This window comes from Sus scrofa, chromosome 2 (assembly GCF_054392235.1).
Source record: "Sus scrofa isolate SSC_HxYL_T2T_F1_AM1 chromosome 2, Sscrofa_HxYL_maternal_Yorkshire_Landrace_v2.0, whole genome shotgun sequence".
Lineage (NCBI taxonomy): Eukaryota > Metazoa > Chordata > Mammalia > Artiodactyla > Suidae > Sus > Sus scrofa.
The window spans coordinates 1,190,117-1,258,665 of NC_139384.1; the positions used below are offsets into that span (position 1 = coordinate 1,190,117).

The window sequence follows — 68,549 nt, forward strand, 5'->3', positions numbered from 1 at the left end:
GGTAAAGGTGAGAGCAGCTTCCAAGGCACATAATAGATGCAAGGTGCACGGCCGGGGACTGGCCGGGTGTGCAAAACCGCCCAGGACCCTGCAGGACGGGGTGTCTCTGACCTTGGGTGCGAGAGGAGAGACCACGGCGACAAAACACCCCTTCTTGAATGTATCTGTGTAGCATCTCTGGGGGAGAGGACACTGCTGAGTGAAAAGAGAGGTCATTCTAAGAGCCCTAAACATTCTCAAGAGCTTTTGCCACGAAGACTCATAACTCGAACAGTACCATGTCCGCGTTTGAAAAAGAAAAGAGATAAAAACGGACTTAACGCAGACACAGAAAAACAAACACATGGTCACCGAAGGGGGGCAGGGGATGCCTGAGGGGTTTGGGATGAGCAGATGCGTACGGCTGCAGAGAAAGCAGATAGACAACGAGCCCCTGCTGTGCAGCACGGGGAGCTCTCGTCAGTATTTCCATCGTTAACCTATGATGGAAAAGAACCTGAAAAAGAGGGCGTGTGACAGGGAATCCCTTTGCCGAAACGAACACAGCGTGGTGAATCAACAAAACGTCAGGAGAATTTCTTAAAATAATAAAAATGAACCAGTTAAGTATTTAGGGGGAGACATTGGAGGTAAGCACAGATAAGACAAGTGAAATAAACACTATTCAAGGAATTGAAGCTAAAACGGACAGCTTCCTTCTTAAAAGACTCCAGGGCCGCACGGCTTCACCAGCCACGGCACCGAAAAGAAACCAAGAATAAAAAACCCTCCACGTAACTCAAAAGGAGCTTGGCCCCCGAGACCTGACAGCGGTGGGAGGAGGGGTGCCTGCACGTCCGTCGCTCTCTTGGACTCGAGGCAAAGACGAGAGTCACGAGCAGAGCTGTTCTTCCAAATAATAGGGCCAAAGAGCCGTGTGAGATGTAGTCCAGGCGTGCAAGGTTGCTGGAATGTTGGGGGGACCAAATGATCTGCCACATCGACTCTTACCAAAGGAGGAAGACCCACACTCGCATCCAGAGAGACATACGCCCGGCGACCCTCTGGACGGGGGTGTGAGGAGGGGGAGCTGTTTCAGGCCAGGCGGGCTCACCAAACGCAAAGGAGCTCAAACGCCCTTGGCAAATGGAGAACCGTCAGCACGATGCAAGCCGGGCGCTTACTGAGACCCGTTTCGTCCAGCAGAGTGAGGCCCGAGTGTGATGGAGGCTTAACCCCACACTGCGAATCAATCAAAGCTCGGAACAGTGAAAGAAACGTGTAAATAAAGCTAGAGGCCCTGAGGTGGGCCTTCGCAAGGGCATCTTAGAAAGTCTGGGGAGGGAAGAAGGTCAGAGGTCGGGCAGACGGCCCGGACGGGGTTCCAGGTTTGGGAGCGGGTTGCGATCCGGTGCCGGGACGCACCACGGGGCGTTGGGCCGTCCAGAGAAGCCCAAAGCACAGAGACGCTTTGCCTTGTTTTGAAGGCTGAGGACGTCTGCGCTCTGGGCCGGAGGCGAGGCTTTGGTCTGGGGTCCGCCCTGACCTTCTGTGAGGACCCGCTTGTTGACGTCAGAATTCCGGGTCCAGGCTGCAGGCTGCGAGGGGACGGCCGGCTGGGGTGCTGCGTGGCGGAGCCGGCGGGGCCTGGGCTTTGCCGTTGTTGCCTATCGGCTGGGGTCCCAAAGCCCCACGGTGGCGGCAAGGGAGGGGTGGACCAGGGGGGTGTGGGTGGAGATGGCCTAAAATCAGCCTGTGATGACGGTTGCACAACTGTAAATACAGTGAAACTCACTGATTTGCTAAAAAAATAAAAAAGGAAAATCCCAAATAAATAAAAAAAAATGTGAAAAACAAAGCCCCCCAGTGCTGCGTCATCTGCCCCAGAATCTCCTTTGCTGCTGGCTCTGGCAGTTTCCGTCTGTGCTTTGCGGAGGGCAGAGCTGTTCATATTTATGGCATTATGGCAAAAATGTCCATGTTAGCACATTCTGCATCACAGGGACATTCCTTACGCTAACAAAAGATTACAAAGACCGAGAGCAAATATCGCCCCCAATCACCCAGCTGGACGGATGCGCCTTTGATTAGAAAAGGCAACCCCACCCGGAACCTCTGTTCCGCGTCGTAACTGGGGTCCCAGAAAGCCAGTGTAGACCGTGTGTGGATCAGAAAGGACTGCAAAACCTGCGATGTGTGAAGGACCACGTGCTGTGACCGCGCATGGAAAAAACCCAGGACGTACCGAAAATTCCGTGAAAACAAATGAAAACGCTCTTAGCAAGGAGGCTGCAAACATGACCGCGCTTTAAAGAGTGAACTGCAAAAGAAAAAAAAAACCCTCGCATTTCTTGACATCAGCAACCCACACTTAGGAAAGACTTCCAGCTGTGATAGACCATAAAAATCAATTATCCAGAAAGAAATCTAACACGTTTTGTGTAAGACTTTTACCCAGAAAACGATAGAGCATTTGGGGGAGAACTTAAAGAAAAAAGCTTCAAAGAAGTGGAAGAATGCGGCCCACTTGCAGATTTGGGAAACTCAATATTGTAAAAATGTGAATACGTCCAAAGGTGTCTGTAGCTTTAATCAAAACCCCGATAGGTCTTTTTTTTTTTTCTCCTTGCCAAGTCGGTTCTAAAAGTAAATGACTACCCAGAAACGGATTCAGGATGGATCACAGACCCAACAGGCAAGAGAAGTTAACCAGGAGCTGTTGCGGCGAAACCAGGAGAAAAACTTCAGGACCCTGGGGTGAGGGAAAAATAAAAATCAGCAGGGCCTGAATCACAGTGACGAAAACGTTCATTCGACAAGAAAAAAGGTATAAAGGAGACGTGAAAGGAGCCACTCGTGTTTATCATAGGATCGTGTTCAGAGGGTGACCAGCAAGCCGCCAAGGGGGGAGACTTGTGTTTGCTCCTTAGTTATGGTGGCTTTTGAGTCTGGAACTGTTCCTGGCTTCCTTGACTCTCATGCCCTTGATGTGGCTGAAGGTCACAGGACAGCTACGTTTTTATTGTCCCGCCGCTTGGGTCTGTGTGGCGCGTGGTCGTGGGTTTCAGACGGTGTCTCGTCTCTGCTGGCCCGGAGCTCCCAAAACCCTTGTGAGGCCCTAAGAGACACAAGCCCAGGAGCCTCTGCTGTTCTGATACTTCTTTTTGACCCCATCACCGGGCGCCTAAATCCCTTGGGATTTCCTGGGTGCTAGGAGTGCCTCTTGTTGTATCGGGTGGTCCCCGGATGGGGGCCGGGGGCCGGTCAGCCAAAGGCCAAGCCAAGATTAGCAGCTTTGCAGTTTTCAACCCTGGCCTCCATCCACCCGAGATGAGACGGGTTAATGATTGCTGGGGCCCTGGGTCCCACAGGATCCCCAAAGTATGGGCCTGGGAGGGCCGGGAGCAGGTGCTGGGGCTGGGAGCGGGGCGCCCGGTCTGTGCTCGCCGCCCCCTCTCCATCAGGATGTTGGCCTGTACCCTTTAATGGTACACTGGCTGGCAATACCTAAACTGTTTACCCGAGTCCCGTGAGCCGATTCAGTAGATTAACCAAGTCAAGGAGGGGTCATGGGAACCTCTGATTTACAGCCAGGTGGCCTCCGGGGTCAGCAGTGGGCGTCAGAAGCGGGCAGTCGTGTGGGACCGAGGCTGTCTCTGCACGGGTGGGGTCGGGGTTGAGCGAAAGGGCAGGAGCCCGGCTGGTGCCGCATAACTGCTCCCTGTGGGAAGCGCGGTCCCCTGAGCGTGGGAGTCATGGGACCGCACGGGGGACGCACGGGACAGGGGCCGCTTCCTCGCAGGTGGCTCTAACCGGACACCACAGACCGGGTGGCTCCAACAACAGACAGACAGCGTCACGGTTCCGGGGGCTGGGGGTCTGGGGTCAAGGTGCCGCCCGCTCGGTTCCGGGTGAGACCCCTCCCTGGTTCGGCCTGGCCGCCTCCCTGCCGACCCCTCACAGGCGGGAGGAGGGCTCTGCTGGCCCCCTTCTCTCCGAAGGGCCCGCTTCCACTTCGGGGCCCCTGCTTGACCCCCATCCCCAAAGGCCCTCATGCAGCCGCATCTGAGTTTGGGGGGCAGCTCAGACACACACAGTGAACACACACTGTGCGCCTGTTCTCAGGGCCCCATATGGGGAGGTAGATGATGCCGACTGGGCCGCTTCCTGTGCTGTCCCCGGTCATGGGTCATCAGATCCCGGGGCGGGGGAGCCTGCTGGCTGCTGCACTGCTCGGTTTTCCTTTTAACGATAATTTTTCTTAGAGACGCGTCTTTGAAACGAGAGCTCCCCGTGTGCACTAACCTCCAGGAGATTTATCTCCCTAGCCGGGTGAGGACCCGCGGTTCCCATCTTACCCAAAGCATCCGGGTTCTTACTGACACGATTCACTTTGATGCCCAGATGGTCCTGGACTGGGGACGGGAGGGGCCCTGCACAGTTTGGACGTGTCCTTCTGCCTTGGGCCGCTCCCGCTTCCTGACCAGAGGCCCCAGGTCAGCCTGAACGCCACGCTCCCTGGGATCAGCCTCTCCCCAGGAGCCCGCTGCCCGGAGGTGGCCAAGGGTCGCTTTTGCTGGTGGGACCTGCAGCCCCTCTCAGGGGACACGTGTCCCCCTCCGAGTCCACCCAGAGCCGCGGCTGCTCCCTTTAAGTCCTTCCCCGGCTCCCTCCTCCCCGCCAGCAGCTGGCCCCATCCAGCTGGGGGTCCCGAGAGCAGTGGCCGGCCAACCGGGCAGCGCGACGGGGAAGGGCGGGAGGGCGGGAGAGTCGCCTGACCCCCAGAAGCTGCAGAAAACTCGGAGGCACAGCCAGAGGACGGGGGAGAGGGAGCGAGGGCGGCAGCATCGCCCTGCAGCCAGCAAAGACACCCCGGCTGAGGATTGACTGAACTCGAATGCAAGCCAGGTGCTGAGAAATGCCAATAAAAGTGGGGGGGGGGGGAGGCGGGGCAGGGGGACTGGAAGGGCGGGACGGCCGGGAGAGGAGGGAAGCCAGACACGGAGGCCGAGCCCGGGGTCCCCCTGTCACACTGAGGTCACCAAGCTGAGGGGCCGGCCCCTCTCCAAGCCTCTGGGGTGGCCGCGTACCCCACGCTGCCCGGGAATGGACTCGAGCGTCAGTGAGCCAGGGCGCCTTTGCTGGCTGCAGGGCGATGCTACCATTTCTCCCCTGGATAGGCAGGGCCCAGGGAGGGGCTGGCAAGGCTGCCCTTTCCCCTGGTACCTGTCCCGGGCACAGCTGTGGGCATCAAAGGCTTAAGGACAGTGACCAAAGACAGCTTCCACCTCCCCCACGCCCACCAGGCATAATACAGCTCTGTGACCCCTGCTGGCCTCATGATCCAGCACTCTGTGGCCCCAGGTGCCCGGGGGTCTGGGGGCAGGGCCTCTCCCCTGGCAGCACTTCCAGTCCTCCCCCCGACTCCTCCAGGGAGCCCCGGGCCATGCTGGGCATCCACGCTGGCCTGACCCAGGAGGTGTCAGCATCTGGGACTGAGCTGCCCACGGGCCCTCAGGGCGTCCCGGTGCTTCCTGCCTGCCAGCCCCTTCGCCAACCCCTCTTCCCCGCTCCAGCCCTCCGTGGAGGCCGCCTGGCTGCCCTCTGCCAAGGGGTGTCCATGACCTCACTTCTTGCGACCCTTGCAGGGTCCCCAGCTGCTACGGCCTGGGGTCAGGGGTCAGCACCAACCTGCCCCCAGTCCTTCCCCCTCCCTGGCCCCCAGGGCGGCTGTCTTTCCTTTGGAGGTTTCCCGGTCAGGTCCGAGCTGGAACCCACTCACGCTCTGCCTCCGTCCCCCCAAGCGTGGCCGCTGGTCTGCTGGAAGCTTCCAGACCTGGATCCTGGGCAGCAGGCAGCCAACACAGGGCCCTGATGGTCTTACCTGGGAAGCCCTTCTCCAGACCCCGGGGTGCAACACCCAGCACTGCTGCTCTGGTGGCCCCTGCCTTGACCCCCTCCTCCCCCAGCTCGGCCCAGGCGCTCAGCACGCAGCGCCCCGTGGACCCTGGGTTCTGTCCCTAAGCCCCTCGGCTCCACCGTCCTCGCCAACAAAACATCAGCCTGTGTCCTGTTGCAACACTGCCTGCCGGACCCCCTCCCCAGCCCCCTGCGTGGGGCTCCCTCTGCTTCGCCTGTGTAGCTGGGCACAGGGTGAGCCAGCCCTGTGCCCGCGACTGGTACCCTGACAGTCAAACGCCTGGCCCAGTAGGGCCTGCGCCTCTCCAGAGCCCAGCGGCCCGACTGTTCACTGCCCCCAGCAGAGCCCACCAGGAGTGACCCTCTCTGCCCGGGAGCCGGAGGGGAACCCGTAGCTCCCGGCCCCGAAGCCACACGCCTGCCAGCATCGCCGGTGGTAGAAGAGGTCTTTCTCTGGACGCTGCCCCGTGGTCCCGCCCTCGCCTCCCCCTCTGCCACCACGGACACGGCCCAAAGTGGGACCAGCCTTCCCGTCCCCTCCTCTGCCTCTACAACCTGCCTCTGGAGAGAGCTGACCACCCACCGATGCGCCCCAGCCCTCCGTTCCCGCCTCCCCCCCTCCCAAGCTCTCCGCACATGCCCGCCCCTTCCTTCTTGGTGGCCCTAAATCCCAGGGGTGCTTTTGGCCACGCCCCTCAGGCTGGGTCCCTGTCCTGCATGGCCTGGTCCCCATCGGCCTTCTGCTTCGGCTGCCTGGACAGTTCTCTGCTGGGCACCGCAGGGTCACGTGGCCTCCTCTCCCAGCCTCCCCAGTCTCAGTCCTCCTCCCACCTGCTGACCCCGCCGTCCACCTCAGGGACTAAGGACCCTTCCCGGGTCCCCCGAGCCTGCCTCCAGTCTGTCACCAAATTCTCTTTTTTTGCGTTTTAGGGCTGCACCCACGGCAAATGGAGGTTCCCAGGCCAGGGGTTGAATTGGAGCTACAGCTGCCGGCCACAGCCAGAGCCACAGCAACGCGGTATCCAAGTTGCATCTACAACCTACACCACAGCTCACGGCAACACCGGATCCCTAACCCACGGAGCGAGGCCAGGGATCGAACCCGTGTCCTCATGGATCCTCGTTGGGTTCATTGCCGTTGAGCCATGACGGGAAGTCCTGTCACCAAATTCTATCAGCCTCACCCCAAGAATCTGCCCAACCGCCTCCTCTCCGCCCCCACCCACCCCGCCCACCTTTAGTTCCTACTTGGACCACAGCCTCTGTCCAGTCTTGTCCCTGCCAAGTGGGTCCTGACTCGGCACCATCTCAGAATTTGCAAAGCACAGCAGATCCTGATGCCAAAGCTGCCTCGAGGCCTCGGTGCAGGACACAAAGGGCTTCCTGCTCTGCATCTGAGCTGCACGCCGCCTCCTCTGCTCCCCCCGTCCCGTCTTTCCCACGATGGTGAGGGCTCGGCTCGGGTCTGCCTGCCACCCTCTCTGTGGCTCCCCCCACCAGCCCCCCATCCCGAGGGGCAGGCGCCCTCCCTAAGGCTCCTCAGGCTTGTTCTCAGAGGGCGGGCGTGAGCAGAGGCCATCTCTGCTGGAGCGTCGCTGCCCCAGTTCCTGGCATATGCAGGCCACCTGGCTCTTGGTGCTGGAACAGCAGCCTCCAGCCGATACCCTGTTCTCCCCCCGGTGATGCGCACAGCACCTGGGAGAAACGGGAAAGCCGTGTCCCCTCATGGGGGAGGAAAAGCAGGTAGGAGTGAAGTGGAGGAAGTGGCCCAGGTCCCAGGACCCACGATGAGCAAGGACTGGCCAGGGTGCTGCCCCCTGGTGAAAGCAGTGCTTTCTTTGCTCTAATGCTGGGGGTGGGTGTGCAGCGATGCCCACCCCTCCTCCCACATCAGGGAGCCTTCCTGACCCCCATGGGGTCTTGGGTTGGGGGCACCCTCCACCAAAAGCCCCCCCACTCCATTCTGTCTTGCACATCTGCCAGAAGGTCACATTGGTAATGGAAAGTCAGCTGCATGCAGTGCTGGGCACCCTGGACCACCAGGAAGTGCCCACCGGGGGTTCTCAAAGCCCCCAAATCCACCCCCTGCCCCACTGCCCAGGGAGGGATAGGAGCTGGGCCAGAGCTGGGCAGGTGTTTTATTGGAAGTTCACAGATACAAGAGCTCTGAGCAGGGTCACAGCTTGGAGGGGGGGGGGTCAGGGAGGGTGGGGTACGTCCCCAGGTGCTGGCAGCACCCCCAGAGCTTCTCTGGGAAGCTCCTACAGAAGCCCTTCTTGCTGGGGGTCAGATCTGAGGGGCCCCAGGAGCCTGGGGGGCACAGGCAGGCAGGGAGGGCAGCCACTGGAAGCCAGGGTGCAGCAGCACAGGGAGAGTCCCCCGGGCCCCCCAGACACAGGCGAGGACCAGGAGGCCAGAGGGTGGGCTGGCAGGAGGCTCGCCGCCTGATAATTACTGTACGAAGCTTCTGATGGCCTCGGTGCTGGGCTCACGGCTCGGGGGTCCCCGGCGGGCGCCCTGCTCTGCCCTGGCCTCCCGGCAGCCGGCAGCGCATCAGACACAAAAATGAACCTCGGCTCTTGGTCTCCAGGCTGCGGTGCCGTCGGGGCCTAGTAGTCGGTGAGCGGGTACCGCAGGAAGATGAAGACAAGAATGATGCAGGAGGCCGCCAGGGCAGAGCTGGTGATGTTGAACAGCCGGGCTGTCTTGGCGTCCTCCACGGCTCCGTTCAGGTCGTTGAGGAGCTTCTTGTCCCGAACCTGAAGCCAGAGGCACGAGATGAGTCCAGCAGCCGGGAGGGCAGACACGGGCCAGGCCTGGGGGCAGGAGGGCAGATGGCCCCAGCGGGTATAGCCCCAAGCCCGGGTCAATCTCCCGTCCCCTGTCCCCGACAGCCGTGGGGAGCTGCTGCATGAGGTCGCCCTTGCTGCGTGGAAAAGTGCGTGGGAGGGGGCAGGGGGTGCCAGCCTCAGGTCGGAAACTTACCCTCAAAGAGTTTACAAAACAAAGAACCCAGGAGTTCCCGTCATGGCGCAGCGGTTAACGAATCCAACTAGGAACCATGAGGTTGCGGGTTCGATCCCTGCCCCTGCTCAGTGGGTTAAGGATCTGGTGTTGCCGTGAGCTGTGGTGTAGGTTGCAGACGCGGCTTGGATCCTGCGTTGCTGTGGTTCTGGCGTAGGCCGGTGGCTACAGCTCCGATTAGACCCCTAGACTGGGAATCTCCATATGCCACGGGAGTGGCCCAAAGAAATAGCAAAAAGACAAAAAAAAAAAAACAAAAAAAACAAAAAACAAAAAAAACAAAGAACCCAGGTTTATGGAGGGAGAGTAAAAAAGGCCAATTAGTAACCCGTCAGCACTGGGACGTGGGCTGAAGGGGAGCCAGGAATTCTTTCTGGGGTTTGTTTTTTTTTGAAACTTTTTTTTTGAAACTTGAAAAAAAAAAACTTTTTTTTGAAACTAAATATAAAATCATTTAAAGTGAAATGGATTGTTATGAATATTGTATTACATAGTTGATGGTTGCTAAGAGAGTAGGTCTTTGACGTTCTTACCACCAAAAAAAAAAGAGCAGCTAATTATGCGAAGCGACGGAGTGTTAACTAAAGCCCATCGTGGAAACCATCCCCGATCTATGCACGTATCATGTCATCACGTTGCACACCCTAAACTCAGGACACGTCGCAGATCAATTCTATCTCAGTGAGGCTGGGGAATAAATAAATAAAATGAAAGAGGAAGTGGTATCAGGAAAAGTTATATTATTGAGCAACAGAGCAATACTGGCTTGTCCTAATCAGGTGGGTCCCACCTAATTTAAAATTCACTGGGCTTCCCCAAGGATACACACTCTGTCTGTGGTGCACGCCCCTGGTCTCTGGGACAGGACAGGATCTTAAGGTGAGGGGAGTGGGCTGGGGCCCAGTAAGCCTGGCAGATGGTGGCCCATGGAGCCAGCTCCCAAGGTCCTCCAGCTGTGAGGAGATGGCTGTGGAGGTGTGCCACCCACAGCCAGGCCGGGTCTGAGGAGTCCCCTCTCCTTCCACAAGGTCCAAAGAAATGCATGTCTGAGCTACAAGCAGAAGGCAAAGAACATGAAGAGGATGAGAAGGAGGAAGGAGAGAGATGAGTGAGGCAGAGAGAGAAGGTCTTTGCATCAGCAGATTGGTGGATGGATGATGGATGGATGATGGATGATGGATGGATGATGGATGGATGGATGGATGGATGATGGATAGATGATGGATGATGGATGACGGATGGATGACGGATGGATGGATGACAGATGGATGATGGATGATGGATGGATGGATGGATGATGGATGATGGATGGATGATGGATGATGGATGGATGATGGATGGATGGATGGATGATGGATAGATGATGGATGATGGATGACGGATGGATGACGGATGGATGGATGACAGATGGATGATGGATGATGGATGGATGGATGGATGATGGATGATGGATGGATGACAGATGGATGATGGATGATGACGGATGGATGGATGGATGATGGATGATGGATAGATGATGGATGATGGATGACAGATGGATGATGGATGGATGATGGATGGATGGATGGATGATGGATGATGGATGGATGATGGATGATGACGGATGGATGGATGGATGATGGATGATGGATGATGGATGACGGATGGATGATGGATGATGACGGATGGATGGATGATGGATGGATGATGGATGATGGATGGATGGATGGATGATGGATGGATGGATGGATGACGGATGGGATGGATGATGGATGGATGATGGATGGGTGGATGATGGATGGATAATGGATGGATGGAGGATGGATGGATGGATGGATGATGGATGGATGATGGATGGATGACAGATGGATGATGGATGGAGGATGGATGGATGGAGGATGGATAGATGGATGGATGATGGATGATGGATGGATGATGGATGATGGATGGATGGATGATGGATGATGGATGGATGGATGACGGACGGATGGATGATGGATGATGGATGGATGGATGGAGGATGGATGGATGATGGATGGATGGATGATGGATGATGGATGGATGATGGATGGATGGATGATGGATGGATGGATGGATGGATGATGGATGGATGGATGGATGGATGATGGATGATGGATGGATGGACAAAAGGCAGGAGGCGGGGTTGGGCGGACAGAGGACTCACTTAGGTCTGTCTGCCCAGGGGTTGGGGTCTGCAGATGTATGGGAGAATAGATGGGTAGCTAATTGGGTGGGTATATGGGTGGGCAGGAAGGTGGGGGTGGCTGGGTGGACAGGCAGAGGAGGGTAAATGGCAGAGGAAACAGAGGAAGCGGGAGAAGACAGAGAGGTGAGGGTCCAGCTGCGGACGGAGGGGCTGGGAGGATGAGGACAACTGGCTGACTGAAGGCAGGCTGTGCAGAGCGGAGAGCATGACAAGGAAAAGGAGCAGACACTGAGGAACCAGGGAGCTATGCCCCTGTGGCACTTTTCTTCTGGTGATTTCAGAGAGAACCCACATCTTCTCTGAGATTCACCTTCCTTGATGAGGGCATGGTGTAGTACCTACTTATTTAGGTCTTATGTGATGTTTTCATTAAAATAAAAATTTATAATTCTCTGCACAAAGAGCTATTGTATCTTTTGCCAGATTTAGGCTTCGTCTGTTTATCTTGGTTGTCATTAGATGGCAATGGCTAAGATTACATTTCTAACTGACCCTTGCTGGTACATAAAAATTCAACTAACGGAGTTCCCGTCGTGGCTCAGTGGAAACAAAACCAACTAGTATCCACGAGGACACAGATTTGATCCCTGGCCTTGCTCAGTGGTTTAAGGATCCGGCGTTGCCATGAGCTGTGGTGTAGGTTGCAGATGCGGCGTGGATCCTGCATGGCTGTGGCCGTGGTGTAGGCCGGCAGCTGCAGCTCTGATTGACTCCTAGCCTGGGAACCTCCATATGCCGCAGGTACGGCCCTAAAAAGACAAAAAAAAGAAAAAAAAATCCAACCAACTTTTATGGATTGATTTTGCATACAGCTCAACTACAGTATTAATCAACTGTGACAAGTGACTAAGTTTTCTACGCAAAGACTCAGACGGGCTGTAAATGAAATTCTAGTTCCTCCTTTAAGGCTTTACTCCTAGAATCTATAACAAACGCAGTGGTATTTTTTTTTTTTTTGTCTTTTTGCCATTTTTAGGGCTGTTCCTGCGGCATGTGGAGGTTCCCAGGCTAGGGGTCTAATCGGAGCTGTAGCCACTGGTCGACACCAGAGCCACAGCAACGCGGGATCTGAGCTGCGTCTGTGACCTACACCACAGCTCACGGCAACGCCGGATCTTTAACCCACGGAGCAAGGCCAGGGATCGAACCCGCAACCTCATGGTTCCTAGTCGGATTTGTTAACCACTGCGCCACAACGGGAACTCCTCTAACACAGTGGTTAAGAGAACAGATGCCATACCCTCACTGCTTGGATTTGAATCCTAATTTTGCCAACCATAGGCTGCATAATCTTAGCAAGTATTGTCATCTGTAACAGGAAGATAACAGTTGTACCTACCACAGAGGGTTGTTGAAAGGACTCAGTGTGTTGATGGACGGAAAGCAGTAGCATAGCGTCTGGTTCAGAGCAAGCCCTTGCATAATGGAAGCAAAGACGTCCAGAACGGTGCTGAAGAGCACAGGCGGTAACGGGTGGCCTACTCTCAGTCTTAATCGTAAAGCTGGCTCCTCGGGACAGTGCTCGTTTTATTATCAGAGGAATAACACCACATTTACAAAACTCTCCATGAGATAAACATGTTTCCTCTCTAATCCATTACGTAGTAAGTTATATGCATTGGCTTTCTCATGTTAAGACAGTGCTGATGGATTTAAGAATAAACCCGTGGTCATGGCTTCTTGGTTGGGTACGTGGGATGAGGAAAAAGAAATGACAGGGCTGGATGCTGGATGTGGACGGAGGAGTGGAGCGAAGGAAGCTGGAGGGAACACGGGTCCCTGAATGGACGGGGCTGCTGGCTGCTTGTAGAGGAGACGGCCGAACAGGTGACCGGATGACGGGGACGGCGATGGATGATGAGGAGGGAGGACATACGACGGCTTGCTGAAGGCACGTGACACACAGGGAAACGGACGCTGGGACAGAGGCTGGCTGGGAGGGAAAGGCGATGGATGCGCCAGCGCCTGCCAGAGGGGCAGGACCAGTCCGCAGACGAGCATGAGAGGATGGGCGCCGAATGCATGCGGAGTGGGACATAGACGGACAGGTAAAGGTACGCCAGGTGGAGAGATACACAAACGTACGTTGCGTGATGAACAGGTACACCAGAGGCTAAAGGAATGGATGCTGGACGGGCGGGACTGGCGAGTAGACGCGTTTGTGAAGACGTGCTGGGCAAGTTGGACAGGTGGATGGATGGGTACGGAAATACATGTCTGAGGACAGGACAGGGAGACAGGCGGGTTTTGACCTAAGTGCTGAATTGCTGGGACAGGCAGACACGGGAGTGCTGGGCTGGTCGGGAAAGTGCGTTTCTGGGCATCGACGGGACTCGACGGGTGGGATGGGGAGATGGATACGGGAAGGCATGGTGGTGGGGTGGGGGGGCAGGTACACGGAAGAGAGGGAGGTGACTGGGTAGATGACAGTACAGACGACGGCAGGGCCGGGCGCTGGATCCACGACCTCGAGCAGGCAGCGTTTATTCAGTGCCTGCTCTGTGCTGTTGCTGTTCTAGGTCCCGGGTGTTCGTCAGGGAACAAAACTCAGTCCCCTGTCCTCATGGAGCTTACATTTAGGGAGAGGACACAGAATGCGAACACGATAAATAAGTAAAATATATACGAGGTGATAAATGTGTTAGAAAGAGGACTGGAGGGAGTTCCCATCGTGGCTCAGCAGGTTAAGAACCCAACTAGCATCCATGAGGATGCAGGTTCGATCCCTGGCCTCGCTCCGTAGATAAGGATCCGGCATTGATACGCGTTGTGGTGCAGGTCGCAGATGTGGCTGGGACCCCATACGGCTGTGGCTGTGGTGTAGGCCGGCAGCTCCAGCTCGGATTGGACCCCTAACCTGGGAACCTCCACACGCTGCAGGTGCAGCCCTAAAAAGTAAAAAAAAAAAAAAAAGAAAAAGAAAGAAAGAAAGAAAGGAAGGAAGGAAGGCAGGAAGGGAGGGAGAGGAACTGGAGAGGACCTGGGGCAGCGGGCACGAGGGAGGTGGGTGCCCGGAAAAGAACCGGTGGCATGGGGACATTTGAGCAAAGCCCACGTGCTCATCTGTGGGGAAGTAGGTCTCAGAGCACAAAGCTCTGCAGTGGGACGTGTCTGTGCTCTGAGGAACAACCAGCGGCCCGGGGGGGGGGGAGTGGGGGGGGGACACTGAAGGGCCAGGAGGGGAAGAGCACTGAGGTCAGAGAGGAAACGGCCAGGGAGCAGATTGCGTGGGGCTGAGGCAGCGCCTTTTAGCAGAAAAAAAAGGCAGGTTCTGGCATATTGTGAGCTGGTAATTCTGCATTCTGTGCACAGAAGAGCTTGAAGGGGCAGAGGCTGGACAAAGGCAGAGAAGAGTCCAGTGAGTGACCACAGCAGGCTGCCCCGGGGCAGGAGCAGCGGAGGTGGGAAAAGCCGACCTTCTTCTGGGTCTCTTTTCAAGATCCAGAGCCAGCAGGGTTTGCTGGGGTCAGAGGATGTGGAAGTCGATATTTTCAAAAACAAGAATGGAAGCTGAGATGACTTCCAGGCTTTTTGGTTTCATCTACTGAAATAAGGAAGTTGAAATAAGCGGAAGACCTCGGGAGGCGCGTACCTGTGCCTCCTTCAGTAGTTTGATTTGTAACGTGTTAAGAAATAAAACTTCTGGAGTTCCCGTCGTGGCGCAGTGGTTAACGAATCCGACTAGGAACCATGAGGTTGCGGGTTCGATCGCTGGCCTTGCTCAGTGGGTTAATGATCCGGCGTTGCCGTGAGCTGTGGTGTAGGTTGCAGACGCGGCTCGGATCCCGCGTTGCTGTGGCTCTGGCGTAGGCCAGTGGCTGCAGCTCCGATTTGACCCCTAGCCTGGGAACCTCCATATGCTGTGGGAGCGGCCCAAGAAATAGCAACAACAACAACAACAACAACAAAAAGACAAAAGACAAAAAAAAAAAAAAAAGAAAAAAAAGAAATAAAACTTCCAATCTGGTTAAGAAATCAACCAAACATTAAGCTAGAGAGGCTTCAGACACGCAGCTGGACATCTTGAGGAGGTGTGTTTTACGTGGGTCTAGAGGCCAAGGGCGAGGTCTAGGGAGAGCTATAAACTGGAGAGGCAGCAGGATGGAGGCCCCACTGAGAGGCAGGAGACCAGATAAAGGCACCAAGGGGTGAGGGCAGAGGAAGACGAGGGCAAGGCCACCCCGGCGTTCAAAGACCTGGGAGGAAAGGGGCAACCGGGAAAGCAGGCTGAGAAGAGCAGCACAAAAGGACAAGGATGGAGCCCCCCCCCCCCGTGGTGCAGCAGGATTGGTGGCGTCGTGGGAGCCCTGGGACGCAGGTTCGATTCCTGGCCTGGCACAACGCGTTAAGGATCTGGCGTTCCTGCCGCTGTGGCTTAGGTCGCAACCGCAGCTCGGATCTGATCCCTGGCCTGGGAACTCCAGACGCAGCAGGGCAGCCAAATAAAGAAAAAAAAGTAGAAGGGGGGGCGGGAGGGGAAGCGGAGGGTGGGAGAGGCGGGCTGGACGGAGGGGGAGGCGCTGGCGCCTGGCAGGGCGGGTGCAGAGGTGGATGGGCGGTGACGGCTGGATCCAGGATCCAAGGGGAGAGGCGAGCAGAGAGGGACAGACTGCTGGCTGGACGGCTGGTTAGTCCACTGAGACAGGAAAGGAAGAAATAGGGGCGGCTGTGCAGAGGGTAGACGGCGGCCAGCGCCTCCGTACACGTGTATGTTCGCGGGGCGGGCAGACGGACCACGCGTGAGAAGAGGAGGCAGGACGGGTGGGGCGGGGTGATACCAGCTCAACAGCTGCCTGTGTGACAGACACGATTAGACACACACGTCCTTAGCAGAAGGGACAGCGGGAAGGGAGGGCCTCTTCACAACCGGTGGATGGGCAACTTAATGTGGAGGTGGATGAATGAGAAGCATGAACGAAGGGCAGGAAGAGACGGAGAGACGGAAATGCACAGGTGGTCCTCGGAGGACCGGAGGGACAGTGTGGGTGGACAGTGCGGTGGACACGTGGTTGTGAGAAGAAGTGGAGAGAGGGTGGGAGGTTTAGCGGATGAAGGATGAGCTGTACTAGAAAGAGCAGGCAGCAAGAACAAAGAAGAGCTGAAAGGAAGCCTGCATGGCTGGATGGACAATGAACAAAGAGAGAGGGATAGCAGGTGCGAGAGGGTGAGCAGAGAGGAAGAGATGAGCGGATGAACAGACACGGTGACGACCAGAGTTGTGCAGCGATGAGAAGCAAAGGGTCTGAGACAGGAACCTGGTGGCGCTTTGTGTCTCTCTGTCTCCTCTTCTGTGGAATATAAGGGTGTGGATGTCCCCGTTTCATAGGGGCTGTCATTAAGTAAAATATTAAATCATGAGAGGAGAGGGCTTAGAACCGTGCCTAAAATGTACCGAGAGCCCAGTTAATCATTGCTCTTATCTCGTGGTTATTGTTATTTGCTGGCTTGTTGTTACCACCACTACAACAATTAATGAGCAAGGGAGGAAATAGATGAATCCAGGAAAGAAAAAGAGATTGGGTGGACAGCTGGGTGGGTGGGTAGATGGACGGAGCAACGGATGAGGATGGTGGGTAAACAGCGGAAGAACAGGAAAAAGACGGATGGTGGAATGAGTAGACGCGTGAGCTTGGTAAATTGACGGATAAAAGAAGGGAGGGATGCTTCACTGCACGGAGGTGAGGTGCTGGAAAGAACGAACATGGGTAGACTTTATGGAGAGGAAATGGACGGGTAGGTAGTTGATGGGGTGGCAGGTGCGTGTGTGCGCTGGTGGGTGGACAAGGGGAGTGAGGGTCTTCCCCTCGCAAGCCTGCTCCCCCACCGCCTTCCTCAGCTAGAAATGGCACCTCCATTCTTCCGACCGATGAGATGAATATCCTCGGAGTCATCTTTGGAGCTCCTCTATCTTCCCTCGCCCCGCGTCCAATCCATCAGGACAGTCGGGTGACTTTTCTTACAAACTATTTGACCTCTCCACACCTACCCTGTGCACCGAGGCTGGACTAAGGCAACCGCCCTCGGTCTGGTCTCCCACGCCCCCGCTCCCGCGCAGCCTTGGAGGCTCTTCTCCGCCAGCAGCCAGAGCCCTCCTTTTCGGCGTAAGCCACGCAGCACTGAATTCACCAGAGATGTCACTCAAAGCAAAACCGAAAGCCCAGCTGCGACTTCCAAGATGTCGGTGGTCTGGCCCCTTCGCCAGCTCTCTGGACCCATCTCCTGGGCTCACTCCCATTCCAGCCACCCTGGCCCCTGAACCTGACCGTGCCTCAGGGCTTTTACAAAACCTGGTCCTTTTTCTCGGAACGTGCTTCTCAGACGCATGTATGGCTCCTTCGTGAGGGAATTCAGGCTGACGCTCCAACATCATCTCATCAGAGAGGCCTTCCCCGTCCACTCTATGCAAATGAGCGCCCCACCTTGCCCCGACCAGGCTTCCTCCAGGCTTCCAAGCTGACAGCGCCACCTGACATGCGCCGGTGTGGGTTTCGTTATTGTCCGACACCCCCCCCCCACCTCCAGAATGCAAGCTCCTCATGGGCGGGACCCACAAGCATGTTGCTTTGCCACTTACTGGGCATCAGATGAGTATTTATTGTTTGTGGGACAAGAGTGGAAGGATGCTGGGAATTTCTAACGAATTGACGACAAGGTGATTGACTTGAGAGTTTGAAGAATGGATATGATGATTATATGCAAGGAAGGGAGGGAAGGAGCGGAAGAGGGTGGGCCGGCCTGATAGTGCAGGTGAGGAAGAAGGATGAATATAGGGACAGAGGGAAACTGACGGCTGGAGGTAGGCGAGGAAAGGCAGGAGAGGAGAAAAGAGAAGATGAAACAAGTCCATGAGGGTGTGTGGGTCGCTAGATAGAAAGAGAAGGTGGATGAACGGAGCAGATAGGTCTGGGAAAGAGCTGGAGGAACCGGGTTACAGTGGGTGGACAGAGGAATTAACAGGAGGCGGAAAGAAGGTATGGGGTGCGTAGATGGGCCGAAGAAAAGAGAAAATGAGAAATGAGAAGGCGTCTGGACGGATGGATGGACGACTGGATGAACTAAATAAAGTACAGTGACGGAGGAAAGTGCTGGAGGAAAGAAGAGTGGGATATGAGTAGGAAACAGGGTACAGGGCGTGGCAGAGACGCCTGGGTACCCGAGAGAAAGCACGAGAAAGCTGGGAAGAAGACAGACGAGAGAGAAGCACATTGTCATCAACACCTGCATTAATAAATTGGTGGATGGGTAATGAAAGTGAGTAAGGGAAGAAAGGAGAGAACAGGAAACAGAGGGTGGGAAAATGGTCGGAGAGGCAGAGAGCTGAGAAAGGAATGGGTGTTTGAATGAAGCCGATGGACACATATTCTGGCGAATGGATGACCAGGCAGAATCATATCCAGGGCGGGTGAAGGGGAGAAGTGATGGGAGGTAAGAACGGAGGAAGACGGATTAGGGAAGAACAATAAAAATAATAATAAACAAATGGCTATGGGCTCGGTGCGACGCAGAGAGCAGTACACGGTATCAACTGGGTTCATCTTCTCCACAACAATCTCAGGTGGGGACATCCCCACTTTTACGAGGAGGGAATGAGGCACAGAGAGATGTGCTAACTTAAGGTCTCAGGACTCAAACCCATGCTACAAACCAGAGCCATCACAAACCATTCGGGGTTTGGCTACGTGGGATACATGGAAGGTGGAAGAGGTGGGTAGAAGGAGGCAGAGAAGATGGAAGAATGATGAACCGAGTAGGTGGGTAGATAGATGGATGCGTCACTGGGGAGGAAATAGTTGGAAGAAAGGGGAGAGGGAAGGAGATACAGGTAAAAAGACCAGTGGGAGGGGAGAGAGATGAACAGGTGTGTGGGTGTGCAGATGGACAGTGGTCGGGGACGAAAGGAAAAAGCCAAGGGGATCAGGAGTGAGGTGGGAGAAAAGTGAGTACGTGAATGCAGAGACGGGTGAATAGAGTCTTGATGGGAAAACGGGAGGATGTGTGGGCAGGCAGGTGGACGGATGGCTGAAATCCATGGATACAGTGGTGAGCACAGATGGAGAGACGGAAGGATGGATGCGTGGATGGACAGATGGAAGGATGGGTGGATGGACAGATGGAAGGATGCGTGGAGAGGTAAATTCAGCATGTGGGGTGGAAGGAAAGACGGAAAGGGAAGACAAGACTGTGAGTCAATGGATCCATGAGTAGTTGGATACATGGATGCATAAGATGGGAGAGAAAATAGAAAAAATAATAGTGGATAGATTACACGGATGGACGAGGTGAGTTGAGGCGTAGAAGTGTGCAAATCAATAGGGATTAGTGTGAAGAGAGGCACACGAGGAATAGAAGAGGGTGGTTTAGCCAGAGGGCAGTGGAAATCAGGGATGGCAGATGACTTGAAGGATGAATAGATGTGTTGACATGTTGGGATAGAGGATGGAAGGATGATTGACAAGAGGAGCTGGGGGGAACTTACTGAGAAAATGAGGTTGGATGAACAGGTGAGTGAACTGATGTATGAGACAGGCGGGAATGGGATGGGCACAGTGGGAAGGGGAAGACGAAGTTTATGAACATATACAGACGACTAGAGGGTCGGGTGCTACTTGGATGAGTTGAAGGGAATAAAGAAGGATGGACTAACATCTATGGGAGATGGATGGATGGGTGGGTGGATGGATGGTTGGACAGATGTATGGTTAGATGGATGGATAATGGATGGATGGATGGGTGGGTGGACATGGAGATGAGTGGATGGGTGAGTGATGATAGGTGGGTGGATGGATGGATGGACGGATGGATGGTTAGACGGATGGATAATGGATGGATGGATGGGTGGGTGGGTGGGTGGATGGATGGACAGATGTATGGTTAGATGGATGGATAATGGATGGATGGGTGAGTGGGTGGGTGGATGGATGGATACGTACAGGGATGGATAGAGGCGTGGATGGATGGACGGATGTGAGGACAAGTGAATAGGTGAATGGATGGGTGAAAGGAGTCAGTGGGCAGTTATGTACACAAAGAACAGTATCCTTCTCCTAATCTCTTCCTTCTGACCGTCCTGTCACCGACCCCAAACTGAGCGGCTGCCATGTCCTCCTGACACCTGCTCCCCCTCCCCTGCCGCCATCCCCGTCCGGGTTCAAGCCACACGCCCTCTCGCCTAGACCACCACACCTGACCCTCCCCTCTCTGCCTCTGGGCCTCTCGTCTCCTTGCCCCGACTGATGGCAGAGTTCACGGCTCTGATCACCTCTCCCCTCCGTGTCCCCCACCCCCTCCCATGGAGTCCCGTCTTTCACTGCAGGGCTTCTGTCAGCCTTTCCCGGACCATCTTCTTCTGCCCCCGCAGAGGAGGGAGGCCTTGCTGTTCCCCCCAAGTGCTCCAGCCTTGTCGCTCAGTCAATGTCCTTTTCGCCATCTGGACTTCCTGGCCCTCACCCCCCATCAGGCCCAGGGGAAATGCTGCCCCTGGAGGTGTCCGGGCCTGACCCCAAGCCCACCCCAAACCCGGAGTGAGGTGTTCCTCTTGCTACGTGCCCTCGGTCCATCCCCTCATCCTTCCAACATCCTCTGACCGCTACCTTGGTCAGCGTGGCCTTGGGTCTGGTGGGCTGGCGGCTGTGATGGGGTGGGGGGTCTCTGATGGGAGGGGCCTGGTGGAGACTCTGGCAGGAAGGAGGCCAGGCCTCACGAAGGCCTCAGGCTGAGGGCCCCGGGCAGCCTGGCGTGCTCACAGGACGTCGTGGGGGACGTTTGGTGAGGCTAGGAGAGGGCTGAAAGTGGGTCATGCAGGCCCTCGGAGGCCAAGGTGAGGAGGCTGGACGTCTCCAGGTCAAGACTGGGCAGCTGGGGTCACTGTGAGCAGCTGTGCAGACTGCATGGACAGAGAACTGGCCTTCTGTGTCTGCGCCTCCCTGGACACCAGGCCGTGCAGGCCCGGCCTGCACTGAACTGAATGGGCCGTGGGGACGGAGTGCGTGGAGGGACCTATGGGGACAGGTGGGGACACAGGACTCCCCTGAGTCTTCTGTTTTGCTGTGTTTTGTGCATGGATAGGGGAACAGGCTCAGTGAATCGAGGTGGCTCAGGGCTCTTCAGGGACCACGCGGGGCTTTAGCCAAGGCCTCCTGACCCCAGGGCCGTCAGGTGCCCTTGGAAGTGCCCATGACTGGCTGCAAACGATGTAGGTGCAGCTGGATGGACAGATGGACGAATTCCCAGGCGTGGGAGCCCGTGCCAGCCAGTTCTGCTCGCCCCCCTTGCTGGGGATGGAGGCAGCTTGCCTGGCGCACCCCTCCCAGGTAAGCCCAAGCCTCTCTGCTCTCACTAACTCCCAGCAAGGATGCGGGGGTGCAGCCCAGGCTCGAGGCCCAGCGAGGCCCCTGGGTCTCTCAGAGGCACCGGCTTCCACCCCCACCTCAGCACGAACGCTGCCCCATTCCGAATCTGTGACCTACCTACAACCCACAGCAGATGGCCCTGCCCTGTGCCAGCCGGCCGCCCCCAAGAGCCCGCACAGCCCGACCCATGTCCACAGGCTACTGGCAGGGCCTGGCAAGAGGGCACGGGGAGTCAGGGCCCCGCCAGCTGCCCGGGCCACTGGGCCCTCTGCTTGGCACTGGCCGGGGAGCCAGAGGCTTGACCCCCAGTTTCCAGGGCCTCTGCCTCTGTGGCCTCGGCAGCACACACAAACATGCACACACCCACGTGTGCAGTCACATGCACACAACACTCCTATACACATAACACACGCGTGCACACCCACACACGCACACACAGTTACAATGGACTCTCACACTTACACAACTCCTGCACACACACACACACAGTTACACATGCATGCTCACACCTACATGCAGACAGATGCAACACACTCATGCACACGTGCCCATACTCACACAGTGCTGTGTGGCAGAGCCCAGGGCTGGGTACACGGGCCTGAAGAGGAAGGCGTGAAGGGCAGTGGGTGACAGTGGCGCTGACCAGGAGGAGGATGGGAAGGCCAGGTGGTCAGTGTGTGTGACGCCGGGGCAGCCAGGGCTCAAAGATGCACTGTGGCCGGGCTGTCCCATCGGCCCGTCCCCCAGCCTCTCGGGCCCAGCCCCCACCCCGCCGGGCAGCTGCAGCCAGGAAAATGCGCTGCCCTTGGCCACTCAGACTGGGCTCAGGAAAAGTGACAATCCGGGGGATGTGAGCCAAGCCCTTCCGGTGGCCGAGGGTGGGGAGTCCCATCTACCCCCTTCCTGATGCTTTAGCTCTTCTGTCCTCACACATCGCACGGCCCTCCCGCCCCATGTGAGACTGGACCACCGCCCCCCTCCCGCCATCTGGGTCCACTTCTCTCCACTGCGCCTGGGGGACGCGGTCCTGTCTGCCTGGCCCTCTGCTCTGCTCCTGGCCAGCTCCTGCCACGGCAGCAAGGGGCTTCTGAAAGTGGTAAGCACTCAGGGCACAGAGTCAGGGCGTCTGGGACATGCTCCTGCCCCTGCCCCCACCCCCCCGGGGCAGACCTTCTAGAAACTGCACATGAGGGGAGAGGCAGAGCAATGGCTGGTGGTCAGCACCGCCGTCTGTCTGTCTCAGCCTCCCTTTGAGTGCCCGCCTGGCCTCAGGTCCCTGCCAGGGGCTGGGACAAGAAGGTCTCCAGCAATGACGTCACTGGGGGAAGGGTTCCAGGGCCTCCTCTCCTCCGCGCTGTCTCCATCCTGCGTGCCCGGGGTAGCTTCACCCAGGTCTGACCCCCACATCCCCCGCCCACCGGGACAGGACATTGAGTCCTGGTCCCCACCCCAAGGACCAAGCTGGCCGTGCAGAGACGCTGGCCCTGAGGCCCCCAAGCCCTGCCAAGACCCCCTGCAAGGCTCCCCGGCTCAGGACGGGGATGGACGGGCGCTTCTGGCCGGCCCCCAGCTGGGCGACACCCCTGTCTCGCTGGGTCCCCCCCTTCTATCCCTCAGCCCCGCCCCCGCCCCTGCTGCAGCCCTGGGCGCCTTGGTGCCGCAGCCCCCGCCCTCCCCCCGGCCCCCGCTCACTTTGAGGGAGTAGGCCAGGGCGATGAAGCCCAGGCAGCAGAAGTTGAGGTAGACGAAGTTGAAGATGGACCACAGGTAGTAGTCGTTCACCTCCGTGGTGTCCGGGTACACCTCAATGACCGTCGCGGGGTTGGTCATGGTCTTCTTCTCCGCCAGGTGCTTGCAGGCCTGGGGGGCGCCCGCGGCCCGCACGCTGTCCGCCTTGCTGCTCTTGGACTCCATGGGGAACAGGGTGGGTGCCATGGGCGGCGAGGCCGACGGCTCAGGGGCGGGGGCCGCTGGAGCCTGCAGGGCGGGGGGCTTGGACACGCACGCGAAACAGCCCTTGGGCGAACCTGCCGGGGGCCTGGGGATCCAGAAGGCCCCGTCCAGGGGGACCCGGGCTTCCTGGGTGCTGTCCGTGGTGCTGGCCGGGCTCCCAGCGGGGCTGGGTACTGGCCGGGGCCCTGGGCCTGCAGGGAGGGGGAGAGGAAGAATGAGCCCGGTCCTACCCACGCTCTGGGCCATCCTGGCCCCTAAAGCACGCCCCCACCCACCCCCGCGGCCACATCAACAGCCCCAGAGGACGCGGGAGTCCCTGCGGAGGGAGCCAGCTGCCGGCCTGCCTCCCCCACCCGCCCCAGCCACTGCTGATGCCAAAGCCCTCGCAGCAGCCTTGGCAGGGACTTCGGGGGCTTTTCGTCACTTTGCCATCTGCGCACAAACATTCACCCACTGACACACAACAGCAACACCCCCACACTCCCCACAGCTCCCCGACTGGCAGGCTTTTGCGGTAAACAGAGCAATCAGCACCCCAGACAGCCCCGCGCTCACAGGGCACGCAGACCCACAATGACACGGCCTCAGTCACTGGCACAAGGAGCAGAGCTCTCCGTGGCACCTGCACGCTGGCGCCCGCTGACACATCGGGCACAATCGCCAGCGCCACCGCAGGGCCCTCCAGACCCCGGCACACACCGAGCGCTCAGAGACGCCGCCCGGAAAACGGCCTCGCACTGTGACACTCACACAACAGGGGCAGAGGCTCCGACACAGCCGCCAGACGAGGCACCCGGCGGCCGCCGGGGCTCCGACCGCGCGCGCATCGCCCCGCCCCCAAGCCGGCCCAAGGTGCCGCCGCCGGGACCCCAAGCGCGCGCGCGCTCGCCGGGAGCCACCCGCCCCTGGCCGGGAGCCGGAGCACAGGGACCCTCCGCGAAAGGAACACTCCCCCACCGCGGCGCCGAGCCTCCCGCGCCCCCCGCCCCGCTCTGCCGCAGCCGCCGGGTCGGCGCGCCCTCACCTACTGGCGACTCCTCGGCCCGCGGGCCCGACCCTGCGCCGCGCCGCGCGCGTCCTTCCGCCGTCCCGCGGGTCGCTGGCTGTCCCGCCGCTCGGCGTCCCGGCGGCCCGACCGCGGCGTGGGGAGCGCGCGGGGCGGCGGGCGGGGAGGGGCGCGGGGCGGGCGGCGCTGCTCCTCCGCTGCCTGCGCTCCCTCCGCAGCGCCAGGCCGGCCGCCCGCTGCAGCCCAAGCCTGACTCACGGCGACGGCGGCGGCGGCCGGCGCAGCCACCTCCCCGCCTCCTCCCGCCCGCTGGGTGGGGGCCGCCGGCGCCGGCTGGAGCCCCCCGGAGGCAGGGCCGGCCCGGATGGGCTCCCCTCCAGCGCCCGACCCCCTGCAGGTGCCGCGCCCCGCGCGTCTCCCGGCCCCTCCCTGCCGCTGAGCCCCCGAGGCCCCTCCGAGCCCTCCCCTCTGCCTGCCCATGGGAGGCCCCCTCCTCCCGCGCTCTCCCTCCGCTCCCCTCCACCCCTTCCCCCAGGACCGCCTGTTGCGTCTCCGGCTCCGCGGTCCGCACCTCGGTCCCCGCCCCTCCCCAAGTCCCAGCCCCAGTGGGCGTCCGAGCCTCACCAAGCCCCTCTGCCCACGGAGCCCAGGTGCCTCCGGCCTGTCCTCCGCTACCGGGCGGGTCCTCAGGCCCAGCGCAGCCCTACCTGCCCCCACAGCCCCGCCCCTAACCAAGCCCCCTCCGGGGCCCTTAACCCTTCTTTTTTTTATTACTCAGTGAATTGTATTACATTGATAGCGGTCATCACAACCCAGTTTTATAGCATGTCCATCCCAAACCGTCCGTGCATCCCCCCAGCCCCCAAGCTGTCTCCTTTGGAAACCCTAAGTTTTTCCAAGTCTGTGAGTCAGTATCTGTTCTGCAAAGAAGTCCACTCTGTTCTTTTGTTGAGATTCCACATGTAAGTGAGAGCATTTGATGTTGGCCTCTCACTGTCTGACTGACTTCACTTAGCATGATAATTTCTAGGCCCATCCACGTTGCTGCAAATGCTGTTATTTCTTTCCTTTTAACGGGTGAGCAATATTCCATTGTGTATATGGACCACATCTTTTTTTTTTTTTTTTTTTTCCTTTTCTAGGGCCGCTCCCGCGGCATATGGGGCTTCCCAGGCCAGGGGTCTCATCGGAGCTGTAGCTGCTGACCTTTGCCACAGCCACAGCAACGTGGGATCTGAGCTGCATCTGAGACCTACACCGCAGCTCACAGAAACGCTGGATCCTTAACCCACTGAGCAAGAGCAGGGATGGAACCCGCAGCCTCATGGTTCCTAGTCGGATTTGTTAACGACTGAGTGACGACGGGAACTCCTGGACCATATCTTTATCCACGCCTCTGTCCCTGGACATTTAGGTTGTTTGCATGTCTCGGCTATTGTAAATAGTGCTGCAGTGAGCATTGGAGTACATGTGTCTTTTCGTGGCTTTCTCTGGGTAGGTGCCCAGGTGTGGGATTCTTAATCCTTCTTGAGTCTCTGGCCCTCCCAGCCCCCAGGACCCCAGCTGCAGTCCCTCCTTGAGCCAGGTGCACCTCACCCAGGCCCCACCCAAGCATCAGGCCCTAGGTCTGACCTTGGCCAAGACCCCAGCCCCCAGGCCACCCTCACAGCCCCATCCTCCTGAGAATCTACCAGGTCCAGGCGATCCCTCAGCCTCAGGGGCCCCTACTCTGCCCCATCCTGACCGAGACTGCTCCCCTTGGAGTACGTGCCCCCACCTGTCCCCAAATCTGACTCACAAGCACCCAGCACAGAGCCCCTGAGCCCCACCCTCAGGAACGTGGCTGTGTCACAAAGTCCGGTCTCAGAGACCATGACCTACCTGTTGCAACCCTCTGCCCCTGGGGCCAGTGTCCCTCTCCAAGCCCCTAAATACACTTGTCTCCTTGGAGCTCAGGTCACTCACCTGCCATGCCTCTCTGCAAAGCCAGCCCACGCCGCGATGCTCTGTCCCCCAAGTCCCTTCCCCTCTGGCCTTGGCCCCCAGCCTCGTCTACCCTACCATGCTTCCATTCTGGCTGGCACTTGCCCCCACCTGGCTTCCCCTGGCTGCAAAAGTCCCCCCATACCCTCCGTGCGAGAAATCCCAGCCCCCTCTGCCAACCGAGCCCCCACCTCACCGTGCAGGAGCCCCTCTGAGCTGGGTCCTTTGCACCAGCCTGCGGCCCCCGCGGAACCCAGACCCTCACGACCTGCCCTGCCCCAAAGCTGCCCTTCTGTACAGCAGCTTTTCCCTTTCTGCCGCCGCCCCCACTTCCTCCCCTGAAGCCCGGCTCTGCTCTGACCCACTCCCTGCTCCCCGCCACCCTCTTCTCAGGACCTCCTCCTCGGAGCGGGCTCAGTCCTCTGAATCCCTTCTCTTCCCAAACCTCTGTGCACTCTGAGCCTGAGCCCTTCTCTGCACCCTTATCTGTGGATGGGCCCCACCCCCTCTCCAGGCCCCCAGCCCTCCGCCCGGGCACAGCTTCATTCAGGGCTGGGCAGCAACCCACAAGACGGAGCTGGCTTTAAGGATGTTGAGAAAAACTCCTCGAGTGGGAGGGGTTCCCAAGCACAAGCCCCGCCCCTTCCTGACCACGCCCTCGGCAGGCCCCGCCCAGGGCCCACAGGCCTGAGGATGGGTGGGCACTGTGGGGACCAGGGTTCAGGTCTCTCTCACCCAACCCCCTCTGCCCCGTCCCAAGGGCCTGGCCTGGGGGCACCCGGACTGGACCGACCTCGGCCGAGCCTGACCTGAGAGGCCTCGCAGGCTGCATGTGGCCTGCGTGTGTCTGACCTGGTCTCTCGTGGGCCAGGCACTGCCCCACCAGCCACGGGCTCTGCCCAGGGCTGCGCTGTACAGGCAGGCTGCAAATGGTTGGTCTACACGGGTCCAGCTGGTCTCGGGCAGAGGGTGCCTGGCCCACAGGGGCCTGCTCCAGGCTGCCTCTCCCCCAGCCTCAGCAGGGAGGTGCCTTGTCATGCGCTGTCTCCAGCTGAGCGGGGAAGGGAAGGGCTCCTCCGAGCGCGCTCAGCCACGGGTTAGGAGCCAGGGTTAGGAGCAGCCGGACGCCAGGCCCTGCGCTGGGCTCCTCGTCATACCCATCAGGCCCACCGCAAGGCGTGCCCTACTGCTGCCCACCTTCCAAAGACAGCGACTGCAGGTGCAGGGTCAGGTGACAGAAGCTGGTCAGACTCCAGGCCCGGAGACACCCAGCCCATGGGTCAGAACCCTCCTGGGGGCAGCCAGGCAGCCACGCTGCCCTGGCTCTGATTGCGCCGGAGGGTCTGGATTAGGGGCTGGGGGCGAGGCCTGTGCTAACCTACATCGTGTCTAGGGGTCTGGGAGCAGCAGCCGCCCTCGTCCCCGTGTTCCCGAGGAGGGAACAGAGGTGCCAACTGAGCTTCCAGCTGAGGGTCGTGTGGGCAGGGCGGGCAGCGCGGACAGAGCAGGGGGCCCCTGCTGGTGCTGGGTGATGGGAGACCAAGGGGGACAGAGTGCAGCCAGAGCAGGCAGGAGGGGCCTGGGTGGGTGGGGGGCGTCCTGCAGGGCTCCCCACACACCAGCTTGGATGGCAGTCTCCCCAGAAACCCTGCAGCCCTGCAGAGCTCGGCCCGCTCCCGGCTCGGGTTTCAGGTGCAGGCGACACTGGGCACACAGCCACCAGCCTCCTTGCAGTTCTGGGTAGATGTTTTTTAAAGGTGCTTGCTAGGACTCAGCTCTGGGGTGCAGTCCCCGGCCCCCTGGGGACAGGCCAATGGCCACCACTGCTCTGCTGTTTGAGAAGGCACTTGGATGGTGGCGGATGTCCCATCGGCCATACCCTACACCAGCAGGGTCCAGAGCGACCCATCCCTGAAGAACCTGCCCCCCCACCAAGTGTTCACAAACTCCTATTCATCCTTTAAAACCTCATTGTGTAGCTGCTTCTGATCCCCACCCCACCTTCCACCAAACGGCGGGCCAGGCCCCCCAGCTGGGAGGTCATGCTGGCCTGAGGGGGTTCCTAACTTGGATCCCTGGACCCTGCAAGCCCCAGGACCGCAGGCAAGCCTGGCCCAGCTCCGAGACAGACAGTGCTTCCAGGGGCTGCAGAGGAGACCCAGCGGGGAGGCAGGCTGCCCAGGTGCCCCCAGTCCTTTGTAGGCTTTTCCCAGGCCTGAATCGGGTGTGTAAGGAAACGAGGAAACACCACAGCTGGTGGGACGGTCCCCAAGAAAGCATGGCGGCGCGCGCCTGGACCTAAATATCGCGCCGCAGTGTAGGCACTCAGCCTCTGTGCCAGGCCCCCCCCACTGGTCACGGCTCCCAGCCCCCACGGGCGCCAGCCCCCCAGCAGTGCTCTGCAGGGACCGCGCTTCACCAGCCACACCGGCTCCCTCCCCTCCCCGCCAAGTACAAAACACGCCTACACACAGAAAGAGGCCAAACAACTGTATTTTCACACCTACTTTGGTTCCCGGCAACTCAAGAAGGGGGCAGCCGCAGAGAAGGCTGGTACCAGGCCCCCTCCTGCCCTACCCCTAGGCCCGTGGACGCCTGGCATGTCCTCCCGAATGGAGTCAAGCCCCAGGGTGACCCACAGGCCTCACAAGACTGGCTTCTGTCCCCTGCCACCCCTGCCAGCTCGTCCCCAGGCCTCAGCTGGCCCCTTCCTCGTCAGGTCCAGGACAAACCGACGGGTGGGGGCAGCAGGGCTGAGAGCTGGATGGACGGACCAAGAGGGTAGCCTGGCGCTGGGCGAGGGCTCAGCCCAGAGGCCATGCCAGGTGGCCAGGCCCCCAAGGTGCTGGCCGGGGAGGGACCTGCCCTGGGGCGGGGGTTCCTAGGGTGCACAGCCGGCCAGCCGCCCAGCAAGGACTCTGCGCGTCAGAGCTGCCCACTGGCTCTGCTCCGGGCCCGTCCTCCCATCAGACAGACAAGCAGGCAGCATTTCTGGAACCAGGGAGGGACACCACGGAACAGAACAGCAGGCTCATCAGGCCGGCGGCCTCCAGCGAGCGGGGCTGCGAGTGTGAGTGTGTGAGTGTGTGTGGCGTGGTGGCTGGAGGGCGGGGGTGTGGCCGCCTGGACTCTCCCGCAGGCTCTGCCAGCCGGCAGGGGGCCAGCTAGAGTGTGGCCGCCTCGGCCAAGCCCACCCGGTTCAGGTCCCGGTCGAACACGGTGTAGTAGCGGCCGATGAAAACGTCTCCCAGGATCCAGAGCGGCCCGCCGGGCGGCGGGATGTCCATGCCCATGAAGCCGCTCAGGCAGATGGTCTGCCCGGCCTGCGACACCTGCAACGGCCACGCAGGTCACCCCCCAGGCCGCCACCCCGGGCGCCGCACCCCGTGCCCCGGCCGCCCGCTCACCTTGAGCGTGTAGTTCTCCGAGGACAGTTTGTACTTCTTCCCCCCCAGCGTCACGGTGACGTCGGGCAGGCTGGGCACCTTCTCACAGGGGATCATGTACTGAGGAGCGACGAGAGGGCGGAGCGTGTCAGGGGCACAGAGGCTGGGGTGCCCCCCTCCCCGCACCCCCACCCCCGGCTCCCCGGCTGCTCACCTCGCCCTGGATCAGCGGCACGGCCCCGATGGCCTTCTGCAGCTCACGCACCTCTTCCACGGGGCCCACGATGAGGGACGTGCCCGTGTCCACGATGGCCTCACAGCCCCCCTTGCACAGGGTCAGGCTGCTGCCCACAGCCACCCTGCGAAGGACGGGGTGCGAGTCCCCAGGCCGGGCTCACAGTGAGCCACCTGGAGCCCCTGCCCTGCCCCCACCGCAGCAGGGCTTGGCTCTGAGCAGAGCTGGGTGGGTGGGAGGGAGAGGGCGAGGGAGGGTGGGGGCTCAAAAGGCCAGGCACAGGTGCATAGCCACCCAAGCAGCCATGTGGAGAGGGCCCTGGCCAGAGCCTGGGGCCAAGAGCTTGGCGGGGCATCAGGAGGGGCTGGTGGGTGCAGGGTCCAGGTGCCCCCACCACGCGACTCGCCCTCCCTGCAGAGGCGCCCCCGGACTCACTGGTCCATGTGGATCTGCCAGTAGGCCTTGCGCGTGACGTTGTGATAGTCCAGGGAGCCTTTGTAGTACTTGGAGTCAATGCCGCCCAGCATCAGCTCGCCCCCTGGCTGCGCACCTGGGTCCCTGGGGGAGGAAGAGGGAGTCGGCCACCCTGCCCAGCCCCAGGTGTCCAGCCGGAGGACCAGAAGGACAGGCACAGGCTGGGGGCGGCCACGGGCAGAGGGGGGAAGTGGACACTAAGCGCCCCCCAGGAGTGAAACCCTCACCTGCCTGGAAGAAAAACCAAGGGCTTCCAGGAAGCGGCGCCGAGCAGCCCCAAGAGAAGCTGGGCTGCTATTCCCGCCCCAGGCCCTTTGCACGGGCGGCTCTGAGGATGCAGGACTCGCTCCCCCTTCAGATCTCAGCTCCCCGCCCCCACCTCGAGACCCCTCTCTGCACCCTGAGCTAAGCGCTGCTCGCCTGGCTGTCCTGCCTCGGAAGCGCCTACCGGAACCTGTCCTCCGGCCACCACTGTGGCCTCTGCCTCCCAGGACCTCTGACATCTGTGCCCCCTCCTCCTCACCCTCAGTTCTGCCCTTGGAAGCCACTGCTCCCACCCTCACTTCCTGCCTGAGTCCGTCACCCAGGGGGTCTGGACACTGGGCCTGCCCCGGCCAGCCTCCCAGGCCCTCTGCCTCTCACCCACCCCAGGCCCTGGACCCGAGGGCTCAGGGGGCACGGCACCCCCATTCATCTGCATCCCGGCATCCACACGGAGGCCTGGCTGGGGGCGGGGCTGAGCAGGAGGGGGGCTCTGGGCTGGAATCCTGCCAGAGGTGCCCAGGGTCGGACCCCCAGTAAAGCGGGCTGGGGAGGGGCGCAGTGACCGGGAGCAGCTCAGGGCCGCGGGCTGCGCGGCTCACGCCCTGCCCACAGCCACACCCCCGGCACACCGGCATCACCCCTCCTGTCCAGGCCTCCCCTCGGGACCAGTGCCACCCGGGAAGAGGCTGGAGACGTGAGGCCCTGACCAGGGACCCTGCGCCAGCAGGAAGGGCATATCTGTTAGCGCCTCTGGAGGGTAGCAGCACCTCCCGGGAGGCCCCCTGGGCAGCACTGCCACCCCTTCCAGGGTCACCTCCCATGGGAAGCCAGGGCCCCCTGCTTCCAGAGCCCCTATCACAGTCAAGGATTATGGCCTTGTCCCCTCTCGGCTGACAGCAACCCAGGGGCCAGGACCATGTCTGCCCACCCCGGGAATGCTGGGGTGGGGGGGGGGCGCCGCCCAGACCCCTGGCTCAGCTCTGGCTCTCGTAGGAGGGAGGCCCGAGGACCAGGATCCCAGACCCGGGGCCCCAGCAGCTCCTGCTGGGTCAGGCACCGTGGCCCCGTGCCTGGCGGGCGGAGACTCGACCCCCCACACCTGTTCAGGTAGAAGGAGAAGATATTCTTGTCCACCAGCTTCTGCTGCATCAGGTTATCGAAGACGGGTACCACGTTGTTCACGGAGATGCGGGGGTAGGCCATGCCCAGGATGCCATCGAACTTGGCCGCGATGAAGGTGAGGCCCGGCTGCTTGGTGGCCTCCCCGAAGGTCTGCCTCTCGACCTTGATGCCGCCCACGCCCGACGACGCAGAATTACAGGGCACCTGAGGACCACGGGAGGGTCAGCGGGCCCTGGGGACCGCCCAGTCTGGGCACCAAGCGGGCTGCCACCTTTCGTCCCCACGGCGACAAAACCCAGCTCAGTCGGTGCCCATCACCTGGCCCTTGGGAACGCAAGGCGGGCAGAGGGCTGGGAAGAAAGGGCTGACGGCCCTGGACGGACACGGCTGCAGACACTGGGTGGGGGGGCTGTGCCCACTCTGCCGGGACCGTTTCAATGACAGTCGGAAATGGAGTGAGCTGGGGGGGGGGGTGGGCTCCTTGCTGAGCTTGGGCCCCCCCATCCCAAGGCCCCCCCCGGCCCGCTCCTGCCCTCGGGGAACCCCACACCCTCCCCTGGCTCAGGGGACTCAAGGCCACACCGCCCCTCCCCCAACCAGGGGCCGAGGCTGCAGAGACAGCGGCAGGATGTGGGAAGAAACGGCTGCTTGGGGCCAACGCTGGAGGGGGAGCGTGTTGGGTGACATCCTGTCCCAGGCCCAGAGAGAACCTGGTGGAGGGCCCTGCAGATAAACCTGGGCAGGCAGATGAGGACGGGACGGGGTGGCCTGCAGGGAACGACAGTGCCCCCCAACCTGCCAGGACTGTCAGCAACGGTCCAGCCGGACCAAGGGTCCTCCCCGCCTCTCAGGAGGCTCTGCAGCCTTGCTGTCCCACCCAGGGCTGGTTGGGGTGGGGGGGGGGCTTCTGCTTTGCTTCTCCCCAGAGCCCTGGGAAAACGTTCAGGCCACACCCCTCCTGTAGCTGGCACCAGCAGCTCCACCCGAGGGCCCGTGCAGAGGTGTGGGCAGAGCCCACAAGGATCCCTCACCCCTCCACGCCTGACTCTGAGTGTCCAGCTGGCACCTCCCACCCAACATGTCGCAGTGGAACCCAATCTTCCCCCGGTTCCACTGCCCAGCGGGGAAGAGGCCCCAGCGCTCTCACACCCGCACCCCGGTGGCCTCCGCCGCACATGGGATGGCGCGTCCTGCCCCCGGCCCTGGCCCTGGCCGCACGCGCTACCCCCTCTCTGCTCTCGGAGCGCGCTGAGCTGTGCGCCTCCAGGCCTTTGCTCAAGCGGAGCCCCGGGCCCCTGGCTCAGCCGCCACCCCCTGCGCGCAGGAGCCCCCCCAGGGAGCGAGCGGACCGGTGGCCCCGCGGCGGACTCACCGACACGGTGTCCTGGCTCAGGTACCCGGACAGGCTGCCGGAGCCGTAGTGGATGGCGAAGGTGGTGCCGTTCTTCACGTACGTGCTGGACTTGCCGCTGTTGTACTTGTGGTGGATCCCTGCGCGACCCCGAGGCGTCAGCCGGCCCCGGGGGCCGCCCAGGTCCCGCCCACGGCTGCTCCGTCCTGGGCCCACAGCCCCAGCCCACCGCGGAGCCGCCCACGGGGCAGCCTCTGGCGTGGCTGAGAGGAGGGAGCGCTGCAGGGCCCGAGGCACCTGCCTTGACCCGGCGCCTGCCCTCCGCCCCAGCCGCGCCCCGGCCTGGAGGAGGTGGGCCGGGGCAGGACAGCAGCCCCCGGGCCCCCCAGGCCCGCAGGGAGAGCACGTGCAAGGGGGGGACTGGGCAGCACTCACAGCAGGCGATGTCCAGCAGCTTGCAGTGGATGGAGGGCACCCACAGGTTGGAGGAGCCGGTGTCGAAGACGACGGTGAAGCACTGCGGGGGGGTCCCGATGCCGATCTCCCCATAGTACTGCGCCTGGGGTGGCGGGGGGGCACAGGGCCTGTCAGCAGCCAGGCTCGGGGCCTCACCTCCCCACGGGCCCAGAGAAGGGCCGGACGCCCTGCCTCCGCTGTCCACCCCCACCTGCCCCTCCCATGCTCCGTCCTGGTGCCCCCCGGGCACTTGGGGTTGCAGCCCCTGGGGACAGCCCTGCCCCGGCCTGACCACGTGAGGTGGAGGCATGGGGAGCCCACCCCATGGGAAAGACAGCTAAACTGGCGGTGGACTCTGGGCCAGGACAGGGTGGAAGTGCCTGCCTGGGGACCCCTTGTGCTTCAGGCATCCAGGTCTGGAAGGGAAGGGCCCCCCCCCCGAATCCGGACCCCAGCAGGAGGGCCTGACGCCCGGGCCTTGGCTCCCCTGGGCCCCTGCCCCATGGGGCCAAGCCTGGAGGGCCGCCAGGCAGAGGGGTCCTGGTGGCCCACGGGAGAAGGTCCACAGGGGAGGCCGTGAGTCACGCCAGCCATACGGCCTGCACGGCTGACCCAGGGCTCAGGTGAGCCTGAAGGAGTCACAGGCCCCTCGGGGCCCCTGAGAGACCCTCGGTCCCTAGTCCTCTGGTGGGTCACGGGGTGCAGGTGGATCTGAGTCTGGGGTCTGCTCCTGGGTGCTCCCTTCCCAGGGAGGGAGGCTGGGCTAGTGGTCACCACAGGAATCTGATGCCAGCTCCTCTGGGCATCGCTCTGCGGCCACTTGGCTCTGAGGAGCACCAGCAGCTGCTGACTCATGACCCAACAGAAGTGCCCAGACTTGGGGGGGAGGGGAGTGATTCAGCAAATGTGTGTGTGTGTGTGTGCGTGTGTGTGTTTGTGTGTGGGCGCGCGCGCGGGGGGTTAGGGGTGGGGGTTAGGAATTAGCACTGGTCAGCCAGGCCCCAGGCGGACGGCCCCCCTCCACCAGCCTGGTCACAAGCCTGTGAGGTCACGGCTTCCTGACATGGCTGGGGCTCCAGCCAGGACAGAGGGCACGGCCACCCGTCCCAACCCCAGGTGGACCGGAGGCCGTACAGCAGCAAGCGGCTGGCTCCCCTAGACTCAGGGTGGGAGCGCAAAGAGGATGTTGCCTGGGCAGCCCCAGGGGTACAGGCTGGGGCGCAGGACCTGTCCCGAGAGCTGGGACCGCAATGACCTTGCCCCAGCTTGCTATGTGGCTTCCGCAAGGCTCCAATGCCGAGCCGTTTCCTCCACACTGAGCAGAGGCGTGATAAGGGCTGGCTGCTGCCCAGAGAGGAAGATAAAGGGCCAGAGCTGGCCCACAGCTGCCCCCGGGCAGAGGGGCAGGAGCGGTCAGTGACGTGAGGGCAGTCTGGCCCTCGGGACCCAAGCTCAGGGACCCCCCCCCAGGCCCCCACCCGATTCTGGGCTCCTCCACGCCATGCCCAGCGCCCTCAGCTGTCGAGGCTGACGCAGCGCCCCCCCCCTACCCCCCGCCCCCCAGGCCCGGGCTGGCCACCAGGATGAAGACAGCCCAGCCCTGAGCTGATGGTTGGTGGTGCGGGGGAGAGACCTCGGGGAGGTGGTAAGGCCACTCCCGCCAACCTTCTCACCCCCCGCAGGACCAGGACCAGGATGGAGAGCTGGGAAGGAGGCAGGAGGCAGAGCCTCAATCAGGTGAGGTGGGCGGGGCGCCCACAGGAAGGGCGGGGCTGAGCGGCGGCCCCGCCCCCGCACCACCCAGGAAGCAGCTGGAAGCACTGGCCGCTGAGAACCAGAGACCTTCACCCAAATCCACTGGTCCCAGCACCTTTCCCGCCCCCAGCCCCAAGGTGGCCCCCCGACACTCACGTCCATGTAGTTCTTGAGCACCTCGGGGATGGGCCCTTGGGTCACAGCAGGCACCCCCTGGGAGTATTTTGAAATGGGGCCCTTGGCGATCAGGTTCTCCACGGGGCCGCCCACTTCCGACATGGTCCGGCGGATGGACGTGAACTTGTGCAGTGGGATTCTGCCAAGAGAGGGTCAGGGCTCCTTAGGGGCGGCTGGCCTTCGCCCCCACCCCCGCCCACGTCTAGGCTGGAGGCCAAGCGCACCTGCTCCCGCCCCTCCTCAGCCACTGGGGCTCTGACCCTCCCCGACGCCCCACCTGTCCTGTGGCCACGCCGGGCCTGCTGCGGGCTCTTCTGAGACAGTCTCCAGTGGGGGCTATCAGGGTGTCCGTGCCACCTGTCGCACCTGCCCAGAGCCCTCCGAGGCGCCCCTTTCACGCGGCCCTCTGGACAAACCTCTTGCCACCCAGACCCCACCTGAGACGGCTGCCCCTGCCCTGCCTGACTGCGGGGGTGACACCTCCTGGCCATGAGAGGGGACTTCCACGATTCGCCTCCGAGAAGCCCTCCTGGGCCATCCTCTGTCCCCTCACATGTCCCTGTTCCCTGCAGCACTGAACCCAGTCTCCTCAGGACACGGACCCTGGAGGTCTGTGCTTCCAGGCCTGCCCTCCTCCCTGGGGGCCCAGCTGGGAGCACCCTTCCCAGGACACAGCCAGCCTGGGTGGCCTTGGTGGCCTGCCCCGCAGGAGGGAGCACGGGGTTCTGCCATCAGAGAGCAGAGTAAGGGGTCCTTCTCTGCCCCCAGCTCCGGGCTCCCCAGGAGGCAGCAGAGAAGAGCCCCCAGAGCAAGGGGAGCCCCTGGGTGAGATGTCTGCCCCGCCCCGAGGGTCTGGGGGTTCAAGGGCACAGCTGGCCTTTCCTACCATGCCCAGGGCGCGCTCTAGGAGAATGTGGCTCTTGACTCTTGCCTAAGAGCGCACAGGCTGGCAAAGCCCGAGGGGTTTTTTTGTGGGGGGTCACGCCCTTCAGTAACCAAGGAAACAGGTGCTATCAGCCCCATATGACCCAGAGGAGAAGTGAGGGGCTTTGGTTCCGCCCCCAGAAACCCCAGGCTCCCCTGCCCACTGCCACACACCTCTGGCTGGAGGAGGGCCTGTGGGCGGGGCCAGGACAGGCTCAGGCCCGCAGCTGCTCCCCCACAACTGCTCCAGCTGGGGCTACCTGTCCCCAGGCCGAGGCCCACAGAGGAGCCCACACAAGCCAGCCCTTCCGCAAGGCTTGGGTCCCACTGGGCCTCCAGCCAGTTCCCATAGCCCTGTGAGCTCACCCACCTGCCAGGAGAGGTGGAAGCAAGCCTGCCCCCACCTGGCACAAAGGTCAGGGCAAGGACAGAGGGGTGGACCTGCTGCTGGGCCAGCAGGCTGCCTTTCAAGGCCAGAAGGATGGGGGACCCCAGCCCTGCTGACACAGCCCTGGACCAGGCCTGACCGGTGGTCTGGCCACAGTCCGCGCCTCACCTGCCAAGGCCTGAGGATGGCGTGGTCCTTGCTAGGACAGCTGTCGGTGGTGGGCCAGAGCCCCAGCCCCAGGGAGGGGGGAGCTGCCCACCGCCTGGTGCCAGCTGGGCAGGTCACCCAGACCCACTCCTTAGGCCACCTCCCTTCTGTCTGCAGGACCTATGGGCCTCCTGGGGCCCAGAGGCTCATATCGCCCCCGGGGGCAGGCAGTAAGATCTCCTGAGACAGACCCCACACACAAGGCGACGCCCAGTTCACAGCGGGCAAAGCGGCCCCAGGCAGGAAACCGACTTTCCCAGGCTTGGGGGCTCCGGGCCTACACCTACCTGGGTCTCCCGACTTCCACCTGCGTGCGGGCCCCGAGGACAGGCACCGACCCTACCCGTCCCGGGGAGGCTGGGTCGCCCGGAGTCACAGCCACTCTCCCTCCTGCTTCCTCCTGCCCCCCCCAAGGCCGACCCCAAGGGTCGCGGGCCTGGCGGGGACCCTGGGAGCGCCCCGCACTTGCAGAGCTCCCCCGCTCCACCCGAGCGTGCGTCCTGCAGGAGGCCGCGGGGGCGGCACAGCAGCATCCCTCCCGGGGCGCGCAGAGGGTGCCCGGGAGCCGCCGTGGGGGCGGGGGTCACCTGGGCGCGGGAGCTGCAGGGCTCACCTGATGAGCGCGGCGGCGGGCGCGGCCAGGAGGCCGAGGGCGAGCAGCAGCAGGCTGGGGGGCTGCATGGCGGCGGCGGCGGCGGCGGCGGTGGCCCGGTCGGAGCGGAGGGTCCGGGAGGTCGCGCGCTTATAGCCGGGATGACGGCGCAGTCGGGCCCGGTCAGCTGACCCGCCTGGCTGCGCCGGGGCTGGTCACATGGGCCTCGACCGGCGGCGCGGGGGCGGGGCCGGGGCGGGGCCGGGGCGGGGCGACCCGGGGCCGGGAGCCGAGGCGCCCGCTCGGGCCTGCGCACGGCGCTCGGGGGCGCGCCCGCGGTCCTGCCCGCTCGGCTCCGCCCCCAGCCCCGAGCGTTGCGGGACTGGAGCTGGGGCTGCGGGTGCCCGGAGGCGTGGGCGGCCCGCGGGTCTCAGCCGAGCAGGCCCGCGCCTGGGCCTCCCTGGACGCCTGCGGCACCAGGCCCGGGAGCCACGACTCCTTCCCCGCCGCAGGCGCGCGCGCGGTCCCCAGGACCCCCGGCTCCATCCTCCCCACCCCGTTCACCTGTTCCCTCCCGGGGCGCCCCTGGCCCTTCCGTCTCCCTTCGATCTGGGAGTCTCCCAGGTACCTGCTTTGGAAGCTCCAGCCACTCTCATCGCCCCTCTGCAAGTGTCCACAACCCTCCCACCCCCAACGGCCCGCCTCAGCAGCCCCTGGCCTGGCCCCTGCCAGGATCACCCTGGGCCCCCCTTCCTCTGTACCGTCCCCACCAGGGGCCCCAAATCTCAGAGATGCTGTGCAGGGGGGTAAGGAAGCAGTTCCCAGCGCCATCACTCAGGGTCAGCTTTTACCAGTCTGGGAGGGTAGGGGCGTAAGTTCTCCGGTCTGGCCGATGCCAGCCCTGCAGGGGTCACAGTGACCCCCTCACCACCCGTCCTGCCAGGGGATGGTGCTGCTCCAGACGGCCAGATCCATCCCTCCACCTTCAGCCCCAGCTCGAGGAGGGGCAGATGTTATCTAGAAAAGGAATTCGGACAGGTCGTTTCAGAGAAGCTTGCCTGAAGACAATGAAGCAGGAGAATGTGCGAGAAAGTGACCTCTGCCGGGCTGGCCTCTCTGAGGAGGTGACTTTTGAGCAGGATGTGAACACCGAGGAACCTCCACGAGGGGACTCACCCAGGGCACTTTTTCTCTCCCACTTAAAGGGGTGGGAGAGGTTCTGTGGCTCACAGAGGCAGGGTTAGAATTCTCATCTTTTCCGTAAGCACCAAATACCCCAGGACCCTGACCCAGCCACCACCAGCCCCCTGCACCGGTCAGTCTAATGGCCACAGATGAATGGCCACCCCCTCTCCCTGCCTCCACACCCTGCTGGTCCACAGATATTTTCTGGCTCACCTGATGTGCTTCTAGGTAGGAAGACCAAAGACAGGAGCAAAGCAGACACACCTCTGCCTCGGAATCTGACCCACCTCCCAGGTCCAGGGCTGTCCTCCGGGCAGGCCCAGAAGTGGGCCCCTTGAATGGGGCTTACCCCCCTGCCAACACACACACACACACACACTGGCAGGAGGTGATCTTGGGGAGAGCCCAGCCAGGCTCTGGGTGAGCTGGACTCTGGTGGGTGCTGCACGGTTGCTGTGGGAGGAGTGAATGGGCGCTCGGGTCCCCCAAGGTCTCATGGGGGTCAAGGGGGGCGCTGCTCACGCTGATCATCGGATCCAGCCGGGCAGACCCTCCCCGCTGGGGCTGGGCCTCTCCCTCCTGCAGCATCAGGGTCAGACTGGGCGGTCTCTAACCCCAGCCCCGACCCCGAGGAGGTGCTGGCCTTGAGTGGGTGCCCAGAAGTTCCTGGCTCTCTTCTCTGCCCTTCCCCCATGCGCCCCAAGGGGCCCCCCTTCCCCACCTCTCCCATGGCCATCAGAAGAAGGGGGGAGCTGGCCCTGGACCCCTCAGGCTGGCTCCCAGGAGAACAGCTCCAGGGTCCCTCCCTGGTGGGCAGCACAGGGGTTGTCACTGCAGAAGCTGGGACCCAGGTGGGCCAGGCTTCCACAGGCACCAGAGCCCAGGGGCCCCCGAGTTCAAGGAACACCTTATGGGTTCGGCAGGCACCGCAGGGGTCTCGACTCTGTCACAGGCCAAAGCCCATCCCCCTCAGAGTGGACCCGTGGTGCGGTCGTTTGGAGGGTCCCTGTCCCTTGTGCCTTGTCCATTGTGGGGCCAGGCCAGGGAGAGGTGCCCCCAGGTAGCCCAAGGCAGTGGGCTCAGCACAGAGCTGCAGCGCCTGGCCAGGCTGGGCCGTCCACTGGTGGGACTGGGGCTCCTGTGTCTGCTTGGCAGGCGGCGAGTCCAGGGAGGCCCCAGGCCCTTGATGCTCCAGGAGGCGCAGCCAGGCCCGGGTGGGGAGGAGGGGTGGGGACGAGCAGCCACTCCTGGGGACCTCCCCTCGGACCCGAGCAGCTGTTTACATGTGTGCCAGGCAAGATCTGGGTGCTGCTGAAATCCTGGGACAGGATGGGAGGCTGCCTTTGGGAAGTTTGTATCCAGGCGGGGCAGGCAGATGGGAAAGAAAACAGGCCACTGGAAAGAGGTCATGATGGGAAGTCCGGGCAGGGGCGGGCCGAGTGCCAGGAAGAGGGTGTCGTGAGCACGGAAGCCTCGTGAGCTTCTAAAGTCAGCTGAGTGGAGCACAGGCGGCAGGGACAGGAGACATGAGGTCAGGGGTCACAGCAGACCTGCCGGGTTACTGGAGGGCAGCCACTGAGCAGCCCCCAGGAGGGGTGGGCCCTGAAGAGAGGGGAGGGTAGGGGGCAGGAGACCAGCTATCTGGGGTGGGGGCTGTGAGCTGGCCTGGACGGTGGCCGAGGAGGCGGGCAGAAGTCGTCGCAGATTTGGGACACGCTTTGGAGGCAGGGCCAGTAGGATTTCCTGATGGGTCTGAAGAATGGTGTGCAGGGGAGGACCTGGACTCCGGGCCTGGGTCTGTGTCCCAAGCGGCCAGAAGGACGGCCCCTTCTCGGCCAAGGAGGAGGGGCTGGGAGGTCTGTCACGCGGGGCTGATGCCCAGGGGAGGTGCGGTGGCACTACTGGGTGGCAGCAGCTATTGGTGTTGGAAGTTGAGGGGAGGGGGTCCATGCTCGGGAGCTTTAGACAGTGAGACTTAGCTCGGGGGACTTAGTGACTTGGCTTTGAGGGGAGCGGTTTCAGTGAAGTGGCAGCAGTGAGGTTTAAGAGAGAAGGGCTTCTCTAAAGACCTGGTGAGCAGGACAGTGTGATTCGATGCACAGATTGGCAGATAGATGGGGATGGGGTGGGGGGCTGCAGAAGGCAGGGGGCAGGCTCCCTTCTCCGTGGATGACACACAGACGTTGGACGGGACGAGGGATGGGCCACCGGCTGGGGTGACCTTGGTCCCTCCCTCCCACCGCGCGCAGCTGCCCCTTCCAGGTGGGCCAGGGAGACGGCAACTCCTTAGGTGCGTGAGGTCACCGGTCAGTTCTTCTGGGGGAAAGACAACTCAAGCCCTGGGAACCAATAAAGATTTGTTGCTTAAGTGGGAAGCACACAACAGCCCGAAATCGGTGAAAAGGACAGAAAGACAGGGTGGGGAGAGTGGGAAGACAAGCCAGAGGCGGAGAAGCGTGAGTCTGACCGAGGCGCGCCCTCCGACACCGACACCGACACCGAGCCGAACTCTCAAAACCCAGGGATGGGTGAGGGATCCAAGGACCGACCCCTCCCAAAGGAGAGGCCGGAGGGCAGAGGAGCCCGCGGAAAGACCTTCACGTCGTCAGGGAGACGACGTTAAAGCAGCAGTGAGACACCCCACACCCTGTCAGAGCGGCCAGAGTCCAGCCACTGACAACGGCAAATGCCACGGAGGGTGTGGGGCCACAGGCGCTCCCGTCCAGCACCCGGGGGAACGCACACGTGGCCGCTGCTTTGCAAGGGACTTGGGCAATATCTTGCAAAACGAAGCCTATTCTTATTCTATGATCCGGCAGTTGGGCTCCCTGGTATTTACCCAAAGGAGAGGAAAACACAAAACCCGCGCCCCTGCACACAGGTGTTTAGAGCAGCCGTATGCCTCCCTGCCAAACCTGGAAGCGTCGAAGATGTGCCCCAGCAGGTGGATGGGATAAACTGTGGTCCATCCAGACAGCGGGTGTCACGCAGCCCCAGAGAGATGAGCCGTCGCACCGTGACAAGACATGGAGGAAACGGAAGTGCGTGTGTGTGTGAGCGGAAGAAGCCAGTCCGAGAGGCGACACTGTGCCTCCGCCGTGGGACATTCTGGAGAAAGACAGTGATGGAGACAGTAGAAGGATCAGAGGTTTTGGGGCTTGGGGAGGGGGAGGGATCATGGGTCGATGTGGCACAGCTGTTATCACAGCAGTTAAAGGACCTTGTATGATGCTTTTTTTTTTTTTTTTTTTTTGTCTTCTTGTCTTTTCTAGGGCCACTCCCTCGGCGTATGGAGGTTCCCAGGCTAGGGGTCGAATCGGAGCTGTAGCCACCGGCCTCCACCACAGCCACAGCAACGCGAGATCCGAGCCGAGTCTATTTGGAGATTCCCAGGCTAGGGGTCCAGTCAGAGCTGTAGCTGCCGGGCCTATGCCAGAACCGCGTCTGTGACCTGCACCACAGCTCAGGGCAACACCAGATCCTTAACCCACTGAGCGAGGCCAGGGATCGAACCCGCAACCTCATGGTTCCTAGTCAGATTTGTTAACCACTGCTCCACGACGGGAACTCCGGACCTTGTATGATGCTTAAGGGTGGACACAGGACATTACAGATTTCTCACTGCCCATAGAATGCATCATACCAGGAGTGACCCTTAACCTCAGCCGTGGACTTGGGTTTGTAATAATGTATCAACGTTGGCTCGTGGGCTTGAGAAAATGTACCTCTTGGAGCTCCCGTTGTGGTGCAGAGGAAACAAATGTCACTAGGATCCATGAGGATGTGGGTTCGATCCCTGGCCTCGCTCCGTGGGTTAAGGATCCGGCATTGCCGTGAGCTGTGGTGTAGGTCACAGATACAGCTCGGATCCTGAGTTGCTGTGGCTGTGGTGTAGGCTGGCGGCTGTAGCTCTGATGAGACCCCTAGCCTGGGAACCTCCATGTGCCATGGATGCGGTCCTAAAAAGACGAAAAAAATATACCTTTAATGTACATCGTTAATAAGAGGAAACACTGTGTGTGTGTGTGTGTGTGTGTGTGTGTGTGTGTGTGTGTGTGTGTGTTGGGAGCCAGGTCCATGAGCACTCTGTAAAAAGCTGTAAAATTGTCCTAAAAAATAAAGCATTAATAGAAAAAGGAGCATCCGTCTCTCTCGGGAAAAACGATACATCGGATCACCCCACGATTAATAACTCCTGTGGCTCACAGCACACCGTGTAAAGAGAGTGGCAGGGCCGAGCCGCAGGGTCTGTTATGCCCACAGCGGACCAGCGACTAGTGCCAAAACGTAAAAAGAATGACAAACCGATAAAAAGACAACTTAGCCGAAGAAAGAAAGCAGGGCGAGTGCTGGGACCGGCGCTTTGCACACACAAGGGCAGCCAAGCACCACAACAGAAGAAGACTTGTCTTCCTTGGCCGCTGGGAAGGTGCCAGGCACCTCAGGCGGGGACCCTCCACGCCCTCGAGAAGGGCCCGGGCGGAAACACCCGAAGAGCCAAGTGTGGTCAGGATGCGGGCAGGTGCCTGTGCCGGGGAGCGGGGAGCGGCCCTTCCGGAGCCCTGGGGCCTGACCGCTGAGGCTGGTCCCCAGTTGTCCCAGCCAGGGATGCCCAGCTGACCACGGAAGCAGGCCAAGAACGGGCCCCCCGGCCCCACAAGGAAGGGCCCACAGCCTGAGGACGCGTCGTCCCCAAGACTGGAGAGGGGGTGGGTGCAGCCACACAATGGGAGATCACACAGCCTGCAGGGCATACCAGCCGCCACACGCCACGTGGGGGGCCCTGTGACTGGGCCCCTGGTCCCGCTCTCCCTGCCCCTTTCCCTCAGCTGGGGAGGGAAGAGGGTGGGGGTGCTGACGGGCAGGGGTCCCTCTCTGCCCTGGTCTCTGGGCCCAGCCCCGTGTGAGGGTCTGCGCTTCCTGGCACCTGGAGGGAAAGAGGGACGTGGCCTTGCAGGGCCTGCAGGGGATGGGGACAGCCGAGGGCAGAGCCAGGGGAAGTGGTTTGTCACCAGATCCTCCCTGAGGTGGGTGGGAGCACAGCTGAGTCAGCTCCTCCCTGTCCCCACTGCCCCGCCCGCTCCTTGGACCTGAGTCACCCCCCTGGGGAGGGGGTGGGGGTGCAGCCCTTGGGTCCCAGCACAGGCCTGGCTAGTAGTTCTCCAAGGGCCATGGGAAGGCATTAGCTTCAGCTCTGCTGATCTTGGATGGGGGCCGAGTGGTGGGGGGGGGAGGGAGCTGTGAATGCTTGGCAGAGCCAGGGTGGGGGAGGGGGTACCCGGGTACAGTTAGGGCAGTGGAGGGGGTGCCTGGGCACAGCTAGGATGGAAGAGGGGTCCCCGGGCCTAGCTAGGATGCGGGAGGGGTGCCAAGGCACTATTAGGGCAGGGGAAGGGGGTCCGGACACAATTAGGGTGGGGGGTGCCTGGGCACAAATGGAAGATGGGGAGGGGATGCCAGCTGCGGCACAAGGGCTCAGATTTACCCCAGTCCAGGGTACAGGGATCCTGGGTGCCCTGCAGGGCGGAGACCTGGCTTGGCTGAAGTGCGCCCTCCACCCTGACCCCTGGTCAGGGTCGTCAGGGCTCTGCCCTCCCCTGGCCACTGTCCCTGCGCCTTAGTCCAGCTCTCTGCGTGATGGGAGAATCAGCTTCCAGGGCCCCCGGTGGCTAGAAGCCCACCCTGCGAGTCCCGCCCAGCAGGCCTCTGCTTCCGCTCTGCACCCCAGCCATGAGCGCCCCCAGTTCTGAGCCTAGCACAGCAGGCTGGGGGCCAGGAAGCCGCTGTGGGCGGGGCTGCTGCTGGGGCGGCGGCATCTCGGGGTGTCTGGCGGCCTAGGCCCTGCAGAGGCCAGTCAGGCTCCTTGGGCTGGGGGGGCACACCTGCCTCATCCCCACCCCCAACGTGGCGCACAGGCCCAGGCTGATGGCGCTGAGCTTGGAGAATCCCCGATTCTGAGATAGCGACACGTCCCAGAGGCTTTGAGAACAAAGTGGTCCCTCGGGGCCTCAGTCCGGGCACAGATGGAAAGGAGACTGGGTCCCAGGGGCCCACGAGCCCTCTGGAGTGGGCACTCCAGGCCTGAGGGTTGAGCCCTGGGTCGTGACCTTCCTCCAGCAGGATTTCTCTGGGGAGGTGGGCCGGGGACCAGGGGCTGGTGCTGGAGCCTCCAGGTCGGCTCGGGGACCTGCCTCAGCAGAGGCTGCACGGCCCGTACCTCAGCTGCCTGCGTGCTGATGTGTGACCCCTGAGTGTGGTCAGGGAGCCCGCCCTCTTTCCTTAAAAACCTACCACACTCCCGGATGCCCATCTCTGTGCTGCAGGCTGGGAATGACCAAGACAGGTCCTTAACTGGCACATGACCTGGTCACAGGCGGTGGCTTGTGCTGAGGGCACAGCTGGGGCAGGGCGAGGACAGCCACGTGCCCTCCTGGATGGTGAGCAGAAGGCGGCCCAGGAGCCATGTGGGCGGGGGTGGGGGAGGTGGGAGGCCCTCCGGGGCGTGGGCAGCAGCGTGTGCAAAGACCCTGGGGTGGGCTGGAGAGCCGTGAGCTCCAGGGCGGCAGAGGTGCTCCCGTGGGGAGAGTGGGGGTGGGGGTCAGAAGGATGATGGGCCGTCTGACTGGGCAGTGTGCCCAGCTGGGCTTGGCCAGGCTGTGGGGGGACCTGAGCAAGAGCCCAGCCCCCATTCATGGGGGGAGTGGTGACAAACACCCACGGAACGGAGAGGGCCCCGGTGCCAGCCAGGCCTGAAGCCCTGGGAGCTGCGGGGATGTGGGGAGAGCAGAGGTCCCAGGAGCGACCTGCCCACCACCTCCCACAGGCAACGGTGGCTTGAGGGCTCCCCAGGTGGGAGAGGTGGGCCTGTGATGGTGGCTTTAGGAAGGGGACAAGGGCACCAGGAGGGGTGGACGCGGGAGAGTGAGGACGAGGGGCAAGCGCGCTCCTGCTTCTGGCGGGCGGTGCTCACGAGCCCTGCCCGTCCGTGTCCTGTGGCTGCTGTGTTATGGGAGGACACTGGACCCCCCGGGGACCCAGCACCGTGTCCCCCCTCCAGATCCCCACTCCCACCTGTGGGGGCCCTTGGCCACGGAAGCTCACACATTTGCGCGTCTGAGGGCTTGGCCGTGGCATCTTTGGGGGGCTGTTCTGCCCTCTGCGCCACCGTGGGGACCACGGATGTGAGGACGAGGAGTTCAGTTTGGGGCCCGGAGGCTGTGTGGGCGGGTGGGCTGCACCTGCTGGGACAGGTGTCCCCAAGGCCTTGGACACGCAGGGCAAGGTCAGGGCCAGGCTGGGAGAGGCGCGGGGAAGTGGGAGCTGGCCGGTGGGGCCAAGGCAGTGAGAGTGGGCGGGCAGGTAAGAGGGGTGCCAGCCGGCCAGGAACCCTGAGAGCCGAGTCAGGGCCTGGGGTGGGATGGGTGGGTGGCTGGCCGCAGGAGGGTGTGGGTGGGTTGGCACGGCCGTGACGGTGGCTGCCTTGCTCTGCCTGAGTCCGCTGGGCCGGGCCGACCCGCGTGCTTGTTTTGGGCGCCACTCCTGTGAGTGTCGGGAAGAAGGGAGGGTTGAGCAATGTCTGCGGCTTCCCCCGGGATCTTGGGCCCGCCAAGTGTCCCACGGCACAGAGGTGGGACTTGGGCCTTGACCCCTGGAGGCCGACGGAGCAGAGGGGCGCCACTCCAGGCCTCTGGCAACCACTGACCTCCCTCCACAGCCACTCGCTGGGCCAGAGGGGGCACAGGCTGTCTTGCCTCCATGGCCCCAATCCACCTGGAGACGTGCACGCAGCAGGGCAAGCGGTGCCCACATTGCCAACCCTGAGGGCAGGGCCACGGCGACCCCATCATGACTGCCAGGTGGGTGCACAGGTGCAGGGCAGCTGCGTCCCAGTGGAGCCCAGGCGTCCCCAGGTCCGTCCTCTCCCGGAACAGACCTCACGACTCTCCCTGCGGCCCCCACCCACGCTCCAGCCACGCGCGGGCCTGTTCCCAGGGGTGGGCAGGTGGCACCTGCTTTTGGGAATCAGCTCCCTGGTGGCACCCAGCCCCTCCCAGGCAGCCAGACAAACGGGTCCAGGGCTGCAACACCCATGGCCTTTGGAGCCGTGACTCAGCCGAGCAGGGAGAGAGGGTGGGGCAGGTTGTCCTTGGCCCCGTGAACAAGGCCTCGATTCTTCTGAGACCCTGGTTGAGTTGGGGGGCCCCGGGGGACCCCGTTGCGGGCCGTGCATGAGCTGAGGGCCAGGAAGGACGGCCTGGCACTGCCTGGAGGCACGTACTGAGGCCTCGCCTTGCAGTCCTGGAGCCAAGGATTTGGAGCCCCAGTCAGCCCCCTGCACGGCCGCTTCCCTGCTAGCAGGGAGATAGACCTGGAGGCAGCCTTCTGCCCGTCTGAGCCCTCAGCCCGCAGGAGGCTCCTCAGTCCCCCCAGGCCTCAGTCACTTGTCTGCAAAATGGGATCACAGTGCCGTGGTCTCTCCCGCAGGGACAGAGCAGAGAGCGGGGTGGGGCAGACGGTGCTGGCAGCGTAACCCCTCTCTGTCCCCTCCTGCCACCGCCACCGCAGAAAGCCGAGGCCTTGGTCCCTGCTGGCCTCTGGCTGAGGGGAGAACCGCGGAGGGCGTGGGGCCTGGCCTGGAGCTCCGGGGCCTCCATGGCAGCAGGGGGGCCGCCGAGGGTCTTGGAGACAGAGTCCCTGCAGGAAGGGCGCCTGGGCAGGGCCCCCAGCAGCCCGGGCCAGAGGATTCTGCAGGCGTGGCTGGAACTGAGGGTGCACAGCCTGGGGGCGGGGGGCGGTCTGCAGGTTGTGGGAGACTGCGGGGAACCCCAAATGCCAGGAAGGTGGATGTCCAGGCGCTGGCTGCCTGGAAGCGGGCCCCTCTGGGCCCCAGCGAGTCATGCAAGGTCTGCCCTGGGTCTCTGGGGTGGGGGTGCTTTTCAAAGGAGGGCCTGGCGAAGGGCACAGAAGGAGGCTGGGGGTCTGGGAGGGACCAACTGATCCTTCTCCATGGGGCTGGGTCTGGGCTGGGGGGGTCCCCTTGGGAGTGTCCTTGGAGGCTCTGCTCTAGTCCAGGCTCCGAAGACTCCACGGCGACTGCCCAGCTGGGTCCTGGTCCGGGGAGAGTTGCAAGCTGCCCCACACCCACCAGGACGGTGAGCCCTCGGGGAGGTGTTCGTGCGCCCCCTCCCCGGGCCGGGCAGCCCTGTGGGCACAGGGTGGGCGGGATGAGTAGGACAGACACCCATCCTCTGGGAGCAGAAGGTCCTGGGGGGACAGCAGGGTGACGAATGCAGTGAGATGGGCATGGACAGTGCCCTTGGGGACAGTTGAGGGAAGGGGACACCAGACACTGGCCAGACATGTTGCACCACACGTGGGGTCAGCGTGATGCTGCGGGAGGAAGCAAACCTCCTGACCACTGGCGACAGTGTCGGGAAAAGGGCCAGGTGGCCGGTGGGAGCCCCAAGCGGGTGGAGGGCGGGGCTGGCCGAGAGGGGCTGCAGTGTGGGGGGCTTTGCTGGGATGAGCAGGTGCAGCCCAGTGGGGGGGTGGGGAGGAGGCAGGGTCGGGAGTCGGGGTTCAGGGGAGGAGGAGGTGGCTGGCGTGGGGCAGGGATGAGGCGGGGAGAGAGAGAAGGGGCCCGGAACACTTCCAAGGAGATGAAGCTGCAGGAAGATCCCCTCCGAGGGGCCTTTGAGACGCTGCGAGCTGCGCCCGGGGCGGGGGTGCAGGAACTCGCCAGGCTGCGTGTGGATGCAGGGGCTGGGGAGGAGCCAGAAGAGGAGAAGGCACAGTGGCCAGTGAGGAAAAGCAGGAGAGAAGGTTCTGGAAGCCAAGAGCAGGAAGCGGCCACCATAGGGCCTGCTGGTTGCTGTTGTCTCCACCGGGCTGAGATTGGGAGCCACCACCGAATATAGCCCGTGTGGCCCTGGGGACTTGCCTGGAGCAGCTCCAAGTGTCCAGCAGGGAGATAGGATGCCAGGGTGTGGGCTGTGCCTGGCCAAGTGGCCATGGGGGAGGGAGGGGGGCAGCCGGGGGTGGCCTGCGGGGAGGACAGCCTCAGACAGCGGAGGGCAGGGCAGACCCGGGTGCCGCCGGCAGCTGGAGGCCACTCCGCCCGCAGCGCCCTCCCCCGGAGCCCAGGCCTGCTGACCCCAGAGCGCGTGATGGAGGGAGGGCCCAGGGCCGGCCTGCAGCTTCCTTCCCCTTCTAGCCGGGTGGCCACGGGACGCCGCCTTGGCCTTAGGTTCCATCCCCACTGCCCCCAGCGAGGCGGCCCCGCTTCCCGGTGCAGCCGCCCCCCGGCACGCAAGGCCTGGCCTCTCAGCTGGACCGAGGAAGCCCTCCCGAAGTGGCCACTGCCCGTGGGTCCTGCGGCTCGGGCCGGGCCCCCACCCTGCCCAGCGGGGTCCCCTCCCCACCTGCTGAGCCCACCACAGGGACGTCACCTCGGCCTGGGGTCTCCAGCCCCCGAGGTGCAGACCCCACGGGGAGCCCAGACAAATGTCACCATGGTTTGCAGTTGTCACCCTGGGGGCGGGGGCTACGGGGTGCCAGGGACTCAGGATGACAACCAGGGGCCTGTGGGCCGGAGGGGAGCAAGGAGGGGGTTGGCGGTGAGGGAGGAAGGTCCCGGGAGAGTCCGTCTGCAGACGGGTGGCAGGCACCCCTCACATCCGGGCGCCTGGCTTGGCCCCACAAGCCCCGTCTCACCCCTGTCCTGCCTCCTGCACTCCTCCCCCCCAGCCCCCAGGCTGTGCGGAGACAGGGCCTCTACTGGGTCACAAGTGAGACTGTCAAGGACACGCTCAGCAACCCCAGCGGCGCTTTTGCAGAAGCCAGTGTCCGGGTCTGGGGACAGTCAGGGTCTTCCCCCTGCAGAGACTGGGGGCCCTCCTTGCTGTGACTGCGGGCAGAGACCCTCCTCTGTGGCCTGGACAGTGTCCCCGACGGGCGGAGGGTTGGGGGGCCCGCTCCGAGCTCCCCCACAGGCAGGATGACCTTCCAGCCCCCCAGCCCCCCACCAGAGAAGACCCCTCCCTCAGCTTCCAGGGCCGAGGCTGCAGAGACCCCAGCTCTGCACGAGGAGGGCAAGCACTTGCCCCGGAGCCCCGGGCAGACCTGTAGCGCCAGCAACGGTGCGGCCGTGCCGCCCTGGGCCTTGGGGGGCCTCCCACCTCTGCCCCCTTCCTCTGCCCCTCCTGCCACCTAACCCCATGCTCATGCTGGGTTGAAGAGTCCTGCCCCGCAGAAATGTCCACGCCTGGGAGGGCTAATTTTACGTGTCAACTTGATGGGGCCATGTGGGTCCCAGACCCTCGTGCATCTGGGCCTGCCTGGGAGGGTGTTTCTGGATGTGACTAGCATCTGAATCGCTGGACCCAGGGAGCAGACGGCCCTCCCCAGCATGGGTGGGCCTCGTCCAATCAGTCGAAGGCCTGAACAGAACCAAAGGCCTAGCCTCCTGCAAATGAGAGGGACGCCCGCCTTTAGACTGAACTGTACCATCGGCTCCCCTGGGGCTCCAGCCTGGAGACCACTGATGTTGGGACCAGCCAGCCTCCATGACCTGGTGACCAGTTCCTTAGCAGACAGCAAGGTGGGTGGACAGACATCCTACTGCTTCTGCTTCTCTGGAGAGCCCTGACTCGTCTGGTATCCTCGTCCCCAGGACCTGCACTCAGTGACATCAGGTCGTACAGGGACTTTGCAGGTAGTTACAAGTAAAGGAAGGAGGAGTTCCCGTTGTGGCTCCATGGGTTAAGGACCTGACGTTGTCTCTGTGAGGATACTGGTTTGATCCCTAGCCTGACTCAGGATCTGGCGTGGCTCTGGCGTAGGCCGAGGCTGAAGCTTCGATTTGACCCCCCAGCCTGGGAACTTCCATATGCTGCAGGAGCGACTATGAAAAGAAAAAAAATTAAGGCAAGGGCCTCAAGATGGGGAGACTATCCTGGATTATTGGGGTGAACTGTTCCTGCCCTGTTGTCAACACAAGGGTCCTGACAAGAGGAGTCCAAGAGTCTGGCCAACTCCGGCCGCTGCCTTTGCAGGTGCAGGAGGGGGGCTGGGGGCCAAGATGCGGGCGCCCCTGGATGCTGGAAAAGGCCGGAAGAGTCCTCCTGGGGGAGCCCCGGAGGAGCCCGCCAGTGACACCTTGATTTCAGTGCCAGGAGACCCGTGCTGGGCCCCCCGCCCCGAGCTGAGCCGTGTTGTTTTAAGCCCAGCTTCGGAGCTGACCGGCCCGACGCAGCAGGGGAGTGAGTCAGAGCTGTGGAGGGTGACTGGGCAACCTGTGGGCCCAGGGTCTTCCCTGCTTTAGAAGCAGAAGGCTTTCCTGGAGACCTCTCCTACGCGGGACCAGCAGGGCCAGCTGCCCACTTTTTGCCTTTTGCCTATCACCCCTGACCTGCTGTCACAGGGTGAGAGGACAGGTTCCCGTGTGTGACCCACGGGGGGCCCAGTGCAGCGGGAAGCTCGGGCGGGGGCGGGGGTGGGGCTCGGGCATCGTCCCACGTCCCTTGGGGAGGCTAAGCGGGATCCCCCTTTGCAGGTGCTGGACGGAGAGCCCCGCCCTTGCCCAGCTCCAAGACAGAAGAAAGAGCCTGGGGTCAGTCACAGAGATGTCATCGGGCTCGGTTCAATGGACGGGCGAGGTCTTGCGGGTATGACGCAGGGTCCAGAGCGATACTGCCCTGTGGGGCAGCCGGCAGTGTGCCCCGGCGGTGGCGTCACTCCTGGAGGGAGGGAGAGGTAATCGGTTAGCCCGAAACCCATGGGTAACCAGGGAAACAGGCAGAGAGGCCGTGGTGGTGGTGACATGCTGATGGAAAGATTAGAAGAGTCACTAGGTGGGCCGAGGGCGAGCCCGTGGGCGGGGACCGACTAGGCTCTGTGACTGGGAGGGAAGGCGGGCCGGGTGAGTGGGCTGTAGGGGCGGCAGGGACGGGTCCAGCCGGGGACACACAGGGAGCAAGAGGGCAGCCATCTTGGGCAGGCTGACCGCACCCCAGCCAGGAAGACAGAGGCTCAGACAGGCGGGGCAGCTACTAAGTGACCTCAGGATTTTAACCCCAGGGACTGGCTCCCAAGCCTGAGTGGCCCCGCTGCAGGCCAGGGACAAAGGGCAGGGCCTGGACCTCTCCTGCCACGGCCCCTGCCTCAGAAACAGCCCCCCAGGGTCAGCGGGCCCATCTCGCTCCTTTGCTCAGATGGACCCCTTGTTTCTGTGTTGTCTGCTTTATGCCCCTTGGCTGTGGCGACCAGCAGCACAGGGAACCCCTGCGAGGGGGCCTTTCCACTTGCTGGGAAGGGGCCGGTGCCCTGGGAAAGCAGAGGCGGCTGGCCAGGAGACGGCGGGGATGGCGCTGTCCAGGTCCGCCGGGCTGTCCGAACAAGGTCCCGCAGCCGGGGCGGCTCCAACAGCAGTCCCTGTCCCCCAGTCCTGGAGGCTGGCGTCCGAGCCCCAGGGGCGGGCAGGGCGGGTCCCTCCCGAGGCCTCTCTCCTGGGCATGTGGACGGCCATCTGCCCCCTGCGTCCTCGCAGGGCCGTCCCTCTGTGTGTGTCTGTGTCCTGACCTCCTCTGCCCCTAGGTCCCCAGTCCTGTGGGGTCAGGGCCCCACCCCGGTGACCTCACTTGACCTTAATCACCTCTTGAAAGACCCCGTCTCCAAACGCAGTGCTGGGGTCAGGACCCCAAAGTGTGAATTTGGGGACACAGCTCAGCCCACGACAGGCAGCTTCCCTCGGCCCTCCCTCCACTTCCCCGTCTTGAGACACCCACTCTTTGCCTCGGCAACTCCTGTCCTCACACTCTTCCGCATTTATTTCTAAATAGCAGCCGTATTTCTAAATAGCAGCCTTGTTTCTAAATAGCGGCTATTTCTAAGTAGCAGTCTGTTCTGCGCTATTTCTGTCTCAAACATCTGCTGACGTCCCACCATGGAATAGCTTTCCCATTCGGCCCCCACTCGCCCCAAGCCCTCCGCTGAGCTCCCACCCCAGCCCGGAAGCCGTGTCTTTGCCCCTCGGCCTGGGGTCTCACCAAGAATGCACCTGGTCCCATTCCTCCAGAAACGCCTGGATGGCCCCTGGGCCACCTGGAGACAGGACCAAGCTCTCCCCAGGCCTCGAGGCTCCACAGGAGCCACCGCTGCTGACCTGCCCACCCCAGGGCCTACCCCAAGCAGCCCCTTCCCCTGGGACCAGAGGGGGCCGACCCCACCCTGCTCCCCTGACTCTGCTCCTCGGAGAAGAGAAGCCTCGCACCTGGTGCACCCCCAGCCCGGAGCCACACCCCTGTTCTTTTGAACCCTCTGATGCCACCTTCGCTGGGCTTCCTCACGGGTCAGCGCTGACGACTGAAAGAAATGCACGCCTGAAAGTTGAGAGTTAAATTTCTTGGGGGAAAAATAAGGAGCGAGCATCTCAGGGAGCCCCGAGAAACCTCTCGGGGAGGAGAGGGAGGGGCTGGGATACTGGGAGCAGGGACCTCAGCGGCCTGGGCGCCTGAGGTCACCCCTTTGACACGCACCTCGGCTATCAGGGCGGCTCCCGCTCAGCCTTGGAAGTGGCTGCATTCCCACGGGGCATCCTGTGTGCAACAGAACAGAGCCACAGCCCTGCAGGGGCATTTCAGAGGGAAACACCGCCCAGGGAGGGTATGGCTCTTCCTGATAGAGGGGAGGCCCCTGCAGCCAGGCCCACAATCTCCAAAAGTTCGCTGCTGGGCTCCTGAAGGTCACCAGGAGCAGATGTCACCAGGAAGGCTAAGAGGGGGGGAAAGGATTGGGCCCGTGAAACCTTCGCCTAAAAAAACATCTGTCTCTCTGAAGACCTGTTCTTCCAGTTTTCCCAGCGCGCAGGGCGCCTCACTCCCGGCCTTCACCCCGATTCTTCTCTGGAGGAGCCACGGCTGCCGTGGCTCATGGCTGAATCCGTGTAGAGGCTGAGGGCAAGAGCCAAACTCCAGCTCACAGCACTTAACAGGCTGCGCCCCCAATTCCTCATTTTATTGGATGCCCACTCAACCTGCAATAAACCAGGTGCCTTTCCCCGCACGACGGCCCCAGGAGCACACTTCGAGGCGCCCCCCCTCCACCCCCGCGGCTGGTCCCTGGCATCCACAGAGAAGTGCTGGCTGGCCCTGCCGTCCCGCTGCAGCCCCACCATTTGCACGGAGGAAGCCAGTGTGTGCTGTCTTCCTCTGGTCCCTCTCAAGGGCAGAGCCACCCGGAGGACTCACGGGCTTGGAGAGCAGACCTGTGGTCACCAGGGGGCAGGGAGAGGGCGTGGGATGGTGGGAAGTGTGGGGTTAGAAGGTGCAACTCTCCCGTTTGGAGTGGATGAGCAAGGAGCACAGCACCGGGAAGGATGCCCGGTCTCTTGGGACAGAACACGACGGAAGATGATGTAAGAAGGAATCTGACTAGCATCTGCGAGGATGCCGGTTCGGTCCCCGGCCTCACGCAGTGGGTTAAGGATCCGTTGTTGCCATGAGCTGTGGTGTAGGTGGCAGACTCGGCTTGGATCCTGCGTTGCCGTGACTCTGGTGGAGGCCGGCCGTGGCTGCAGCTCCGATTCGACCCCTCCCCTGGGAGCCTCCATATGCCGCGGGTGAGGCCCTAAAAAGACCAAAAAGAAAGAAAAAAGAAAAAAAGAAAGGGAATGTATATGTGTATGACTAGGTCACTTTGTTGCAAGCAGAAATTGGCACGTTACCGATCAGCTATGCTTTAAAAAACCTTAAAACACAAAACGACCGGGCCGCTCAGCCCAGTTACTGCCCTCAGGCTGAGGCCCCGGGGCTGCTGCAACAGTGACAGGCCTTTTGGGCCCGGGGAAACAGCAGGGATCTCGGACGAGAAGCGCGTTCGCAGGGCGGAGCTCTCCCTGGGGACTCCAGGGAAAAGGGGGAGCCCTGCGCTTCCCGCTGAGACGGGGCCCCCGTCTCCCACCGGAGCACCTCGTGATGGCGAGCGCAGCGCGTGCTGTAATCCAGATAATCTCCCGTCTTTAAGGTCAGCTGCCTGGCGACCTTATTTCGCCCTCGGTCAGGCGTGCAGCCGGAAGAAATCACGGGGACGGGGTCAGGACGGTCGACTAGAAAAATACAACCTGAAAATTGAGTTAAGTTTTATTGGGGGTGAATTAGAATTTAAACCCAGGAGACAGCAGCCCAGGTCCGCGCCAAGGAGGCGGTGGCGGAGGGGGGAGCCAGGATCCCTGAGTTTTCGCTGCTTTGGGGAAGTGGAGGGAACGGAGGGCTTGCAGATGTGAGCAGACGGACAGCAAACCCACGCCTCTGGAAGAGGTGACATCTGGGCTCACTGGAGTCCCTCTTTGGATGGACCTCAGCCGGGGCGCACTCCTGGGCGTGGCTGTTCTCACAGGGGACAGTGACATGTCTTGTCCACTTAACTGTGGTCCAGGAGGCAGTATTTCAGGAGAGCTGCCCCAGAGAGCAAAGGGGGACCTCGAGATAGAAGCCACAAAGCTGAAGCTGACGCGGAGGGCACTCGCGCACGGAACGCGGCCAGAACCCAGGCTGGGACGAGAACCCACAGTCTTATTTTTATGTATTTGCTATTTTTTTATTTTTATTTTTTGCAAGCAAGCCAAGTCTTTATTACAGGAAAGCCAAGAGCTCCCAGGGCTGCTGGGAGTGGGGACAAAGCCTCCTCCCGCCCCCGGTTGTCCTATAGGGGTTTTTATCCCTTAAAGTCGGGGAGGGTGCCAACATGGGGTCCAGCAAGGTGTGAACCCACAGTTTTAAATTGGAATCCCTCCCCCTGTGTCTGGACTCACTGAGGTTCAGGTCCTTCACGCCTCTGCGCAGAAGGAATTCAGCCAGAGACAAAATGATAGGCGAGAAACAGATTTATTCAGATGCGACACTTGTGAGACACGCAAGAGGGCAGGCACGGAGACTCCACCCCGAGGCTCCAGTGGGCTACAGTTTTATCCTCCAAGTGGAGTGGGGGTGGGAAAGGCCGCCTCTTCCTCCTCCAGCTGAAGGGGGGCCCTCGAACTGTGGCCCTCGGTCTGAATCTGAATGCAGGCCTCATCCCACCCCCCCAGCCCACCGACCCGAGGCCATTCTCGCCCCGAGAGTCCAGGAAGGCTGCTTTGTTCTGGGGGCCGTCTTGAGCTGACAGTGGTCTCCCGACATCCCCACGTTCCCCTCTTATCTCTGGTCCCTTCCTGGGATTGTACCACCTCCTGTGCCTCCTCCGTCGTCATCAAAGCGGCAGGTGCCTGCAGCCAGGCAGAGGTTTTATAGAAGTTCGCTGCTGGTCTCCTGAAGGCCGCTGCTGGTGTCAGACATCCGTGTTTTTCTAGATATGAGGAGATGCAAGAATTGGGCTCATAAAGTTCCGCCTGCCATGGGGTAGCCGGGTCCCCCCCCGAGACGCCTGTGTTCACAGGGTCATCTGTGTCCATCTCGAGATATCTTATGTGTAAAACAAGAATCGAAGTCCGTTGCTGGAACTGGTTTATCTGTTTGTCCGTCGCCGTGGGTCTGTGTTACACCCAAACCCCGGTTTACTCTCCCCGCCCCCTTTCCCTCCGTGACCATCAAGATAGGGTTCCACGCCTGTGGGTCTGTTTCTGTTTTGTAAATAAGCTCATTTGTATCATCTTTTAGATTCCAGGTAGAAGGGAGGCTGACTTTAAAAACTGCACAACCTGATCGTTGAGAGGTAAGTTTCTTGGGGGAAAAATAAGGAGCGAGAGTCTCAGGGAGCCCCAAGAAACCTCTCGGGGAGGAGAGGGAGGGGCTGGGATACTGGGAGCAGGGACCTCAGCGGCCTGGGCGCCTGAGGTCACCCCTTTGACACGCACCTCGGCTATCAGGGCGGCTCCCGCTCAGCCTTGGAAGTGGCTGCATTCCCACGGGGCATCCTGTGTGCAACAGAACAGAGCCACAGCCCTGCAGGGGCATTTCAGAGAGAAACACCGCCCAGGGAGGGTATGGCTCTTCCTGATAGAGGGGAGGCCCCTGCAGCCAGGCCCACAATCTCCAAAAGTTCGCTGCTGGGCTCCTGAAGGTCACCAGGAGCAGATGTCACCAGGAAGGCTAAGAGGGGGGGAAAGGATTGGGCCCGTGAAACCTTCGCCTAAAAAAACATCTGTCTCTCTGAAGACCTGTTCTTCCAGTTTTCCCAGCGCGCAGGGCGCCTCACTCCCGGCCTTCACCCCGATTCTTCTCTGGAGGAGCCATGGCTGCTGTGGCTCATGGCTGAATCCGTGTAGAGGTGATGGCAGGAGCCAAACTCCAGCTCACAGTGGTATCACAGGGTGTTTGTCTTTCTCTTTCTGACTTGTTTCACTTAGTACGATCAAGCATCTCTAGCTACATCCGTGTTGCTGCAAATGGCATGATTCCCTTCTTTCTTGTGGCTGAGCAGTATTCCACTCTCGCTCTATATGTGCCACATCTTCATCCATTCCTCTGTCGATGGACTTTCAGGTTTTCTCCGTGTCTTGGTTGCCGTGCACAGCGCCGCTGTGGACATCGGGGTGCGCGGATGTTTTGAGTGATGGTTTTCTCCGCGTAGGTGACCAGGAGCGGGATTGCTGGATTGTACGGTAGCTCTGATACGGGAAAGACGATACCGGATCCGGGCTCTTGTCCACGGCCGTCGAGGAATGAACTCCGCGAACACACAGGGAGCAAGCAAGCAGAGCTTTTACTACAGGAAAGCAGATGGCTCCCAGGTTGCTGGGAGCGGGGAGAAGACCCCCTTTCTCTACTGTCCTGTAGGGTTTTTATTCCTCTTAGTTGGCGGGGGTGGGCGTGGGGGGGCACCACCGTGGGATCCGGAGAGCCGTGGTCTTCTCCCCTTGACCTTGTTCAATTACCCTTATCGGCCCTTGTCCACTAGGGCCCTGGGGCTGGAAACGTCCTCTCCGTCTCATTTTTCTTCGTCCTTTTTGTCCGTAGACGGAGTCACGGGGCTTAGGGATGAATGTCCATCTGGGAGCAGGTGCACTCCCTACCCTCAACAAGGCCTGTGGGGATGCTCGTCCCCGGAGCCCTTAAGCCACAGGCGTTCATCCGTGGCCACATCGAAGAAGGTACGGAAGCCCCTGCTCCTGCACCGACGGCCTGGGTTAGCATCCTGCCTCAGCTCTCTACTTTTTTTTTTTTTTTTTTTTTTTGTCTTTTTGCCTTTTCTTGGGCCGCTCCCATGGCATATGGAGGTTCCCAGGCTACGGGTCTCATCGGAGCTGTAGCCGCCGGCCTACGCCAGAGCCACAGCAACGCGGGATCCGAGCCGTGTCTGCGACCTACAGCTCACGGCAACGCCGGATCCTTAGCCCACTGAGCAAAGGCCAGGGACCGAACCCGCAACCTCATGGTTCCTAGTCGGATTCGTTAACCACTGCGCCACGACGGGAACTCCTCAGCTCTCTTTAGCTTTTTAAGGAAGCTCCATGCTGTTCTGCACAGAGGCTGCATTAGCTTACATCCCCGCCCCCCAGTAAGGAGGGTCCCCAGCTTTTGCCGCGTGCTCTGCTCTGTGACATGCGTGGGCCACTGCTTGTCTGTCCTGTGGGCGTGGATGGACATTAGGTGTTAAGGAAATGAAGCGGGGCCCTGTGGGCTCCTGGGCACACAAGCTTTTCCGGGTCCCCCATTTCTTGTTTTGGGGAACAACCTTCAGCCTCCATGACCTCCCCTCAGTTGCGAAGGGCAGGTTCAGACAGCCGCTGATCAGGGAAGGGAGGGAGGCAGAGACATGGGAGGAGCCGTCAAGAGACAACAGTGCATGGAGTTCCCGCTGTGGCGCATCGGAAACGAACCCGGCTAGGATCCGTGAGGACACGGGTCTGATCCATGGTCTCGCTCACTGGGTTACCGATCCGGTGTTGCCATGAGCTGTGGTGTAGGTCACAGATGTGGATTGGATCTGGCGTTGCTGTGACTGTGGTGTAGACTGGCAACTGTAGCTCCGATTCCACCCCTAGCCTGAGAACCTCCGTGTGCCGTGGGTGCAGCCCTAAAAAGCCAAAAAAAAAAAAGGTTTCTGATCATCTACATTTATTTTTTATTTTTTGTCTTTTTACTGCTGCATATGCTGCATGGGGAGGTTCCCAGACGAGGAGCTGAGTCAGAACTGCAGCTGCCTGTCTACACCACAGCCACAGCAACACGGCCGCCAAATCAAATCGCGTCTGTGACCCACACCACAGCTCACGGCAATGCTGCATCCTTAACCCACTGAGCGAGGCCAGGGATCGAACCTGCGTCCTCGTGGATGCTGGTCAGATGCGTGTCTGCTGCGCCACGATGGGCGCTCCCTCAGTGTGTGTGTCCTTAATTTCTCCCTGTGTGCCTTCAGGTACTTCATACGGAGTCGCTTTATTTTTTTTAGTTTTGGTCACGCCCACAGCGTACAGAAGTTCCCGGGCCAGGGATCGAACCCACGCCGCAGCAGTAACAATGATGGCTCTGTAACCCTCTGCCGCCCGCCCGCAGTGGCGTTGCAGTGGGAGACTTCTGGCCTCCTCGCAGCCTTAGTGCTGCCATTAACCATTTTTCTCAGATCACGACGGCAACCTTACCTACGCTGCTACGATTTTCACTTTCAACCACCAGTTTTCTCTTAAAGATTTTTTTCTCTTTTCACGACCGCACATGTGGCTGATGGAAGTTCCCAGGCCAGGGGCTGAATCCGAGCGGCAGCTGCCGGCTTACGCTACCGTCACAGCACAGCCGGATCCTTAACCCACTGAGTGAGACCGGGGATCGAGCCTGAATCCTCACGGATCCTAGTCAGGTTTTTAATTCACGGAGTCACAGTGGGAAGTCCCCGATAGCTCGTGTTAAGTGATTTAGTATGGCATTCTTTGGTGTGGCTTATTCATGTTTGTTTTGCACGGGGTTTGTTCCAATGTTTGAGCCTCTGGGCAGCCTCCCCTGGGTCAGAGCCCCAACTCTGTCTGGAACAGGTTTCAGTAGGGCTGCTCTGAGGGGCCCGTAGAGCAGGGGTGTTGAGCTCAGCTGGCTCTGGTGCTGGGTAGGCCTTCCTCCTGGGTGCCCTTGGAGCTGGAGGACCTGCTGGAACACACAGCCCCGGACGAGCCGGCACACTCTGGGTCCCTTTTGTGTGTGTGTGTGTGTGTGTGTGCGTGGTTTTTTTTTTTTTTTTTTTTTCAGGGCTGCACCTGCGGCATATAGAGGTTCCCAGGCTAGGGGTCAAATCAGCGATGCAGCTGCCGGCCTGCACCATAGCTACAGCAACACGGGATCCAAGCCCTGTCTGTGACCTACACCACAGCTCCCAGCAACACCGGATCCTTAACCCACGGAGCGAGGCCAGAGATGGAACCTGCAACCTCACGGTTCCCAGTCGGATCCATTTCCGCTGTGCCACGACGGGAGCTCCCTTTGTGTGCGTTTTGAGTGAGTCCCACACGGGTGGCTTCGGTATCTTAGTGATGGAAGCAGGGGCAGGGTGCATGGCCTGCTCACCTGAGGCAGAGGGGCTTCCACTGCTGAGCTTGGAGATGGAGGGGCAGGTATGGCAGCTGGGGGCACACTGGGCTCAGCGGGGGGCAGCACCCAGGGCTGTGGTGAGCAGAGGGTGGGCTGCGTGAGTCCAGCTCAGGAAAGAGCTCTGGGCCAGCCTTCGAATTTGGGAGCTGGTGTCTTCATGGAATTTAAATTGAGCCCTGGGGACTGAGCGTGCCCAGAAAAAAGGTGGGGACTGAGTCCGCGTGGACCCTCGAGCCGGGGGAAGGTGGGGGGTGGGCGAAAACAGCCTGGGTGCCTTTATCTCCCGGCCAGGGGATGGGTGTGGGTCTCCCCGCCTCCGAATTCGGTTCTAGACAATCAAGGCTTTAACTAAGAAGCGGAGCCAGAGAAAGCCCTGGGCGGGAGTTCCCTGGTGGTGCAGCGGCTTAAGAACCCGGTGTTGTCCCTGCTGCGGTGTGGGGTGGGTCCCTGGGTGTCAGCCGAGCCCAGCGGACGGAAGTGAGATGTCACAGGGCCCAGGTGCCACTCCTGACTCACGCAGGCGTGACCTCTGTGACCTTGTGAGCTCACTTGGCTTCTGTGCCTCCGCTCCCTGTCTGGAAGATGGGGCGATGGCGCCACCACCTTCTGGGCTAAATGAGCTGATGATGGCCCAGCATGCGGGACTCCCTGGGGGCGGGACTCCCTGGGGGGCGGCTGTCGTTATCACCACTGCCCTTTGGGGTGTTTGTTGTCACAACTCAGCGCGGGCCAGGCCCTGCCTGCCAGGAAACCCAGAGGCCAGAAGCCTGGGCGAGGGGGGAGTCTGGTGACCTGCAATTAAAAAATGTTTCATTCGTTTTTAAAAATGTTTTCCATGTGTATTTGGGTAAAACCCCAACAGGCAAAGTTGAAAGGCTCTGACAAACTCGAAACGAGTAGCAATCACAGGAAGCTTCATCCCCTGACGTCCGAAGACCTCCTGTAAATAGGGATTCAGAAAAAAGTCTTGGGTCCCTGCTGTGGCTCAGCCAGTTCCGGGCCCGACACAGTGTCTGTGAGGACGCGGGTAGGATGCCTGGCCTTGCTCAGTGGGTTAAGGATCCAGTGTTGTCACAGCTGCAGCGTAGGTCCCAGATGCAGCTCGGATTCCGGTGCGGCCTTAAAAAAAGAAAAAGAAACAGAAAAGTTCTTTTTGTTTGGCTGCACCTGTGGCCTGCAGACCACGTGAAGGAGCTCCTGGGGCTCAAACCTATACCCGCGCAGCGACAACATCAGGTCCTTAACCCTCTGAGCCACCAGGGAACTCCAGTAATTTTGAAAGCCAGCCCCACAGAAGCATCGGCGCCTGAGAGAAGCAACAGTTCAGAGGGAAGGAAATTCAGCTGGTCCTTGAACAGCAAGGGGGCTGAGGTGCTAACCCCGCTGCACTAGAAGGTCCACGTGTCACGTTTGCCTCCCCCAGAATTAACGGCGAGCAGCCTACCCACAGCTGCCTCACCGACAGCACGGACAGGCGGTGAACACGTGTGTTGTGTGCCATAGGTATATCCACACACAGCGCGTGCATTCTTGATACGTCCTTGTCTTAATTTTTTCAGGGTTTCTATGCTCCACCGTTTGGCTGTTTCCTCTGTCACACAGGTGCCTCAAAGCCATGTGGTCGGAAGGCCAGTTGTACAACGGGCCTCAGCCTCTGGGGCCTGTTCACGGCTGGGAGTCCAGCTGCCCCCTCTCACAGGCAAGACGACCAGGCCGAAGCTTTCCCACACCCTTGACTCTGTCGCCCAGGAGAACGGGGACAGGGGCCCCGCACGCGGTGCTGGACGGATGCGGGGAACGTGCTGGCGATCCCGGATGTCAGGTGCGTGGAGCTTCTGGCCCAGCTCTCCCGCTCTGCCTCTGGTCCTGCAGGCACACCACGCACGGACCGTGAGCTGGACGAGCTGCCTCTCCCTGCGTGTGGGAGTGAGGGGCTGGGGAGACGGCCCAGGAGGCTGCTTACAGGCAGCAAGGACCAGCCTGTGGCGAGCGCTGTGTGGCCCTAACAAAGACGAGACTAGGAAACTAGGAAAGCCCTGCAAGGTGTACTTGCTGCAAAGACTCTCAGGCATGGTTTTTTTTTTGTTTTTGTTTTTTTTTGGTCTTTTTGCCTTTTTCTAGGGCCGCACCCTCGGCATATGGAGGTTCCCAGGCTAGGGGTCTAACTGGAGCTGTAGCTGCCGGCCTCCACCAGAGCCACAGCAACACAGGATCCGAGCCGTGTCTGCGACCTACACCACAGCTCACGGCAACGCCAGATCCTTAGCCCACGGAGCAAGGCCAGGGATCGAACCTCCAACCTCATGGTTACTAGCCGGATTCATTAACTGCTGAGCCATGACGGGAACTCCAAGAATAATCTTATACTTGGTTAATATGTATCTTATGCATATCCTGTTTAAAAGGAGAGAGACAGACAGACAGAGAGGAGTACAGAGTCAGGGCTCTGTCCTGCCAGCAAGTGTTACTCTGAAGCCACAAAGGCGGGTACCGTGGAACGGGCTGGTTGTGTTTTATGTAATTAATTAATTTTTTTTAGGGCCGCGCCTGCAGCCTGTGGATGTTCCCAGGCTAGGGGCTGAATCGGAGCTGCAGCTGCCGGCCTCCACCACAGCCACAGCACCACAAGATCCAGCTTCCTCTGCGACCTACCCCACACCTCGCCGGATCTTCCTGAGCGAGGCCAGGGATCGAACCCACATCCTCATGGATCCTAGTTGGGTTTGTCTCCGCTGAGCCACCATGGGAACTCCTGGGTGTGTTTTATTTCTCTTCAAAGCACCGACCTCTCGGCTGACATCTTGGAAGCTCTTGGGTTGAGTTGCTGCTGAATCCCAGAGCCCCTGAGAGCCAGCAAGTACCGCTTTGAATGAGCTGTCCTCCGAAACTCCATTTCTGGCACGGCCTTGGGTTTTAACAGAGGTGCTCAGAAATCACGCTCACATTCTTGTTTTGTTTTGTTTTGGCCACGCCTGCGGCATGTGCGATTTCCCTGGCCAGGGATCAAAGTCACACCACAGCCGTGACAGCCCTGGATCCTTAACCCCCTGCGCCCCTTGGGAACTCCCATCCTTTGGGGTTAAACCCCAGACGGGCAGGAAGATTGGTCGCAGGTTTTAGGACGTGACTTACTCACAAGTTTACTTAGGATTTTCGCATTCAGATCAGACGGGCCTGCAAGCTCTCTTTCTTGACCGTCTTTGTCTGGATGTTGAAGGGACCCTAGTTGCATAAAATAAACTATAAAACCAACTTACTTTCAGGTCCTCATGCGAGTAAGGTTGGAACTTCTCATCTTTCACTCCCCACCACCCGCCTCCTTGTGGTCACATTATAACTTCTTCTTCCTCTTCTTCTTCTTCTTTTTTTTTTTTTTTTAATTTTTAGGGCCACACAGGCAGCCTGTGGACGTTCCCAGGCTAAGGGTCAAATCGGAGCTACAGCTGAGGCCTACACCCCAGCCACAGCAACACCGCATCCAAGCCACTTCTGCAAACCACGCCGCAGCTCTGCAGCCACGCCAGATTCTCCACCCGCCGAGTGAGGCCAGGAATCGAAACCTGAATCCGCATGGAGACTACGTTGGGGCCTTAACCTGCTGAGCCACAGCGGGGACTCCCATAGCTTCTAGTTCACCTGCTTCCATGGTGTCGAGGCAATTAAGTCTTCTCTTTCTTCTGATGTCAGTTTGCTGTATCTTTTTCTACGAAATTGTTCATTTCAAATACAGTTTCAAATTACTTAGCCTAAGGTTGTTCACCGCATTCTCTTATTTTTAAAAAAATGTTGGGGAGTTCCCGTCATGGCTCAGGGGTTCACGAATCCCACTAGGAACCATGAGGCTGCGGGTTCGACCCCTGGCCTCGCTCCGTGGGTTAAGGATCCGGCATGGCCGTGAGCCGTGGTGTGGGTCGCAGACGTGGCTCGGGTCCCCTGTGGCTGTGGCTCTGGTGCAGGCTGGTGGCTACGGCTCCGATTCGACCCCTCGCCTGGGAACCTCCACGTGCCGCGGGAGCGGCCCAAGGAAAGGCACAAAGACAAAAACAAAAACGCTTTTTTTGAGGGCCTTTGTGTTGGCCTCTGTTCACCACTGATACTGTAGATGTATCTTCATCTTTCAGATTTCTGAGCATTTCTGGCGCATCTCTGTCTTCAGTTTCACTCACTTCGAAAAACTCGCAAACTCGTGTTCCCTTCGACTCTGAGGGAGGGACTCTGCTCTCCTCTCTCACGTCGTTTGCATCCGGCCGCCTCCTCCCTGCTTTCAGCCTCTCTTCCAGTTCAGACTCTCGCTTTTCCCACAAGCGCGGCTCCAGCAGCAATGGCTCCTCGAGCCCTGACCTACAGTTTCCTGTTCTCACGATGGGTGAGCTCCAGGCTCCCCCTAATTTCCATTTTGACTTATTCTTGGGCCTCTGGCTCTTCTCGAGAGCCTTTGACTTGTCAGGCTCAAAGACGCTTTTTCGGTTCTCTTGCTGGTGGTTGGTTTTCCAACCGGCCTGCCGTGTGATTAGGCAGCAGGGTCCCTGTGACGGGAACGCACTGAAATGAATGGACGTGCTTGTCGGGCGGCAGCCCCGGGTGCCAGCTGAGGAGAGGGTCATTCTCTAGTGGGCAGGTCCCGGCTCGCGCCTTGCGCCAGGCTGGCTGACCTGTGTCTGAGGCTCTCTCCCGCTTGGGTTTCAGAAATTGCACATGGAGCAGCTCTTGGACTAGCCCTCCAAAGAAAGCAGTGGTAATTCCGGACAACGCATTTTTAAAAACTCTTTAAAGGGGCTCGGGAGTGATCAGAACCAGGCAGAAGCGTGATGGGATCCACGGTGAGGACGCCCGAGGGGGGCCCAGGGCCGCCGGGCCCCTCATCAGCGTGGAGCAGTGAGCCGGGGTGCAACACAAAATTTACATTGTGGTGGGTGGTGGCGTCGGGGGATGGAGTTTGGGGTGAGGGAGGAAACCCCAGAGAGGGGACCCCCAAATCCGGACATAACTCACCCTAAACCTGGGCCCCAACCCCCAAACCGAGCACCTGCAGGAGAAAATCCAGGTGTCTGCTCGAAGCGACAGCTGGGAGCGGGGGAGTCGAGCGGAGCTTTCCAAGGAGGACCCCAGGGAGGCAGCAGGGCTTAGCGTTGGGCTCTCAGCGCCGGAGAGGAGCTGGCGCCTCCCCTGCTTTCAACCCCGGAAGGACTGTGCCCCGAGAACGAGGACTCGCCCTGGGATTAAGGCTCCCCGTGAAGCGAAAGGTCTGGTCTCCTGCAGCTGAGACGAAGCCCAGCTCGTTCAAAGGGATGGCCTAGCAATGAAGGGGCGGCGGCGAGAAGGAAAGTCAGTGCCGAGTGCAAAGAACGTGTCCACATGCGGTGGCTCAGCACGATGGACGAGACGGGCCGATGCCTAGGAGCCCACGGGGCACGCGGACTCGGCCGAGGGCATCTCACAAGCCCACGACTATGAAAGGCTGCAGCCCAAGGCTCTCCCACCAGAGACATCGCACCCCTGGAAGAACTAGCATCAGCTTTACACACCTCCTCCAGAAAACCCAAGAGGGCCGGGCTCTCGCTAAGAAATTTTGCGAGGCTGGAGTTATCCTGACACCGAACCAAAGCAGCACGAGTAAGTCTCTGAACTGCCAAAATGTTTAAGGCTCACAGAGGGGCGTTCCCCTCATGGCTCGGTGGTGAACAAACTCGACTAGGATCCGGGAGGATGCAGGTTCCATCCCCGGCCTGCTCAGTGGGTTAAGGATCTGGTGTTGCCGTGAGCGGTGGGGCAGGTTGCAGACAAGGCTCCCTCTGGCGTGGCTGTGGCTGTGGTGGAGGCCGGCAGCTGCAGCTCTGATTCGACCCCCAGCCTGGGAACCTCCATGTGCTGTGGGTGTGGCCCTAAAAGGAAACAAACAAAAAAAGACTCACAGAGTATGTGATCTGGACCCAAGGGAAGTTAGAGACCCACTTCCCAGAGCTCTCTAGAGAACCCCCCGCCCCCCGATATCTGGCCGAAAGAGAAACCACAAGGGAAAACGGAAAACCCACAACCCAAACGAAGACGAAAAAGCCCATCAAAATTTGTGGGAGGCAGTTCCTGCCGGGAAGGAGATGTACGGCTTAAATGATTGCACTGACGAAGAGAAAAGGTTTAAAAAGAGGTATTTAGGTTTCCATCTAATAAACCCAGCTGAAAAAAAAAAAAAAAAAAAAAGAAGAAGAAGAAGAACCAGGGAAGCTAACTTTAGCAGAAGGACTAAAACTAAATTGATAAAAGAAAAGGCAGAAACATCGGAGAGAATTATTAAGAAAGGATAAAACTCTTAGCTAAATTAATCAAGGAGAGAGAGCGGGAGAGAGAGAATACACGTCTACCAAGAGCTGGGGGAGCGGGGGCGCTGGGGGAGCAGCCGGGGTGGCCCTCCCCCCGCAGCCCTTGGTCCCAGACTATCCTTTAAGGACTCCGTCCGGCCAACAGCCTTGGAAGACAGTGCCTCCCTGTGGGGGCAGAAGGCAGATTGTCCCAAATATCCCAGAAGGTGTTTCCCTCCAGCGTGACAGGTGGATGGGTTTGCTCACAGCCCCTTACAAAATATTGGCTCTTCCCAGACTCAGGCGGCCTCCACCTGGACGCAAACCCGCTGCAAACGAAGCCGAGGCAGGAATCCAGGTAAAAACCCTGGAGGAAAATCACAAGCCCGAATAAGCGGAGAGCTAGAGGCTCGAATGTGTACCCGAATCAGGCCTCGGTGCTGCTAAGACGCTGGTTCTCTCCTTTTTCTTCTTCTCCCCCGAGGCCTGGGCAAGTTTCCTGGGTCCGGGATGGAGTCCAGGCTGAAGCTGTGACCTACACCACCGCTGCAGCAAGGCCAGGTCCTTACGCCACCGTCGGGAGCCGGGGATTCGACAGGTGCCTCCAGAGACCAGCGGGATCACGGGCCCGCGGTGCCACAGCGGGAACTCCGGGTGCTGGTTCTCTTCTCACTCGCTCGTATAGATGTGATGCAGCTCCCAGCCTCGGCGGGGTTCACGTCCCGTGCGGGGAGGAAAAGGAGCGAGGAGAAGAGCCAAGGCCGTTTCTGAAAGGACTGAAGTGGAGGCGTGGGACACCCCCCCCCCGCCCCAGCACACTCGCTCCAGGGCCCCAGCGACTGAGGCCCCGTGGGGCTCCTGGACCCCCAGCCCCAAGTCGGTGGGCGGGGAGGGCATGTCCAGAAGCGGCCCCCACGGAGAGGGTCGGTAGGGTTTGGACAAAGACACAGGGTAAATCTGTGCAGAAAGGGTTGTCTTTTCAACCAACGATGCCAGAAAAGCCGGACACCACTTCAACCAAAGCAAATCCACAACCTCGAGCTGCGCCTCAACTTACACAGAAATGGACTCGACCTGGGCCCGCACTTCCTTATAAAACGGGGTGCAAGGGAATGTTTAAAGAGCACAGAGGCACCCCTGTGACCCTGAGTGAGGCGGAGTCTTCAGGTCGGACGTGAATGTGGGATGTGTCCTGAAGAGGCTCTCTGGGTCTTGGCACAATTGCAGCCTGGCCCTTCGAGAGCCGGGGCCGGGGCTGTACCAGGAAGAAGGGCCCGGCTCCGGGTTCCGAGACGCCTGCGCAGATCACGTGTCCAACGGTGGACTTGGGCCCAGAGTCCTCAAAAATTCTCACAACTTAGCAAGAAACGAGACCCGTTTCTCCAAAGACACACGCGCCCACACCACTCCTGTTGTGAAAACCCACCTTAAACCCCAAGCGTTGACCGCCGCAGCCCCGGAGAACGGCTGGCACACAGCACTGAAAAATGGCCGTGCCAAGCGCGGCGGGATGACAAGGGCAGCACAAGGAGCCAGCGGGCAACCCCAGGGTGAGCCTGGGGGCGTCGTGCTGAGCGAGCGAGGCCAGATGCAAAAGGCTAGCTCGCCGTGGGATCCGCTGGCAGGACATTCCGGAGGTGACAGACCGCGGCCCGAAAACAGATCGGCCTTCGTCAAGGGGTGCGGGGTGGAGGGGTGACGACACACGGGGGGCTGGTGACAGAATCGTCCGAGCTCCTGACGTGGTGGTGGTTACATAACTCTCCGCCTTTGTCCAAACTCGCCGAACTGTCCACAAAAGAGCAGGTGTAA

At 60.9% G+C, this 68,549-nt stretch overlaps 2 protein-coding genes and 1 long non-coding RNA gene across 9 annotated transcripts; 1 reads left to right on the forward strand and 2 right to left on the reverse strand.

Annotated features, from left to right (window-relative positions):
- Nucleotides 1-8,018: 8,018 nt before the first annotated feature.
- On the reverse strand, nt 8,019-25,129 carry IFITM10 (interferon induced transmembrane protein 10). Of its 6 annotated transcripts, none has more exons than XM_085009855.1 (4): nt 25,061-25,129; nt 23,170-23,621; nt 22,036-22,075; nt 8,316-8,657 (listed from the first exon to the last, which is right to left on the reverse strand). In XM_085009855.1, the coding sequence occupies exons 2-4, from the start codon at nt 23,410-23,412 to the stop codon at nt 8,452-8,454; spliced, it is 489 nt and encodes a 162-aa protein (XP_084865981.1). In that variant the 5' UTR covers nt 23,413-23,621; nt 25,061-25,129; the 3' UTR covers nt 8,316-8,451. The 6 variants fall into 6 exon arrangements, with proteins under 6 accessions (XP_020938258.2, XP_084865981.1, XP_084865977.1 ...); XM_085009851.1 differs by lacking the exon at nt 25,061-25,129 and adding an exon at nt 24,455-24,570; XM_085009852.1 differs by lacking the exon at nt 25,061-25,129 and adding an exon at nt 24,459-24,566.
- A 3,765-nt stretch (nt 25,130-28,894) lies between these two features.
- On the reverse strand, nt 28,895-37,938 carry CTSD (cathepsin D). Its single transcript, NM_001037721.1, is given in 9 exon segments — nt 28,895-29,751; nt 29,827-29,925; nt 30,020-30,164; nt 30,476-30,598; nt 31,878-32,104; nt 33,273-33,391; nt 33,687-33,810; nt 35,619-35,778; nt 37,772-37,938. Coding segments are annotated over 9 exon segments (1,233 nt in total). The 5' UTR covers nt 37,840-37,938; the 3' UTR covers nt 28,895-29,583.
- A 21,180-nt stretch (nt 37,939-59,118) lies between these two features.
- On the forward strand, nt 59,119-64,191 carry LOC106508288 (uncharacterized). Of its 2 annotated transcripts, XR_014836547.1 has the most exons (4): nt 59,119-60,337; nt 61,865-61,944; nt 62,044-62,263; nt 63,829-64,191. It is a non-coding gene; the product is annotated as an uncharacterized LOC106508288 (long non-coding RNA). The 2 variants fall into 2 exon arrangements; XR_014836548.1 differs by lacking the exon at nt 61,865-61,944 and having other exon boundaries at nt 60,133-60,348.
- The last annotated feature ends 4,358 nt before the right edge of the window (nt 64,192-68,549 follow it).

Bases quoted from the DNA above. Each gene is read 5' to 3' on its own strand.
- IFITM10 (XM_085009855.1), bottom strand. From the start codon at position 23,412: ATGGCACCCACCCTGTTCCCCATGGAGTCCAAGAGCAGCAAGGCGGAC. The intron at 22,076-23,169 runs GTGAGCGGGGGC...CTTCCTCTTCAG, and splicing joins CCCTGGCCTACTCCCTCAAA to GCCCGTGTACCCAGCCCTGG. The intron at 8,658-22,035 runs GTGAGTATGGGC...CTCTGGCTTCAG, and splicing joins GCTCTGCCACACAGCACTGT to GTTCGGGACAAGAAGCTCCT.